General features: G+C 39.6%; 5 protein-coding genes and 1 non-coding gene across 12 annotated transcripts in view; 4 read left to right on the top strand and 2 right to left on the bottom strand.

The window, feature by feature from the left end:
- LOC103703017 (sodium/calcium exchanger NCL1) overlaps positions 1-6,522 on the top strand; it is an 8,526-nt gene extending 2,004 nt beyond the window's left edge. The window contains exons 3-8 of the mRNA XM_039129177.1: positions 1,527-1,715; positions 3,274-3,455; positions 4,484-4,629; positions 4,709-4,979; positions 5,076-5,378; positions 6,024-6,522. Coding sequence (XP_038985105.1) covers positions 1,527-1,715; positions 3,274-3,455; positions 4,484-4,629; positions 4,709-4,979; positions 5,076-5,378; positions 6,024-6,272 — 1,340 coding nt within the window. The 3' untranslated portion in view covers positions 6,273-6,522. The remainder of the gene's footprint in view (positions 1-1,526; positions 1,716-3,273; positions 3,456-4,483; positions 4,630-4,708; positions 4,980-5,075; positions 5,379-6,023) is intronic.
- Positions 6,523-12,599: 6,077 nt separating this feature from the next.
- Positions 12,600-18,918, top strand: LOC103703016 (PLASMODESMATA CALLOSE-BINDING PROTEIN 5). The gene is made up of 3 exons (XM_008785706.4): positions 12,600-13,395; positions 13,502-13,529; positions 18,504-18,918. Exons 1-3 carry the CDS (start codon positions 12,996-12,998, stop codon positions 18,679-18,681), a joined length of 606 nt encoding a protein of 201 aa, XP_008783928.2. The 5' UTR covers positions 12,600-12,995; the 3' UTR covers positions 18,682-18,918.
- Positions 18,919-28,275: 9,357 nt separating this feature from the next.
- Positions 28,276-29,147, bottom strand: LOC103703056 (E3 ubiquitin-protein ligase ATL41). Its single transcript, XM_008785754.2, has one exon. It carries the CDS (start codon positions 29,088-29,090, stop codon positions 28,566-28,568), a length of 525 nt encoding a protein of 174 aa, XP_008783976.1. The 5' UTR covers positions 29,091-29,147; the 3' UTR covers positions 28,276-28,565.
- Positions 29,148-33,674: 4,527 nt separating this feature from the next.
- TRNAI-UAU lies at positions 33,675-33,748 on the top strand. Its single transcript has one exon. It is a non-coding gene; the product is annotated as a tRNA-Ile (tRNA).
- A 2,010-nt stretch (positions 33,749-35,758) lies between these two features.
- On the top strand, positions 35,759-44,201 carry LOC103703015 (protein IQ-DOMAIN 1). 4 transcript variants are annotated; one of them, XM_008785704.4, is made up of 7 exons: positions 35,759-35,956; positions 36,805-36,861; positions 37,316-37,441; positions 38,328-38,492; positions 40,274-40,501; positions 43,380-43,493; positions 43,587-44,201. In XM_008785704.4, the coding sequence occupies exons 3-7, from the start codon at positions 37,367-37,369 to the stop codon at positions 43,977-43,979; spliced, it is 975 nt and encodes a 324-aa protein (XP_008783926.2). In that variant the 5' UTR covers positions 35,759-35,956; positions 36,805-36,861; positions 37,316-37,366; the 3' UTR covers positions 43,980-44,201. The 4 variants fall into 4 exon arrangements, with proteins under 4 accessions (XP_008783926.2, XP_038985102.1, XP_008783927.2 ...); XM_039129174.1 differs by having other exon boundaries at positions 36,717-36,861; XM_039129175.1 differs by lacking the exon at positions 35,759-35,956 and adding an exon at positions 36,631-36,716.
- Positions 44,202-47,411: 3,210 nt separating this feature from the next.
- Positions 47,412-50,403, bottom strand: LOC103703014 (transcription factor PCF5-like). 4 transcript variants are annotated; one of them, XM_008785702.4, is made up of 4 exons: positions 50,189-50,403; positions 49,859-49,908; positions 47,986-49,749; positions 47,412-47,887 (listed from the first exon to the last, which is right to left on the bottom strand). In XM_008785702.4, exon 3 carries the CDS (start codon positions 49,299-49,301, stop codon positions 48,033-48,035), a length of 1,269 nt encoding a protein of 422 aa, XP_008783924.2. In that variant the 5' UTR covers positions 49,302-49,749; positions 49,859-49,908; positions 50,189-50,403; the 3' UTR covers positions 47,412-47,887; positions 47,986-48,032. The 4 variants fall into 4 exon arrangements, with proteins under 4 accessions (XP_008783924.2, XP_008783925.2, XP_038985101.1 ...); XM_008785703.4 differs by having other exon boundaries at positions 49,873-49,908; positions 50,189-50,396; XM_039129173.1 differs by having other exon boundaries at positions 49,873-50,396.
- Positions 50,404-71,577: the final 21,174 nt, after the last annotated feature.

The following is a 71,577-nucleotide window of genomic DNA, read 5'->3' as shown; positions in this document are numbered from 1 at the left end:
ATTGCTAAGGGCCAGATATATGAAAATGACTTGTAAACAATCACAAAGGCCTGCATTGACATCACACACCATATATTGGATTAACTGTCAAAATTTCTTTTAATTTTTTTAATATGTATATATTAATGATATATTAATGATAATATCAAATTGTAAATTATAATTATAAAAAGTCTAATTATTTCTTAGAGTAAAGCACTTGTAGCAATTACCGTGAGCAGATTGATCCTAAGAAAAGAACAAGGATAATGATTCCATGCAAATTAGAACGAGACATGCTTCTGGTTTCATTCAGAAAAGGAAGAGTTAGGCGAAAATGAAGAAGAAGAATGAAAACAATATTGATGGTTCCAGTATCATTTCAAATCACACTGTAAAAAGGAATGGGAGGTCAAAGGAAGGATCTATGAACTCTTGTAATTGTTCATATGATCTATGTGATTTGAATGAAGCATGATATTGCCTGAATTCCTTGCTAATGCTGCTACTCCGGCTGCTCAGACCACTGTTTGGTGTTAAAATTTTCCTCCAGAGTTGATCTATTCTTGTAATGCTAATGCAGCTGGAAGAACATTTCATCATTTTTCTTAGGGGCTTGCCCCCTGCTTATACCCCAAAAAGGAAAGGAAGAAAGAAAAATGAAACATGATCGTTAACACTGTAGTAGTTCTAGTCATGTTTCCTGCACTGCCCTGATGAGACTGATAAAGTGTATGATTGTCATTGATAAAGAGCGTGGATGTCAAATTTTGAAGACGGGTAGACAAATATCCCGTACATGCAACTTGGTGCTGTGTTAATTGCGCCGAGGTCATGTTGTGGGAAATGGATGTTTAACTTGCTTGCACAGTCATGTCAGATTGATGAACTTATTATGGACAGAGAGGAACAACTAGAATTGGATATCAAAGATCTGCATTAGTGTGCTGTAGTGAGATGTTTTTCATGTCTATTTACACCTTACATAGTATTCATGTGTTTTCATGTCAGATATTTTTGGAATGGGGAGAATTACTAGCGAACCTCAATTACCCATAAGCCAACAAGATTATTGTTAGCATGTGTAACATGTGCCCTGTTCAATAGATCATCATTTAACACTGAACATCCATACACAAGATTAGATCATGACAAGAAATCAGAACACATGCCTAAAAGTGTTTAGGCACCTAGGCTGCATGAACGGTTATTAAGCTTATCAATCAAATGCATGGCTCATGCGGAATGGACAGAAGACATTTGGATTTTTTTTTTGGACAAGTGTGTTGGCGATTAAAAGTTTTCTTTCCTCCATTAACATGATCATATGGTGATACATCAGAGAATATAGGAAGGTAACCAGTGCTTGATAATGAACTTAACTTGCTGTATTACTGTTCAATTAAATTGCCTATCTGGAAGATAGATAACTCAGTGCTCTTTCAAATCTCAAATATTTGATATGATATGTAGCCAATCCAGATATATTAGAAAGTATGTGGATATGTTAGCTGCATCTAATCTATTGTGTCCATAATCCTTTACAGTATCTGGACTTTCTGGGAGTAAAGAGACTGCCCAAAATCAGGTCTTGATTGGGATGGGATTGCTTGCTGGATCAACTGTCATGCTTCTAACATTACTTTGGGGTTCTTGTGTTGTTGTTGGCAAATGTGACCTTTCAGAGAATTCAACTTCAATAGATTTGCAAGATACAAAAGGTTTTAGTCTATTCGGTATGTTTCGCCTCTATTTATTTGAAAACATGCTTTTCTTTGGTTATCAAGGAATAGCTTCTGATCTTGATATTTTTCAGCATAGATGCTAATATGTCACATTATTTAGTTTTCTCCTCAATACTGTAATATGTCAAAAAATTGTGATTAATTGAATATGATCTAATTTGAACATTGATTTATGTTAGATTGGGTCTTTTTTTTTTATATCAGATCTGGATTCATTATTTCATGCTAACTCTATCAGGTTTGAGTTTGGGTCGTCTCCAACTAATTCTAACCTGTTTACTCTCCTGTAAAGAAGCATCAAGCAACAGAATAGAGCTCTGTATACTCAAGAACAATAACTTCATGCCACTGCCTAGGTGGACCTCAGCTAGCAAGAACAATAACTTCATGCCACTGCCTAGGTGGACCTATGTCCACCAAGAGTTTTTGTTCCATAAGAGTTTTTGCCATGTATCAGACAGTACTCAGGCATTATTAATGAAAATTTTGGAATTACATGCATAGTTAATCTCATGCATTATGTTCATAAAGCTGCAGATATTATTGCCATGCATTGACCTTGGTGTTGGAAAGAAGCAGTTGCATTCTGTGAATTGATGTAGTTACATTCGAACAAAGTCACATAGATGAAATAATAATCTTAGGAAATGAGTATCGTACTCATGGCTGCATCATCGGTATCGTCTGAGCACGGTGGAATGGTTAGCTCCCTTGTTGATGGGCAAAAGATGCTTGCACTGGCACATTATTGTGTTTCATACATGGTCTGCCATGCCGATCGGTACGGGCCAGTACGTACCGGTACCGGACAGAACCAGTACGGTACTGCTATTTTTTTCGGTTCCGACTATTCGCAACCCGTACCGGTCGGTACCGGCCGGTACCGACCGGCTCGTACCGACCTCAAATTTTTTTTTGGCTTTTGGCCCGAGACAGCCGAACCGGTACAATACCGGTTCGGTTCGGTATGGTACCGGTACCATACCGGTACCCGTGCCTACCGGTACGTCGGTATGGTCGTTACAGCGGACCTTGGTTTCCTATCCTATCAAGTTTATATATATCCGATATGGCTTGTTGGTTATGGTACATGATATCTTACTACATATGGATGTGACATGGTTATTTTCTAAGAAGGAAATTAGAGGTTGCTTGGGACCCATATGGGCAAGCTCTAAATAAGAGTTAGGATGATTTCCTTTTCAATGAAATAAGATAATCGAAAAATATATGGTGAAAAAAACTTGTTGTCTAAAACTGCTGGACAAACATCAGTGAATTTTGTTCCTGGAAATGAATACTAAACACTGTCCTCAATGATTCTGTGCACTCCTTTTCAAAATTCATCATTTGTTTGTTCCTTGGTAGGTTTGTTCTTTTGAATTGATTCTATTCCATTTTCTCATGAACTTATATTTATTAATGATCTATCTTATGGGAGTTACATGTAGGTGATCATTATATAAGTAACTTTGCATATTTAATTTTCAAGGGTGTAGCGTTTTATCAATTCTGTGCACTAAAACCGTGGATTTCAAACTCTTCACAGGGTCTGGCATTTCAACTGATCTACAAACTAGCTATGCTGCAAGGATAATGGCCATATCTATTGTTCCATTTATTATTGTTCAACTACCAAAAATTTTCAAGTTTCCTTCAGGACAGCGCTTAGCAGTCTTGTTTGCTCTCATTGCTTCGGCTGCACTTGTGCTTTCCTATTGCTTGTATCAGGTACTGCATTTGTCTCATGTTTACTGTAAACCTCGATGGCTTATTCATCATCCACTATCTTTGTGCGTTTATTGACCATTTAAACAGTGTGGTTGTTACTTTGTAGTAGACATGATGTTAATAAGATTCCTTGTTAAATGTATTTTTCTTGATTGCCTATACTAGGAAGTTTTGATTCTTATTTCCATGCCATTAACTTAAGATATTGTTCGTTGACATGGTCAACAAATCAGATATCCTGCAAGGATTGTGGCTATACTGCTATTCCAATTATTTTTACACTTACTGGAGTTTTTAAATTTCTTTCAGGACAGTATGTGGCAGTTTTGCTCTTTCTTATTGTTTGTTGCACATTTACTTTCTGATTGCCTGTATCATCTGCTCAATTTATCACATGTAACCATGAACCTTATCATCTTATTCATCACTTGCTATCAGTATGCATTAACCAAGGTTTTAACTACAAAGTTTGGTTAGCTGTATGAACATGCTGCTATTATGTTATCCTATATAATTTTTTCAGTTGCATTTCTCTTTTGAAAGATTATGTTCTCTTGCAGAGCTAAATATGATCCTCTTAAGAGAGGTTCTGCCAACAAGCGTTTAGTAAAGAATAAACATTGATCAGGAATAACCCAAGATAAGAATCTTTACTCGGTTAAATTGCTGGATTGGTTAAATTTATGCCGTTGCCATTCCAAAGGATGTTTGTTTTATTCAAATAGGCATCTCAGCACATTAACACACCAAGTTGAACATGCAAATTAGCCTACTCTAAGAAAGATATTAAACAAACATAAGGATCAGAAAAGAGCTATATCCCTCAAGTTGTATCAAGTACGTCCTTCCTCCTAAATTTGAATTTTTGCGATCCAATATAACAAATATTCTCCACTGCATATCGTGTATCTAATATTCCTTTGCCTATGTCATTATGATAGTGCAAGATACAGAAAGCAAGTGTACTGTATTGAAAAGGCCATATCCTCGTTCTTTTTCCTCATGTGTTTTTATATATGTTGGACCAGATCTTTCAGCCATGGATTCAAAGGAGAAGACTAGCGTATGCAAAGCATAAACATGTAATATCAGGAATTCTGAGACATGCTCAGATGCAATCCCTTGGACGGCTTCTTGATGATAATGGAAATCCTGATGGGGATGTTATAAGAAAGTTAGTTTTTGTCATGCATTTTATCTATTTTCATAATTTGTAATCTGTTATTTATCCCCACCATTATGTTTCATTGCAGGTTGTTTCACAGATTAGATTTGAATTCAGATGGGATAATATCATCTAAGGAGTTAAGAGCACTTATCATAGGAATCCAGTTTGAAGAAATAGACTTGGATAGGGATGATGCTGTAGAAAAAGTAATGCTAGAATTCGATACATCTCATAATGCTTTTATTGAGGAAGATGAGTTTGTTGAAGGAATCAAAAAATGGATTAATGAGGCAAAACGTACCATTGTAACAACTTCTGGTGCTTACTCACAAAGATTCTTGCATGACTTTCATATGGTAAGCTGCTCCATAATATATGTCCAAGAAAGCATTATATGATGACTCACAAAACTTGCAAGTATAACCTGTACTTCAATGCCTACAATTTTGCAGAAAACGAAGGAAGAACATAACATGTTAATTGATAAAAGTGATGAGGCGGTAGAAAGTATCGATAATCCTACTTGGACATGCTTGAAGGCTGTCTTACTTTTGCTGCTGGGAACTGTTATTGCAGCTGTATTTGCTGATCCTCTTGTAGATGCTGTTGACAATTTTTCACTTGCTACAAACATACCTTCTTTCTTTATCTCTTTCATTGCAATGCCTTTGGCTACTAACTCCAGCGAGGCTGTCTCAGCAATTATTTTTGCCAGTCGAAAGAAGCAAAGAACTTCGTCACTGACATTCTCCGAGGTTTGTTCTTAATCACCTAAATCATTATGATTTTTCAGTTAAACATGTTAAGATTTCATTCCTGTAACCTATGTAGATGACTATCTCAGAATGCCTTCTATATTGAATATTACCATACTCTAACAGATTTTCATCAATTATCATCTGAGCTTCTCCTTCAGCATGTATTGCTTCATGCATTCTGTTCTTTTGGACAATTTCAGATTCCCTTAGTGATTGTAATATTAGTATCTAGAATCACAAATATCTTCTTCCCCATCTACTTCATCATCCAGGCTATGTGAGAAGATAAACTTCCATTGTCGGCAGCAAATTTTTACTGTTGACAAGGGTCGGCCTTGGACGGAATGGTAAGGTTGCTTCATTGTGACCTAGGTGTCATAGGTTGGAAATATGAAAACAGCCCCCCGGCATGCAGGGTTTAAGTTGCGTGCATCTGACCCTCCCCAGACTATGCAGTGCTGAGAGTCTCATGCACTGGGATGCCTTTTTTTTGTCTTTATTGGTGATTTCCCAGCTGGTCCAGACCACATAGTAGATACAATTCAGCTGCAAATAATAATAAATAAATAAATGTGTACACTCATTGATCATTGAAATTCAGTATTGAGTTGTGTTGAAATTACTTGCTTTTAACTGCTGCAGATATATGGTGGAGTGACCATGAACAACACGCTCTGCTTGGCTGTGTTCTTGGCCCTTGTTTATCTGAGACACTTGACTTGGGACTTCTCTGCTGAAGTGCTGGTTATTCTTGTTGTTTGCATAGTGATGGGACTGTTCACCAGCTTCCGCACCAAATTCCCACTCTGGACATGCTTCATCGCATACCTGTTATACCCATTGTCTCTGGTGATCGTCTATATTCTTGACTTTGTTTTTGGCTGGTCATAGACTCCTGGTACTAGTAGAGGGAATGTAAAGGTATTGATGGAGTAGTGCTAGCCCAAAACTTTTCTCTGTTTAAGTGGTTTATTGTCGCTGGAATGCTTAGTGTGCTGCTTTACAATGTTATCTGCTTATGCCTTTCGAGTTCTATATTGTTGCGGTAATCTCTGTATGGGCACTTGGGCTTGCATAAATGTTATGTGAACGGCTTGTTGACGTTCTATTCAGATAGTTCACAATTGAGTTATTTATATTAGTCCTCACTAGTTGAGGAGTATCTTGCATCTTATGAATGGACGCGTGCTTGTCAAGTTTGACTTGGACGAGCTTGTAGCAAATATCTTAGCGTCTGGTGCTTGTAAGCCCTTGTTTCAAATTGGCTGTTTCACCGGAACCTGGTTTATTTTAAAAACGGATGTTTAGACTTGAAGAACACTAAAAAGCGTGGGCATCACCAATTTGGAGACAATTACGTCTTCAAAAGTACTGATCTAGTCCTAATTCATGTTTAGCATGAAAGATGAAACTGCTAGTGCCCGGTGAAATCAAGTGTCTCGTGTCCTGTCCCACACGGACCAGCTTCTATGGGCTCAGCTGATTTAAGTAAAATCGCGTTCAATTTTGCATGGTGCCACACTGCTTAAAACCGTGACCTCAATTAAATTGAACATGTAAGGTATTGGCCCAAGTCTGGCAGCTTTGTTTAGAGATCAACTGGGGCTAGTTCTCTCCCAGTACAGGTTCTAACTATAGGTTGGATCAGTTTGAGTAATACAGGATTCCCCCTAATCTTATGTTGGTAACTGTTTGCAAGTTACGTTCAACGCCATGGACTTAGCATTCAGAAACCCAAGTTACTGCAACCTCTAGTAGCTAAAGAAGCAACTAAATGGGCTTCAAGGAGAAACAGAAAAATCATTCACTTGCCAATCTGCCTATTGCTTTTCCTTTAAATGGTGGATGACAAAAACTTCATGAAACCTCCGAGTCTCTTACGAAAAATTAATGTTGTGTATGCACATTGACTTATATGAACAAAAATCATATAGAGCGAGCACCATAGAATATCGTGGTAGGGTAGGACTTTTATTTTGCCAAGTTTTCTCTAGCATCCATTTTAAAGAGAAAACCTAAAAATCAAATAAGAATAGAAAATCCTCCTACTAATGATTCTGTTAATCCCATAACTTTAAAAAATTTTAAAAAAAGGAAACTACATCCACCAAAAGAGATTGTCCACAAAGAGAGACCGTCTGTAATTTTTTTTCTTCCTTATCCAGCCTCTTCATCTATCCTTTTCTTTATCAAGTCGTCTATCCCATCCTTGAGGTCTTTATTCTCCTTTCTAGTTTCTTTCTCCTCCAAATTCATTTTGCACCTAATAGTTTGTAAAATTTAAGAAATGATATATATATATATATATATATATATATATATATATAATTTCTTATGTTAGACAAAGCTAAGAAACTATGTATTGGTACTAATGAGTCATGAGCATTATATTCTGAAAATTATGTATTAATTTAGCTAGAGGTGTGTATTAGCTTACGAAATGATTAATTTGCTTGGTATGTATCACCTGACCATATAGTGTGTACTGATAAAAAACATATTCTAGAAAACTATGTATCGATATATCTAAAGTGTATATCGAATCACTACTAGATGTGTATCAAATAAGCTTGCAGTATGTATCAGAAAGTCGATGAGTATGCATCATTGGCTGTGTGATGTGTACTAGCGAATATGATGTTTTAGAAATTGTGTAGCAATTTGCATGGCGGTATGTATTCGGTTATTAGATGACTAATTTGCTGAGTATATGTCATGTAATCGTGTACCATGTACTGCAAACACTATATTATTGAAACTATGTATCGATTTACCTAAATGTATGTACTGATTTGTTAAATAACTAATTTGTTTGGTGTGTATTATTTGGCCATATAATATATATCGTAATTTTTTTATTTTATTTTTTAATCATGGAGCCGATGACTCCATTAGTAGAAAGTCCATAGTTAGTAAAAAAAATGGGTACTAAAAAAAAATAAGACAAAATAGAAAGACCATTTTGATATTTATTTTTCTGCCCGACATGATTTTTGTTGTGACTTACATATCTCGTATGGTGGAGCAGTAACTTCCAACAGCCATGTGCAAATGTTCATTTTCTTGGTACGACGTCTGTCAGATTCAACCTCTCGTAAACCAAGGAAAGCTAATAAAATTATCTCATGGATTGCAACTCAATCTTCATTCCCGCAATAGCAAGAGAAGTAATAAAACACGTTCATCTGTCCTGAATCTTAGTGGTATGGCTTCAAAAAAAATTTGAAGAACAAGCGTAGCAGAAACTGGAAAATCATTTGAGATGAACCATCACTTTGCACCTCAGTCCCAACAAACCCAATCCACATGTCGCGCGCTCTCTCTCTCTAGACACATTTATACTTCAAACAAATCCCTCTCACCGAACGCCTTCCCTTGGCAGGACTTCTACAGCTTCAAGCTGAGATCAACACCATCCAATGCTTCCCTTCTCTGTTCATTTAAAGTTTTCTCACAGCCGTTCGGTCCCATCGGCAAAAAGCTATAGAAAGGCGGTGGTCGTGATGAAGAGACGGCATCACTCGTGCCTCCCTATATCAAACCTCGACATCAAGTTCGGTTCAGCCGAATCATCAACGAAAGAAGAATGTTAAGACATGACCTCACCTGACAAGGTACGGAGCTGAATTCAGGATAATCTACGCTACAGGACGGTCGGGTGAGCGGAGGCTGCTTAGGTTTTGGGGTGGATGGCGCCGATGGAGGGCCTAGGCTGCGGAAGCCGCCGTCGATGCCGCCATTTTCTTCATCGCTACTATCAAGATCGACAGGCCTTTTCCAATCAACACTGCAGTTTAGTGCATTGAATCGTAGCAACCGAAGCCAGACAAACGATGAAATATAGCAAGCAACAAGCGGCATAGATACCTGAAATATGTTCTTTTGGGTTCCGATTTTATGAAGTCGGGCATCGATTCATTTGGTTTTAGATACGAGCTCGAGAATGAAGTTAGTTTGCAGGGGAAGGGCGTCTGACCAGGCATGCCCTCGAGATGAAAGGGCCATGGCCGCTTCATGCCCACCGCCTATACCAGATTCTAACCAGATCTATGATTAGCAAAAGGATTTGAAACAAAATCTTTTGAATTTACGAACACATCCATTTCCTTCTGTGTATATGCATGCTTTTAGAAACCTTTTTTTGAGTGGAAGGGAGGCAACAGGAGCCACCCAAGCTGCAATCAAATGGGAAACTAATTAACAATGAGCAGAAGAACAATTTCGTACATACCCTCTCCTCTTCTGGCCAGGAAGAAGACACGGTGTAGCTACTGGTATAACTTTGGTTTGAAGGGGGCTCCATCTGAAGACTGACTCCAGATGATGAAGGCGGCAATACCTTGTTCGCCTGCTCAACCACACAAGGCTCGGTTATATATTCACCACCAATGAATACAAACACAAAGTTGAAACTAGTTCATTTCTTCTCACCACTGAAGTAGGGGACAGCTCCTGTCGCTGCCTCGACTGTTGAAGGCCAGAAGGCGGCCAACCAGGGATTGAAGTATCACCGTTCGGAGGGGTACGAAAACCGAAACTTGTAGCCGGCGCCTCTGCATTGATAGGACTCGGCTCCAATGAGTTCCACAGCAGGGACAAGAAACCGTGCCCGGCATTCCCCGAACCAACCACCGGATTTTCCAACAGTTGAGGCAGGGTGGCGCTGAAGCAGTTGTCTGGGGTCGAAATGGATTCTGAATGCCTGAACAGGGGATCATAGTCGACAGCCGGCCTTAACACTGGATTTTGATCATTCGTGACCGTCGAGAAGGGAAGGATGGGCAGGTGTGAGGGGAAAGGGATCGTGCCTTGCGAAGCATTGGAGAAAGAAGGGGGGGCATTGTTCTTCTGCTGCTCTTCCATCCGGAGCTTCTCTAACTGAGCAACTCCGAGACCTCGTTGTGGTATCTTCTTCTGCTTGTTCTTCTTTCTACCACCACCATTGCTGCCGTTGCCGCATTTCGGTTGCTCTTCCTGTAACACCATGAATCCTTTCAGCAAGACGCAGGAAGATCTCCACGCCATCGAACTCCAAATCCACAACAAAAACAATAAACCCAAAAGACTGGAGGAGGCATCTACCATCCACACAAACAACTTAAAAAGCCGGGCCCCCGGTCAGCATGACCCACAGGGAAGAAGACAAGATCGAAGACGTGCACCTTTCTTCGGAACACTCGTTTAAACAAAACCCGCAAGTCCAAAGGAAAAAAAGCGACGAAAAGAAGAGGGGAAGGAGAGCTGTTGATGGAGGGATGGGGAAGACGATTGTAGCTATTTTAAGAAGAAAGGGAGGTGGAGAAGGAAAGGGGAGCCCAATTCAAAAAAAGGGAGCATCCATCTCCAAGCGCCGGAGATCTCGCTAAAACCGGCTACAATTGCTTTGTCTGAGGGGTTCCGCAGGGCAAGAAGAGAGAGAGAGAGAGAGAGATAGGGAGAGGGGATCCAAAGGGGCTGTTCATCGAATCCTTTCCGCCAGCCGATTTATCGCCCAAATGCTCGCTCCACTCCCCCCACCCGGATCCAGCGACCCTCCACCCTTTCTTATATATCTTTTCCTTGGAGTCGGATTTCCTTCCAATTAAGAAGGCCAGCCAAAGCCACCCAAATGGCGCTGCTACTCGATAATCCAAATGGGAAGCATACGATCGCTACCTTCCGCCCACGCCGCGCATCGGACGCTTTCCAATTTAAGTTCGCTAATGGCGCGTTGCGTACTGATAGTCGCTTATTTAGAAAGAGGAATACCCAAATAGCTGCCTCCACTTCCAGACACACCAACAAAAAAAACCCCATGTGGGGACCACAATCCGGTGAGAAGACGTTACGTTTCCTAGGGTGGGTGTGCAAGTGAGGCTGTGGTGTGTAGGTGTTCCAAACTTATAACGATTCATTTGCACCTCCTAGATAGCTAAATGCGTTCCCTAGACCCTAGTGTCTCTCTCTCTCTCTCTCTCTCTCTTAACTTTTTTTTTTTTTGATTTTCTAAGTTGATTATAACTCTTATGTCGATCACGTTTTCAACGTGACCATTTGAATCATTATGTTCATTGATAAATGAGGAGCAACTGTAGATGCAGCAGCTATCTCATTCATGGTGTGTTAATTTGAGACGAATCTTGTATGAGGACCGTCATGAGTCTCATGACTTTTGAACAAGAGGAGAGGAGCAAAGAAATGGGTAGTAGAGCAGGTGCTATTGAAATTGAGGATGAGATAAGGTTAGCCATTATCATCTGTCACCAGATTAATATTACTCTTCATATGGATGAAGCAAAACGGATAAATTTATTACAAATTTTTATTTGGGTGACTACATATTTCTTTTATATATCAAATAAATGTTTTGTAAAGTTAATAGATTATAATAAGCGAAAGAGAGTATTTGGATAATTTTACTAATACGATGATATCTCTTTCCATATACTTTTAAGAGCGGTATAGACTGGAATGGATGAATAATTTTGATGCGACAGTTCTCTGCCATCATGCTGCAGTTCCTATTATCCATCGTCATCCGTGCTGCCTTCCATCATCTTAGTTCCATCACAGTTATTGGAATCGATTCTAAAAGAATATTAATCACGGTTACTGATAAAGGTTTTATATCAGACAAATTGGACTGTTTTTTAGGGAACTTAATGGATTTCCAATGGCATGACAGACTCTGCATATTTGCATTCACAGGGTTTTTGTTCATCGTCTTCCCTGTTTAGTGACTAGTGATGTTTTGGACGCATTCGTATTGCTGGTCATACTTCTGTACAAACAAAGGAGATTATAGCGAAATGCCTGGCTTCCTTGAGCCCCCATTCTTCCACAATCTCATTGTAGTTCTTTCACAAAACCAGAGTCATATATGTTGAGCCCAAAACCACAAACCCAGCCCAACCTCCCAATCATGCATCCTGTGCGTACCTCCAACACCATATTAGTTCTTTTTCCGGCTGACATTACCATATCAGTTCTCGTTTCACTAACGACTAGGCAAGATGGTAGTCCTAAATTCAAATTGATTACTACCGAATCGAATTCAGACTTGACGCGAACACTAAATCTGGACATATTGGCCAACAACTGGGCTGAGTATTCAGACCTCAATCCAGTCCAAATACTATTGTGAATGAACGGATCCAATCTAAAGTAAGAACCCAACCCCTATTCCCCAACGGAATCAAGTCGATCCAAATATCCAATCCACCGCCCATCTCCTGTCATGTAGTACGTCCACGATTCAGTAATAATTCTGGCGTCATCTTCTCCTTTTCTCTTTCCCCCTTTCCTCTTCTTCTGTCCTCAATCTGTCTCGTTTCTCCATTCTGTTCCTCCCCTCTCCTCCACGGCCAGCCCCGATCTCCAACGGTCACACCGCACTCACTTCGAGATCTTTTTAACTTATTAATCTTTTCACAAGTAACTCCAATTTCAAACGTTTTAATGAGCCTGTCCCTTTCTTTTATTCCAGTCTCCGAGTAGAAATTAAATCGCTCTCTGTATTTATCAGGGATCCAAAAGAAACCCCCTTCCCCATATTCTCAGCTCTCGTAATCTTCCCCCCCTTTCCCTTTCTGATAATTTCGGTCCAAGAAAAACCACTCGCTAGAAATTGGGCGAATGGCGAGAGTTGTTCTCTTCTTATTATTCCTCCTCCTATTCTTCTCGTCCGGTTGGGCCGGGGGCGTGACTCGACCTCTCTGCCGCCGCCGGCGTGCGGAAGAAGGTGTCGGGTGGCGGCGGAGGGACGAAGAGGGGCCGGCGGTGGCCACGACGGGGGAGCTGTGGTGCGTGGCGAAGAACAACGCGGAGGACGCGGCACTGCAGGCGGCGCTGGACTGGGCGTGCGGGCAGGGCGGGGCGGACTGCCGGCCCATCCAGGAGGGCGGGGCGTGCTACGAGCCGCAAGACATTCAGTCCCACGCCTCCTTCGCCTTCAACGACTACTTCGTCCACAACGGCTTCTCGTCTTCCGCCTGCGACTTCTCCGGCACCGCCGCCCTCTCCTCCCTCAACCCCAGTCCGTACTTCTCTCCTCATCTCACTAGTCGCTCTCATTCTGAGCGGTGGATTCTAATGGTTTTCTTTTCCTTTCTTTTTTTTGTTTTTTCTTTTTCAAATTACAGGTCACGGTCGCTGCATCTTTCCTTCGAGGTTGGTACTTATTCTTCATTCTATGTTCCTTTTTTTTCATAAAAAAAGAGAAAAATCCCTCGGTCAAGAGGCGAGACTCGAACGTTATGGTTTTCTTTTGGTGTTTTCCGAAACGCGTGAGCTTTGGAGTGGGGGGACGGTTTCGATTTTTCCTTGGTTTTGGATTTCAAGGCTGAGATCTAGAGGTCTCATTAACGACTCGGTTAAGGCAAAGATTTACTTCGGGCGTAATGGCTCACTAAATTTGTTTGCTTTTGGCGGTTCGGGAACCGGTCGGACTTCCGAGGAGGCATCAGGCCAGCTAATCGGGGCTACGTGGCTTGAAACTATTGGTGATTGTGGGTGCGGTTAATAGGATTCTTTGTCTCTTAGGCCTTTGAGGGGTCACGTGCAGCATATCTAAACAATAATCCGATTCGGAGGCTATCATAAACAATAATAGTAAAATGATATCAACGCTTTCTTTTTGTAAATATTATTTATTGAAATATCTAAGCAAATAATTTCATTTCAATTTTATTGAGCAAAAGGACTTATTGACATTCTCATTGATATCTTTAATAAAAAAAAGTCATTCTCGTTCGCCATCAGGAAGACTACTATTATTTTTGGACGTCGAGTTTATTTGTTTCTCTTGTCTTTCTTCTTTCACGTCATTTCCTTGTTTATATTCCCTTGATTATATATGACCTCTCGTTTTATTGGAAGTTTTCGATAATATTAACGTTGATAAGAATAGGATTATCAAATGTTTGAAAAAAAAATTCTCACACATGTTTTGCTGATAAGAAATTAAGATGCAGCATTTTGATATCAATTAAATCATTAATAAAATAAATTATTTTTTTAAATTAATGAAGAACGGTAAAAGCTGCCCACAAGTTGCAGGTTTTTTTCTGCCTTCTGTCTTAGTTTTCGTTGAGATTTCGCAATGATCACTTCTGTGAGGTAGAAAAATAGCATCTTTATGATACAAAGCATAAGGAAAACTTAATTATATTGAGAATTATTTTACCATTAGTAACCAAAAATTTTTGAATGCTTTATGTTTATTTTTTCAATACCAAGATAAATTAGTACATTTATTAATATATATATTTTTATTTAAAAAGCTGGAGATTGTGTAAAAGTTGATGATAATTGATGAACAAGAGCAACAACATTGTTTTTATAGTTTGAATTAATAATATTATTTTAAAATGAAAAGTTACTAAAGAGATGCAAAAATTGGCTATACAAATTCCCTGTTTAGTGATTATTTTTTATATTTTGAATTATCAATATTGACTATTTCAAAAATAATCTATCACCAGTGATGGATGTCTTTTCGAATGCAAGCTTTTATTTACTATGATATTAATGATACTAGTAGGCAAAAGATTTCCTAAAATGTAAGTTAAACAACTTATTAATATAGAATGATTCACAATGAATTTGATGCTATCTACTAAACTAATATGAAGGTCCTACTTATCATAAAATTCACATCAATGTTTGATTATAATCAATCTCATAACTTAGCTAATAAAGAGCAGTCAGATTTTAATGCTTCATAAAGGTAAATACGCAAATGAATTTTTCAAGGATCTTCAATATTTTATGTAAAATAATGATTATTTTTAAAAAAATGGTCCAGGTATTTGATAGAATCTGATCAAAAGGAGAAGTAAGAGAAAGGAAAAAGAAGAATGGTAATTGATAAATCCTTTCCATTGGATCATGTCCAGAATATATTATTTCTTGCAAATGAATAGCATCAAATCCATAGTCAATAACATTGTTAGACTCCCTTTTCTTCTCTAATAAAATATATCTTATCTAAGTTATTGTTTTGCTCATATTTTAGTTTGTTTTTTGTCTGTCACGACTTATGCCAATGATCAAACCTCTTTAACTAATAAGCAAAGATTCGAGGTTTGAGCCATACATTGTGTATCCCTAAGTATTTGGATTTGGACAATTATATAACAGTGGATCTCTCTCTTTCTCCCAAAATAAATGCTTGGTCCAAAAAGCATCCATCACGATCACAAATTGCTTATAGAGTGTTTAATATGACAATATGAATTTCATTACCAATATTTTGATTATAGTTTTTTTGTATTTCTTCTCTAGTCTTCTTCTCAGATAATATTTGTTAATTTGGAACATCAAAGTCTTTTTTCATTATTTTCATCAATTAAATCAACAAGTTTTACATAATCTCTAGTCTCATGATAGAAAATTTTCATTTGTATTAACCAATATGTTTATTTATTTAGTATTGGAATTAAAAAATATAAATCCTTCATAAGTTTTCAGTTTTACGGTGAAGTTCAACTCTCAATACAAGCTTTTCCTATACTTTGTACTACAAAGTTGTCATTCTTCTGCAAATAGCTGGTGATCAATGGAGCTCTTAGTGACAATTAAAGGAAGAAGCCTAAAATAGGTTGTATAACTTTTGTACAGTTTTGTATTAGAGGTTTTTAGCCTTAGTTTAACTAATTTTTAATGATATTTCCATTGATATTAAATTTTGAATCCTAATCTCTTACCAATAATAACTCTTGAACATGTTCTCAAATTGTCAGTATTACTTTTTTTTAACAACAGTAGGAAGTCTAATATCATCCAAAGGTTTGGAGAAGAGAGGCAATCTTTGATCAAAACTACAAGAGAAACAATATTAAGAAAGCCAATTTCTTAATAAATTAGATGGAAGGGAGGCATAGAAAAATTTAATTTTCATTGACATGATGACAAGAAAGCCAACTTGTTAAATGAATTAGAAATAAGATTTTTTATTTTAAATATTTTTTAAAAAAATATTGTTTTGAGAAACTATCATGGTGGAAATCATGGAAACTTGATATGGAATCAATTACAAGCAGTCAACAAGAATCAATACCATCCTGTTAAATAAATTTGGGTAAGTTATGCTCTGCAAAGAGATTAGATTTAGGCATAGCAAAGCAAATAGAGAGAAAAGAACACAGAAAATTATGTGGTTCGGACTATGGCTTATGTCCATGGGTAGGAATGACCAAAGAAAGCTTTACTAATGATGGAAAAATATAGAGAGGAGAAGATCCTCAAATACAAAAGTCTTCATTCTCACAAGTTCTTGAAAGCTCAAAACAAAAGTGTAATATCAAAAAGACTCTAGAATTGGCAAAACCTATATATTTACTGACACCTCAAAATTTGGGTCAAGGGTCCTTGCAGTAGTGGGCCTTAGCCTCCAAGCTGAGAGCCCAAGTGAAGAGGCCTTTTAACAATTTATCTTTTGAATGCAACACGAACCATAACAAGTTAAATATTTTTAAAAAATTTAATAAAAGCTATACTTTCTTTATTTATCTTTCTTTTAGTCGTAAGTATTAGGAGAGAGAGATTGTAATTTTTTTGTTGTCCACACAACACTTTAATCCATATTTATGCCAAATTTGTCTCAAACTAATTTTCTCTTTGCCCCTTTGTTGTGGGCCCTGCGGCCTCCTTTGTGCTGCATATGCGGTTGCTTGTGTAGTGGGCTGGTAAATGGGATTATGTGCATGACTATCCTTATCATGCAAGAACAAGGGTACAAGTAATTCTTTGAGCAGTCAAGCATTAGGTCAACTACTACCGTATCGGCTTAGTCAATTCATATGAAGAGAGCACAAGGAGGCCTGTCCAACTTAAGGTTAGGAATGTTTGCAAAATGTTGATTGGATCATGACATTGTCATACCATTATCATATTAGCTTATGAAACTAATGGATGATTTATGGTTTTGTTTAATTTATTTTTGTTTTTATGGAGTGAACCTTCAACTTCATGAAGGGCAAGCTCTTGGAGATGAGGTGTCAATCAACTAGGGCTAATTATTGTTGGTGAGTGTAATGGTTTTATGCAAGGTCTTCCGTGCCAGTACCGAAGTCCGTATCGGTCAATCGGCAGCTCGGTTCGGTATGCCTATGTGCCGTTCCATGTCGTCCCCGTACCGACACAGCAAAGAGGGCGAGGAAGAATGGGAGAGAGAAAAAGAGAGAGAGAGAGAGGGGGAGCGGAAGGAGGGTCGCCAGAGGGCATCGGAGGGCCGCAGAGAGGCAGAGCCCCTTTAGACCTTGTTTCGAACGAAATAGGGTCCGTCGGGGCCTTCTTTTTTATTTTGAAAATTTTAAGTGAAGTTGGCAAGAAATATTCCAACCTTCCTTAAAATTTGGGTTCTTTTTTGGTTTGAAAATTTTAAGTGAAGTCGGCAAGAGGTTTGCCGACCCCTGGCCGACTTCACTTAAAATTTTTAAAATAAAAAAAGGTTGACTTTACTTAAAATTTTTAAAATAAAAAGAGGAGCTCCAACGGACCCCAATTTTGTTTAAAAGAGGGTCCGGGGGGCAAAGCCCTGCTCCAACCCTTTCGCGCCCCTCCGGTGCCCTTTAGAGGCCTTCGGCGGCCTTTGCTCCCTCTCCTTCCCCCTTCTTCCCTCCACACACTCTCTCTCTCTCTTTCTTTTTCTCTCTTTCCTTCTCCCTCTTCCCACTTGCCAATTTACTATTTTCAATGTCGAAACCGTCCTGGTCCGCCGCTGGCACGGCTCGGTACGCTCCAAACCGGACGGTCTGAGACAGTTCCGCATTTCTTGGTTTCATGTGCATAACTTTGATATACTTGACCAAGTAGCTCAGTGGCACGCTCTTGCTTCATGAGCTAGAAATTGGGGATTTGAGTCTTGAATGGTGTTTATCTCTAAAGAATTTTTGTCTTGCCGTCCCAAGATTTTCTTGGAGTTAAAATTCGTGATCTTGTAAGCAGTAACACTCTAGGATTTCCTATACTAGACCATGGCTTGACAACATGCCAAGTTGAATGTAATTGTATTGACCTGCTAATGTTCCAGTTACAGGACTAGGTTATACACTGCCCGAGTTAAGTTTTTTAACTGCTGAATAGTTAAAATCTTTGCTGATTCCAATATACATTGCGTTTCGATGTAATGCATGTATGTAGCTCATCCACGAGAAATGGCAACTTCAGCGGATCGACAACAGGATCCATAGCTGGACTAGGCCCTGCTGGGACCGATATCAGCGGTGGACATTTGTTGCTGGTCAAGACAATGCAGCCATCAAGCATGGCTATTTTTGCGATCCTAATGGTGGCCGCAACTGGTACGTTATTTCGGTAGTGTAAAGCAAGGATTAGCGATGTTGAAATGGTATTCCATATATATGATATTCTGAGGCCTCGACAGAGAAAGCGAAGCAATTTAAGAAGTTCTATTCAACCTGTCTTTTTGGGATTTGTATACTTAGCCAGTTCACATGCTCCAGTATTGTTTTGTCCCTTCCCTGTCCCCTGTTTATTATTGAAGTAACGGAATAATCATTTATTTTTCTTGCACGAGTGATGATGATTCCTTCAAATTCTTGATCTAAATGCTCCCTCTTTTATGGTTGGGTAGTCTAATTATAGTTATTTGGGCTAAATAATCTAATCATTAAGATACTAGGGCATTCAAAACTTAGTGTAGAATGTAACGTAGGCTTTTAGCTTCCAACAAAAGCCTATTCAGTGAGCCTAACAAGGAGTTCAATGACCCCTATAAGGTAATTCAAAAGGCTACAAGTTGGTGGCATCTTTCTAATCCAGATTTTATGAACTTATGGAGACTTGGTATAGCTAGATAAATCTGAAGTAGAGTTGAAGTTATATAACTTTTTCTGCAGCAGACTTCAGGAAAATCAGCTTCGTTGTCAGAGCACATGTTGGAGCTGTATACCGTATGTATAAATATGGCCATACATCATGCCAATTATCTTATCTCCTTGTTGGGAATCAATCATCGAGACGAGCGCATAATGAACAGAGCTCACAGAAAGAAGACTAGATAATAATTGGCGTGGTGCATGATGATGTGGTGTAGAGTATTAAGAGAAGGAAGGGGGGGGGGGGGGGGGGGGGGGGGGGGGGGTGTGTGGGGTGGGGGGGTTGGTGTAGTTTATTTCATTTATGATTTAATATGGTTTTAGGGTAGCTCCAAGCCACCCAGGATAATGTCACATGGTCTGTTTGCTACTTTAACTGAGAGGACTCTGGATTGCAATTAACTGCAATCAGGTTCACCTAATGAGCAAGATGATAATATAGGAAAATCTTTCCCATCCTTATCTTTTGATGATTCATTTTCCCTGCAACAAGCCAACTTATTTATCAGTAGCGTCAAATCAACGGATAAATAACAACTGCAGAACAATGCTAAAATAAGTGTAAATAAACAATACTGAAGAGTCGAGGTCAGCACCAAAATTCTTTTGCGTATAGAGAGACTTTCCACCCAGACAACCTCCTAAACCCCTCCTAATCTTTATTCTTCAAGGCTACTTGTCTATTTTCATGTCATTTTTGAATTTTCAATGCTCTAACCTTCTCTAAGGAAGCAATTTTTAGTTTTTAGTTATGATTAAACCAGCTTATGCTAGCAGATGCAAAAGATGTTGACTTTAGAAGGATTCAATACGACTACTCCCCTTTAGCTTACGAGACAGAGAAGGGGGAAAAAATATAAAAGGCTGAAACCTTTCACTTGCCAAATAGTTTATCCCCTTGATCTAAATCCCCTGCTTGCTTAAGAACATGAGTGGTTTGGTAATCTCTCACAAAACCTTATCACTTTGTAGTTTGTGTGGTAAACAAAAGTCTGAGCTGCCATAAATCGCCCGCTATTCTATGGGTAGTTCTATATACACCCCCCCTATTGCTCAGGACACCCCCCAAAAACCAAAAAAAAAATGCCCAAACTAACCTTTAGTGTAATTACCATATTGCCCTTAAAATTTTCTCATACACCCCCCTTCCTCCTCCTCCGTTTCGTTTTGAAAAGAAAAAAAAAAAAAACCCCCTCAAACCCCCCTTAAACCCCTCCTCCCCCGTTCCCCCTTCTCCCTCTCGTCGCCGGCATTCTCCCGATCTCCGACCACCTCGCCGGCTTCTCCCGGAACCACCTCGCCGGCTTCTCCCGAATTTTTTTTTTTTCACGGTTCGTGCTCCGTTCGGCACTGGATCGCCGAACAAAAGGCTTCTGTTCGGCTGAACAGTGCCGAACAGAAGCCTTCTGTTCGGCAACCCTCAACCGAACAGATCTGTTCGGCTGCACAGTGCCGAACAGAAGGCTTCTGTCCGGCACTGTTCAGCCGAACAGAAGCCTTTTGTTCGGCGATCCAGTGCCGAACGGAGCACGAACCGTGAAAAAAAAAATTTCGGAAGAAGCCGGCGAGGTGGTTCCGGGAGAAGCCGGCGAGGTGGTCGGAGATCGGGAGAATGCCGGCGACGAGAGGGAGAAGGGGGAACGGGGGGGTTTTGGGCGTTGGCGAGGTGTTTTGGAGGGGAAGAGCGGGGTGGGGGGGGTTTGGGGGGTGTAGAGAGCAATTTAAGTGAGGGGGTGGGGAGGGTGGGGGGTAATTTAGGAATTTTTAATTTTTTAGGGGTGTCCTTAGCAAATGGGGGGGGTGTAGAGAGTATTTAATTTTTTTTTAATTTTTGGGGGGTGTCCTGAGCAATAGGGGGGTGTATATAGAACCACCCCTATTCTATGCGGAAAGCCGAAAAGGACAAACTCTCCAAAAACATCCCACGCCAAACAAGGTGAGGCCATTGCAAAATTAAAGGTAATAAAATAAACAACGTCGCGTGCGCTCTGGCACTTTCCACTCCCCGTAATCCCAATAGCAAAAGGAACCATGGCAAGTCCACTTGCAATTTAAAATTAACCCACGCCCCCATTTTTTTAACTTAATGATCTGGACCTAACCATTATCTTGTCCAAAAGAAGTTGATATGCAGGGGAAAATAATGCTTAACTTGACATTATTTCTATTGATGGGGAGAATATTGGCTGTCTCGATTTCGGAGTAATCCAATCTACCTGACTTAGACCTTGATCAAGGTAAATAATTTCAGTATTGGCCGAAGTGTTCTGTTGGTCAGTTCAGCCATGGAGTAACGCCAAGGATCATTGAAGGAGTTACAATTATGGTCTCAACAACAGTTGATCCAATTTGGCTATAAATACACAATCAGCATAATTAATATTGTGGATGTATCGCGAAGAGTCGTTACCATGCATTAGGTAAATGAGGCCAATTATCACTATTTAATTATTGTGTCTCTTGATGAATAAAATACAGATACTCATCTCAGTCTATGTATAGGGGTGACCAAAGAACCCCTAGGTAGCCACTCTTGAGCACTTTTCCATTCTCACACACTCTCTTTTTCCCTTATCGCTCTAGATTTTCACTAATTTAAGCATTAGAGGATCCCCTACTGAAACCTTCTGGCAAGCGGACTTCCTTACAGGCATTGAATGCCGTATCGGTCCGGTCCTAGACCGGTACCGGAACCACAAAAAAATCGGTATTTTCCGGTTTTTTAGCCGAACCGGCCGGTTCGGAGCCCGTACCGGCCGGTTTGGCCTCGTACCGATGCGAACCGGCCGGTTCGCACCGGTACGATTTTTTTTTTTTAGAACCACAGCGCCTCGCGCTGTGGTTTTTGAAAGACGCTGTGGTTTTTGAAACTACCCGGTACCGGTCCGGCCGGCCACCGGTATGCCGACCGGTACCGGTACGGCGGACCTTGCTTACAGGTCATGCTCACCTTCCAAAGAAGCAATGTTGGTCCATTGGTGTCTTAAAGCTACTCCTCAGCTCTCAGCCGATATGCCTTTACGTTGGTTCCAGCCGATCTCATTGTAGTTCGGATGGTGTCCGACCTTAGTACGGATTCTAGCGGCAAGGCCCATCGTAGCACATGCGCTTATTCCCTCTCCAACGGCTAATTCTCCATGTTTTCTTATGATTTTAATATGCACACAAAAACATTTATGCATAAGTTTTACGTATGCATCAACAGAAACAAGGGAAGCAAAAAAACAATTAGGACAATGGAAGTGGTATACCAATGTCCCACTAAATCTTCAATAGCATCCTTGGTAATTTTTCAACTGTTCAATCATTTTTCTACATGACGTTCTCTGGAACGAAGATCCCAGCTGCCATCTGGGGTGACCCTGGCAATTTGTCCCCTTGAACCCACCACCTGCTGAGCTTAACCTGCAATTTCGGTGGGGCCGACACCTCACCGAGCTCCACTTTCTTGACCACTTTTGGTGAATCGACGATGTCAGGCCGGCCCAAAGGCAAGTCGAGTGGGAGTACAACCACATGTCGATACACTCGACATGAAATTGGTGTTTATTACATTTGGACAAAAGCCGTACATTTCTCTCTTCCGAGTTTTGAGGATTTTTGTTTATTTAGTTATTAGTTTTAATAATTTTAGGATTTCAATTCTACTTCTATTCCACTTAATTATTTTTTTTAAATAGTTATTTTTATCATTTAGTGGTTATCAAATTTTATCTTTTATTTGAGTACGAATCGAACATTCCATCCAACAAAAATTATTTTATACGGTCAATTTGTAATAAAATATTTTTTAATTATTTTTTTAATATTTTTTTTGTTTTTTGTTTGATTTTTTTTTAGATCTTGAGCTAGTACGATCGATCTGCTCCATATAGCGTCCCATTGGGCAACTTTTTGGTAGGTGAGGATGTAGATGCTGTGGTTATGCACCGGTGGTGGCGCCAGCCACGGAGTAGGTGTCGACCGAAGAATATGATAAGAGAGGCAGCGAAGGAGAGAGCCAAGACCACGAGCTTAGCTCCTATATTGTCGTTGTTTGAATCTCGGGACAGGAAGATCCATGAGCTAGTGGACATGGTAGCGGCCTTGACAATGGATGTTGGTGGAGGGACTCTCTGTGTCTCTCTTTCCTCTAGTCACCTCACTGTCAGAATTAGGTTTAGCGGACATAGCCGCATTGTAATGTGGTTGAGCCTTTGGCCTTCGCTTTCCCACAGATTGGCTTGGCTTGTACGGTATTGACTCTAGCGTCCTGTAGAACATTGGGTGATGGAATTTGCTCTTTGGTTGGGTAACGATCACCTCAATACGGCTGACTTCTTTTTGTAGAAAAGAAAAGCACGGCCGACTGAGCCAGTAGTTTGTGAAGTTTTAGATGTATAAGCGATACCCCGTCACCTGATAAACATTTGTTTTCAATCAGAAAAAGATTGTTTATCATACCTCGCTGCGAACTGACGAGATCAAGTTTCGATGCGTCGACATTAATTAAAAAGTTTAAAGCTTATCTCTATATTTTTTATAAGTATATTTTTATAAACTATATGAACTTGCGCGCGCGCGCAGGGAGATAAGACTTTCATCGAGTCTACCTCCATGCAAATCCGATCAAATACATATTGAACGATGGAGATTCTACGTCGATGACTCGAACTGTAGAATATGATCTACTACTAAGCTCCTCGTATATCAAAATTCTTGTAATTTGCAGACTCCTTGTCCTGCATGACGCCGTTCCCCCGGCCCGCTCCGTCTGCAAGCTCTGGAAGCAGGAGGTGGAGTCGTCCCCCTTCCACCTCCTCGGCAAATCCACCGACCTCGCCAACCCCATCGTCTTCCTCGCTCAAGGCCGAGCCCGCGCTACCCCCGCTCGCCACCAAGAACCACGTACGCCACCCTCACCCAGCTCTACTGCCTCGCTCTCTTCGACCCCTCCTCCACCATGTGGGCCCTGGTCCCGCCCATCACCGGCCTCCGCCACAGCCTCTCGCTCTTCCATCAGCTAGCTGTCGTCAGGTGGCTGCCTCCGACGAGGTGTTCGTCTATTGAGGGCAATAGGTTTTGCTACCCCCGACGAGGTGTTCGTCTATCGGGGCCAATAGGATTTGTTTGATTTATTTTTTATTATTTTATTAACTTCAGATCTTAGCTGACGTGGTGGGTTCTCATTAGAATGATCTACCATTGAGCTGGTGGACCAGAACCACAGCCACAAACTGAAGCACGGAATCTTGGGTCCCCGCTCACCCTTCCTCAAGCGCCATTTTGGAGCGCTCCCTTGGCTCGCTGCTCTGGGGCTACGTGGATATCGGCCAAACTCCAGCTGGGAGAGATCATGGCCAACTGAAATCAAACAAGGATGAAGAAGCGAGATCAGATATGGAGATTGACGGACCGGCTAAGTGGCAGAGCACTCTTCAACCTGTGCATGGTCTTGGCGGCTGAAAAAACTGGGCAGCCAGCCGGAACGCCTGTAAACGGCTGCAAACAGTCCCAAAACTAGGCCAAGATGACCGGAGCATGGATAATAGGGGTGGCACCCGGCCAAGAAGGACGACGGCCAAACAAGGGAAAAACCTTTCGCTGGACTCTCGCTCTAAAGACACTTAAGAGAGAGAACCCCAACTCAGAGATTGTGTCAAGAAATGAATCCGGCTAACGTGGCATCCGTAGTCAGCCCCGGAAAGCTTTGAAATGGACGGCCTACCAAATGATTCCAATTCAAGTCAGTGCATGTGAAATCATGCTAAACAAATTTATTGAGCAAATGGGCCATCACAAGTTTTGTTATAATAAAGTCAACAAAGTCGCTGGCTATCTTCATTAAGTTTAAGCAACTTCCCTTCCATTGAAACTAACCCTTCCCCTACCAAAATAATCACAAACAAATGGACCGTCATAATGTTTGTGATAATAAAGTAAACAAAGTCACATGCTGCCTTCAATAAATTTAAGATTTGTTTCATTAAGATATATTAGATTGTGAAATAATTTGGCGATTCTTGAAAATTATTTATCTGAGAATATAATTGCAGAAGAAATAAATTTTACGATATTTGGTTGGTGGAAATTTTTTTTCAAAAATTAACAGTAAAAAATATTACTATATATTCGGTTGTAGGTAATCTTGCATGAAAATATTGTCAAATTTCCAACCATGTTTTTGAATAAACAATTCAATCAATAATTTTTTTAATTTATTTTTGGCCATTTATGACCTACGTATATGAAAATAACCAATATAAGCTACCATCCATGTATTTTTTGATTTATTATTAAGTAAATATATTTAAACACAACCATACTGCTAATAGATTAATTTGGAAAAAAATTAAATCATTAGATACAAAATTAGGAATTTGAGTTTAGCATAATTGTATTTTAAGCTACCGTGTATTATATTTTCTAATATAAATTGGTATCTTGTAAAAATTCTGATGGTATAACTGCATCAGCTTCAACAAAAAAAGTAGAATTATTTACAACAAGCAATGACAATTTCAGATTAGCTCCATTTGGTAATCTGATGTGAGAGAAAAAAAGTATAACCCTTTTAGTATTATTTATTTTACTTTCTCTCTTAGTAAAATATAAGTGTAGGATCCACCATTATTTTATCTTATCCATTATTTTTGTATTCAACATGGTAATCGAACACGGCATTTGTTTTTCCTTATCCCAACCAAACCAACCTTGAAAAAATTTCCATTCCTTTCTTACTAACCCATCACCTACCAAAATCATGAGAACACATCTTGCAAGTAATTTAGGCCATACATACATAAAAACAAATAGATTCATTTATGCAAGTCTATGAGTAAAATACATGATGCATCCATTCCCACGAGGATAACTGGTAAAATAGGAAAAAAAAGAATGGGGAAAAACAGTTTGTCGTTAAAATCTTCAATTCCCCTCTCTGTCCGTCGTCCCTACTTTAGTGTTCTCCGAAATGATCTGACTCCCCTCCCAAGCCCGATAAGGTCTCCACCCCCAGCACTACAGCGTTAAGGGGCGCCATCACCGCGGGAACTGCACCGGTTGGGGGTGGCAGGCTCTACCTGTCGCTTTGGTTTATGAGTTTTTGGCAGACGAAGGTGGATGCACTGAGCTCGTTGTTGGTGGTCTGGTCGTCCGGTGCGGCAGCTGCAGCGATACGGTGGCGGCGTCGGCCGCAGAGCACCAGAAGGACACAGAAGATGAAGGTGATGCCCAGTATGACGGCCACGCCCACAAGTTTACAAGACGTGTCATCGTCGCAGCCTCTTTGTTTCCTGAAAACCCATGAGCTGGTAGACATGGTGGCGGCTCCGTTGGGCTGGGACGCTCTCTCTCTTCTTCCCCTTCCGCAGGAGCTATCTTATCAGGCTTCGGGTTGGCCAATTCAGATTACACGTAATGGGGACGTAACTTCCTTCGAGAGTTGACCTGAATCGAATATTTCGTTTTTAAAAGAAAATTGGAATCATGCCTCCATCTGTCCGTATCATCTCTGTACCTGTGTTTTTTTTTATTTTGCTTCAATGATTAAAAATTTCTTGCCTCGATTTGTCCGTATCATCTCTGTACTTGTGCTATTTTAATTTGCTTTTGTTTGTAGCGCCCACAGAAATTTGCCGGATGAAATCTGAGATGAAAGTCGGGTGAATATTGGGCAACATAACTTAACTCGTAGTTCGTATCAGGTTTTCGAGTTATAATTATATAAATGTTACCCGATAAGGGGACACCGAACCGCCAACGAGACTCGGGTCAGCTGGATGGCACCCCTGCATTTCCATTAAAGTGAGGGAGAAGAAAACTAACTGGACAACAATCATATAAAAAAATGTTTGAAAAACTTAACACCGGCCAGTCCTTTTTCTTTTCCTTCCCCTCGAAAAACAACTAGTCTTTTTTTTTTTTTTAACACTATGACCGTCATTTAAAATTAATAAGGTATGTAAGTAGGCAAGTAGCAGACTTGGTTTTCATGTGTAAAGAGTTGGTGGCTACTTCCTATGTTGAACTCACGCAGGCTCCAGCTATATGCATCATTATGGGGAGCATATAGTATAGCAATATCAGCAGCAAAACAATTAGCATACAGCGAAAGTTTTCTTGCTGGTTGAACAGGAGCTTGGGAGGTTTGGGAGTAACGTGTGAAGACCCGGTCGATATATATATATATATATATATATATATATATATATATATATATATATAATCCATTACCAAATTAATAAAATTCATAAAAAAATATAAATAAAACACTTCACAAATGGAAAAATTTAAGTTATTGTATGTGATGATTGGTAAGCGTTATTCATGTACTGCATCAACAAGGAGGATATATAGAATTATAACAAGATCAGAATTTAAAGCAAAGAGTTTTGGAAAACTGCAGGTACTCAGCTACTCTTCACAAATTATATCAATGAATAAATCTAAGTTCAAGCTGTCTAAATTGCCTCTTGAAAGGTGTCAGATAATATGAGAAAACCGCGGTGCAAGAGCAAAGATGAAAATCCAATAATTAAAATAACAAGAGAGATGTGAGATATATTTTTTTTGGTTATATGAACAAGACCTTTTTTTTGTAAATCGTAATAGTCATCAATTTTTATTGAACTAATTTACCTCGGCTTTTCCGTTATTTAATTGATTGCTTCCGCTTTACAGATTCAAATTTGGTTCATCATGCTTACTCTGCAAACTCGGGGCAAGGGACCCCAACCACTTGTTGTTGGCTCCGCATCCTTCTTAAAACCTCATTTAATTAGCATCAATAATCCGTGATAGTCAACCCTTGAAAGATAAACTACCTAAATGTACCAGCTAAAGCCTTGTTATATGTTCCCAAAGGTTGTCAAGTTTTCCAATTTAATTTATCGAGCTAAGCTCACACCAGACACCAAGAGGTGGTAAATAAAGTCACACAACCCTCGCCACCGAAACCGATTAAAACTTTCCACTCCTCCCCAATGATCGTATCACCAACCAAACTACGACGAGAGTGGCTACAGAGATTGAACAATTTTACGAAATTTCAATCATCACAAATATTCTTCTACAATGGTTTAATCTTTCCATTTCAATCACATACATATATCACCTCATACAACCAGAGAACTAATCAAGAAAATAATAGATATTTACACTCCAGATCTTCAATCCCAAAATACCTTCCTCCGCCAAATCAAAGAGGCACCGCCACCAAACTGCTAATGAGGCTTCGGTCAGCTGGTTGGCACCTCCCTCCCCAGTGCTTGTGATGGAGAGAGATTTCGAGTTTAAATTTGGACAGGCGGCTCTCCCACCGGTTATTTTTGGAGGAAAAAACTAGAGAAAACGCGATGGAGGGAGGAGGCGCCACCACCAAATTTTACACCGATGGGGGCAGTGGCGCCGACGCCTCGCCAAACTCCACCTTCCGGACCATTTCTTGTGCCTCGACACTGGAATGACAGTGGGGACACGTCGAGTGGGAGCGAAACCATACGTCGACACAATCGACATGGAAGACATGTCTACAGTTGGGCAGCAGCCTCACCATCTCCCCTTCCTCCACCAGACTCATACAGACGGTTCTCTGTTCCGAAGTGCCGGTATTTTCGCTTCCACTGCCATCCCCGACTCTCCGGTAGGCGAAAGTCGGCAGGGCAGAGATGGCGGATGGCCGCAGCCCGGTTCTGAGGGCCTCGGTAGGCCTGCTCGCGGGTGGGGTGTGGAGGACACGGCGCCGGCCCCAAAGTCGGTCCCAGATATTGACACAGAAAATGATGACGACAGTAGAGACGGCGTAGGTGGCGATGGTGAAGATCGCGACCTCCGCAGCCACTATGCCAAGTTTCGCATGTTGCGCCGGGGAACTCTCTGAGTCCGTGGTCATGGTGGTGGTGGCGGCCATTGGGCTCTCTCTCTCTCTCTCTCTCTCTCTCTTCTCCACGCCCTCATCTCTTGAAGACCGCCACAATTAGTATTTGTTAAACATCGAGTGTAAGAGAAAGTTGTGGGTGTAGCTTTCCTCAGCGGTTGACTTGGAACTGTATTGCAATGACGATAGTAGCCTGCAGTGTTCGGAGATCGGGTTTGACAAGATCTATGGCGGTTGGATTAGCTTTTGAAACCGGCCGGCTCAGCCTAGTTTGTACAGGCTGCACCATGCCAGTTCGTTCACGGAAACGTGAGATCCGGTGCTTAAATTGACCGTTATTTTATTTTAATCTTTGTAAATTAGAAATTACATTTTAGGTTTTCTTTATTTTGATAGCAATTTCATGTCCACTTCTTAATTAGCTCATGTATGACAACAACTACATTAAGAAACAGACATAAATTTGCATAAAAAAAGACTAAATTTTATTCAAGGGACATGTAAGAGTTAATTGTTAAATGCCAATCAAGTAAAAGGCCAAATTTTCTACCCATAGACTTTTTTAATAGCAGGCGGTAAGAAGAGGAGGGCTGACTGTCGGGTTTTGCAACTCGTTCTTACCACTAGAAATCTTTCTTTAGATGGGATGCATTATGATCATTTGGATCATGCACATCATTTCAAATTCATAACACAATGGCTGCCTTATTAGAGTAGTGATTGCATATGTCCAACAATGAAAGTTGCTTAAGATAATTTATCAAATGTAAAAGTGATATTTTTGGGAAAGTGAGTGCATTGATCGATGTTGGTAACCAACTGCTACCTGATCATTCATTCGAACCACATTAAATATATATAAACCCACATATTTATATGACTCGCTCCCAGCGGCCACCTTGTTACTTCCCAAGCTTCTGGCAATTACGAGCAAGCCAACTGCTAAAGTGGTGGTTCAGCAAGAAAACCTTTGGAGCATTGTAATTACGGAGAAATATAGTTTTTTTGCCATGGAAGTTGGAGCAGTTATATCCTTCTACAATGATATTCACGAACTTAGCGAGACATATTTCATTGCAATAGTGCTATAAAAGATCAATTTCAGTGGGCAAGTGGCTCTAGGGATCATAACATCTCATTGCTTCGGGACACATATGGTTTGGTAGTACTCCGATCGATCCATTGTCAAGAAGTGCCATGATATATATGGAACATATATAGATATAGTGGGGGATGAGCTGAAAGTGAGTTATTCGATTGCTAGTTCAGGTGTCCAGGATGTGACTAAGGTGCATCAACTTTTCCCTGTAGAGATGACTTGCAAGATTATTGATATTTTTAGGGTAGGCTCGAGATGGAAGGACGTGCAATGTTGTGATCTGGTCTTGCGTAACGTTAATGTTCAAACTCTCCAAATAACTTCTCACAAATAAAGCTAATACTGAAAATGATCAGAATTGAATTTGGCATCTGGATGTCGAGGCAAGTTACTATGTAATGCTCTGCCAAGTAGGAAAGGCTTAGGCCAATCCTATTGTAGCTGATGCACAGGTGCTTGTGAGGATTTGGAACATACGTTCTTTAGAAGCCATCTCCCTATTGCTATGCGGCTCTTTTTTGGTTTGAGCCATGAATTAGCTTCCTTAAATAATAGCTCTCAGATAGCCACGACGCCAAGCCATTGGAAGTATGATAAGCTAGGCTTGTCGTATGTAGACACTTATTGTCTATATTTTAAGGCTATTATGGGATGTAAAGAATAGGAAGTATTTCCAAGATGAGGTAGTGAACCCCTTTATGAGTGTAGGTATTTATTTGATGAACATGGCAACTTTTCCTTAATTTAGAAAAAATGAATGAAGTCTTGGTCACCGGGGAAATTAATGTATCTTTTGTATAGCATTATGCCATCATCCTTTTCCATTATTTGCTCATCTTCCCCTCAATCTAATTGGATTAAACTGAACTTTGATGGCTCTTACAAGGTAGATAGGCGTGCTGATGTTGGTTTCATCGTTCGAGATACTAATCCGGAACTAAGTTTTAAGATAATAAAATTGGTGGCTTGCCAAGTCGCAAATAAATATTGTGATGCACGATGAATCTAACTTTGACCCAAGAGCTTAGGATATATTGGCCCAAACTTACAAATCCATACGTCGTCTTTTTATTAATCAATATGGGACTATGACACTAGTAAAACACATGCTTGCAATTAGGCAGCAGCCTCACTATCTGTCCTTCCTCCATGATGCTCAAACACGTCGCTCACTCCACAGACACCTCCATCATGTCCTCTCCATCATCAGTGGTGCATTTACAGTAAGTAAAAGTAGGCAGGGCAATAATGGCGGATTTGTTGAGCCTGGTGCAAGCCTCGCTGGAGGTGTCGATGGTGCTGCTACTACGAAACAGCCCAACGATGGTCGCATGGCCATGTCGATGGGCTATGCCAGAAGAATGTACGTAACAGGCATAAAGGTATGATCACGGTCATGGTTCTCTTGTTGTTATGCCCCCACCCCCCAATATTATAGGCCCTTGGTGGACATGATGCTGGTGGATGCTAGGGGTTGGAGGTGCATTCTTCCCTTCGTCCTCCTTCCCATCCTCCTGCAATTACTTCAACGATCAGATTTGCAATTTCTGATAGATATGCAAATAATGTAACATGAATGCCTAGGTTTCTCAGGGGCTCTTTTTTTTCATTTGACTACCTATCGGACGAGCTATTTGTCTTGGAGAGGAACGACCGATGGAGAACCTATAGTGGTGATTGCGTTGTTAAACGGATGGGTGGTACAAATAATTGGAGAACCGATTTGGAAGCATGGAGGGGAGCAGGAAGGTGGGGGTCGCCAGTTTGTTAAGTAGACGTGGGGGAGGTGGGTTCGGTCGTATCATCCATTCAAAATATAAAGTGCACCTTATTGGGTGCCAAATACAATATGTTATGGCAGCCATTCAACTTCAAGATGGATAGCGGCTATCTAGGACTATAAAGCCTTCTGCCGTGTAACACATGGGCCACCTAGGGCTATCATAATCGCTGAGTCAATCATTTGGAAAATTCAAAGAGGATCCTTTGCACGTCATCTTTTGCACTGTAGAGAGTTGTGCATCCTTAAATAGCTGCCATGTCACCTATCGCAAAAATAGATGATTGTAGCTCATCTTCCTACCCTCTTTGTTTGGCACCCAAAGCAACAAGTGTGCATGCAATATAAAATGTACCACAAAGAATTCTGGATCTGGAAAATCCAAGAGAAGGCTGCACACTAGATCCTCTATGTTGGATATTTTGCACCGTAAAGAGATGTACATACTTGGGTAGCCGCTATATCGCTCATCTTGGAAACAAAGGGCCCTTGCATGATCGACACATGTTGTGCAATCCAAGTCGAGTACTCTCGGTTACCCTTTCTAACTTGTATAAATATCCAAGATCTATTTAGAATATAGTCAATGTAGGATGACTAAACATACGCATGCACGAATCCTTATATACTCCTAAATTAGATCTACAATTGGCTGTGTTATTATCTAGATTGGTGTAGATCCAATCTAGCTTTGAAGCATGGGATGGCTTGCACCCATTCGTAGGAATTAGCTTAGGCCGTTGCATATGGTGATAATTATTTTTGTTTGCACCATCTATGATACATGATGGACTGCATTGTCTATGATACATGATAGATCACCAAATCTCATTTTCACCTCTCGTCCTCCAATTAACAAAAGATTGTGCACGCAATCCAGGGAAACCTAGTCTGTTTCTCAGTTTGGTGATGCTGTAGATTATGTAAAATTTCTTGATGGTTATCTAATGCATGATCATAGTCAATTACCATCTCATCTTGTCTCAATTATCTAAAGCCAAGACTAGTAAGTACATATGTAAAAGGGTAATTTGACCTCGTCCTATTGCTTTGAGTTATTTGTTTAAAGTACGCCATCAAGAACATTGGATTTGTGAATAAACCTATAGACTTTTCATTGTCTATTGGGGTAAAACTTTTGCAAATAAATACCTAAGCTACATCCTTGTATCGAGAGGAAGAAATCAATATTTTTGAGTTGCATAGTCATGTGATGACTTAGAGGCCATACATCTTGCTACTTTATATTCATTTAGTAAAAAATGATTTAAATGCTGATAATACAATAGAGAAGCAAACTAATATATTTACTGCTATTTTTAGTAACACTGTGAGCAATTTAATGTATGTGTAAAATTAAGTGCTTGTATCAATTTCGAGCAAGATTTCATTAATGACATTACTCCATAAAAACGAACCTCTACTAAATCATTATCTACCAATATAACGATTATAACAGCTAGTATTTAACCCCACTTTTATGATTTAAAATTATGCAGCACCAAATAATAATTGAAGAATAATAATGCTACTATTCAAATTACTGTTTTCTTATAAATCATTTTTTGTTAAGTGGCACCACATCTTTAGAGAAAAAAAGTATAAAAAATTAAAATTTTAAAAATATCATTTTATTTAAAAAATATTGCATTTTTCACATAAAGACCCTTATTTCCATTATATAGCAATTGCTACATAGAGGATAGATTATAGGTGATAGAAACTCGTAATTAATCTTGGTCCCGTAGCTCAGTTGGTTAGAGCGTTGGTCTTATGAGCCGAAGGTCGCGGGTTCGAGCCCCGCCGGGACCATATTTTGTCAAATTTATTTTTTCTCATATATAAGAATACAAAGACCATTTTTTTTTGAAATTTTAAAGTTTAATTTTTCATTCCTCTTGCAATACTTTCATAACTTGTCTTTCTTCGTATATAAAAATACAAAAACGCTACAGTGTCCTTGTCTCAAAGGTCAATTTTGGTAGGACATAGAGATCATAGTTACGTCTTCCCATTTCAAATTTTAGAATTTAATTTTTCTTCCCTTCTGCAATAATCTCATAACTTATATTTTCTCATATATAAAAGTTTAAAAAATCTACAATGTTCAACCACTTCCCATCAAATTTGGAAGGACATAGAGATCATAGGTACATCTTCTCATGGAGCGCTATTATTTTAAAGCTAGTGATATTATACAAGTTTCAAATCAATTTACCTATTCAACTTGCTACATTTTTATGATCTATAATGATATCTACAACCTTTATAGTAATATTACTCTTTTTCTTCTAAAAAGCATTATTATTTGTATAAGGCTTCATTAATTAGACTATCAAATAAATTGTTTTAATTTTTTTAATTTTAAAAGTATTGAACCTTTTTGCACATTTCATATGAAAGACTGGGGGTGCAATCGAGCCAAGCTGAATTGAGTAGCTAGAGGCTCGAGCTCGACTCAATTCAAAGTACAGAGGCTTGAAACTCGACTCGAGATAGATCGAGCCTTAATATCCAAGCTCAAACTGAACTTCATAAAGAAAAACGTAGTACTTGAGATTGGTTTAGCTCGAGCTCGAATTCGAACCTCGATCATAATTTAAAAAAATGGTTAAAAAATATTATATTATATTATATCTTAAAATATTACCATAATATATACTATAAATAAAATATAATATTATTATATATCTATATACACACACACTTGACTAGGCTCACAAGTTTTCGAGTTGAGTATTCTGCTATTAGAGCTCAACTTGAAAAACTGTTCAAGCTAGTCGAGCTCGACTCGACTGACTCAAGCTCGATAACAGTAGCTCAAGTAGCTCACGAGCTGCTCCACTCATTTGCGCCTCTATGAAGCGCCTTCTTTTGCCACATGCTCGTTAGAACCTCCAACAACATGACCTCTTTCAACTCCTGCCTCCTTAGGTAGTATCATATCTGACAATAATGACATATGAATAATACATGTTTGTCTTTAATTAGCAACAAAAGATTGTAAGATAGCAAAATTTTGGTTGCAGTATTTATCATTAACATCATCCTTATTCCTTTGTTTTATTTATTTATTGTACGTGTGGGTGAGTTGTCCTAGGTAGGTGGAAGGCTCATTGAAAAGTTATATATAAGTGTTACGTAATTTACCTTTTCACTTTCATTAACAGACAGTCCGTATCTGATACCTTACAGGTTGTCCTTAAGGGGGTCACCAATCGAGTTGCACGTTATTTATGCAACTTCTTTTACGTAAAATCTATGCGTTACTTCTTGATTACCCTTTAGGGAACAGGAGATCCACAGCTGACTACACTCAAGCGTCATCAAGTGTACATCTTTCCTACAAGTGTCGTTAATAAGAGGAACATGCAATATTTTTGTTATGATCGTCAACACTTTGGCTGTATCCACTTGATCCAAACAAGCATGTATTTATTCCACATCAACGGATCAAATTATTGTGGCAGGATCGTTTTTGATCTTCTTATAATCCATTAATAAAAACAGGCCACGCGGACCCACGGGAGCGGCATCAAACGTTTAAAATCCTTTCCCTTAGTTGGTTCCCGGGTCGCTGTATCCGTTTGTTGGAGTCGGAACCCGGCAACAACCACCCGTCCCAACGATCATTGGAGGTGCGTTGGTTGTACTCGAATTGAGATCTTCTTCCCACCTTTTGATCCTTTTTGAGGAGAGAAAAAGGAGATAAAAGAGCGAAAAAATGAGAAGGCTAATAGAGAAGGCATCGGAGCTGGGCCATGGCAATAGATATCATATCGCCTCCACCCGCACCCTTCTTTTCTGACTGCTAATCTACATTGCTTCGTCCGGGTGGCTTCTATCTTCTTATACACCGACTTCTCCTCCTCTGAAAGCCCCACACCACCTTTAGCCTCTTTTCCTCCGTCTTTACAGGCCTTTACCTCGGGTGGTATCGCCGCTTTCCTTTCTTATTCTACAGTGGAGTCGATCCGCACGATGTTTTTGTAGATTTTCCTCGGAGCGTTCTTGACGGAGGTTAGTGAGGATCCATGATGTAGGAGTCATGGGTTTGTTTTTATGTGCTTCGACTGAGAGGCTGGATTAGTTCTCATGTTTTCATGGTCTTGGTGTTTGGTATAATCTTGCGATCGACAATTCTTGTCTATACATAGTTTGTATCATTTGGTTGGCTGTTTTGTGAACCGAGCCATGATATGTTTTCCATTTAGACTTCTCTCTTGATGGTTCCCTTATAGATTATAGACTTGTTAGACTTTTGATGAAATTTCTTTGGTGCTGGAAATGGGATCTTAGTTTGTTAGAGATTGGTAGTCCATGTGTTTTATAACTGGGTTGTACTGTGACCTTTTTTCTTGTGAAATTTATTATAATTGTTCTCTCTGAAGTTTTGGCAATTAAGTATCTACGTGATTGTCGTTATTCAGTAACTGTTTGATTTGGTTTAATAAAAGTGGTCGGTTTGATGCATCAACAGGCCTTAAATTCACGAATAATTAAAAGGAATGGGATCAACTGACGTACTTAGCACTTGGGAGGATACTTCATTTTAAAAAGAAACCAGGAATGATTATGGATGGATGTTTTAACATTCTTATGTCCCTTACCTATGAAACTTCTTCAATCATATGAGTTTTAAAACAGTTGCTAGGATCTGAGTTGTGTAGAAGAGTGTAATGATTGTTGTTTGACTCAAATCCTAGGCAGGCTTTGTGGATTTCAAGTTATAGCTATTTATCAAGAGTAGGGTATTCTGGATCTGAGTTCGTTTTTACAGGTGTGTGCACTGGATGATGTACTCTTGTGCATATGCACGCTATTCATCAAGACTCCAGTATTCTGGATTCTGAGAGTTTGTTTTACAGGTTGTCTGCACTGAGTTAAGGAGATGCCAACATTGTTTACTTACCAGTGTAACTAAGGTATCACATCTTTAGGTTGTATCCTTTTGTGAAATTTAAGTATTTATTCAGCCTGTATTCCCTTTTTGCTATCATAAAAAGGTTTTATGGAGTAAATAGCCTCATTGTTTTGAAGAATCAGACCTAGTACTTATTTTCATCCATGCCTGTTCAAATTTCTTGGAGTTAAATAAGCAATATGAAACAACACAATACCAGCTAATCTGTAGTTCCAACAAAATTTCACTAGGAGGTCACCATATTAGGAGCACGTTAGTTGTTAAATCTTCATGCCATGTATCCCGTACGTATACCTTAAGTTTATGTATCATTTTAGCTGGACATATCGATCCAGCATACTTTTGCCTCTTACCCTGTCTCCACATTCTACCACAATATGGTTCTATGGCATGTTTGCATGATGATGCGTTTATCATTTGTTATCAAGGTTACATTAACACAAGTTTTCTGCCAGGTTTCATGTTTGATGTCATAACCACTAAGCATACTGCAAAAAAAAAGGAGAATGGGTTCTGGGTATTGGTTCAAAACAATTATCGGCAGGAAGAAAACAAAGAAAGATCAGTCAAAGCAAGTGAAGGTAGCTGATTATCTTATTTGATTGATCATCTGCTTCTTATTTTGACTATGTTCTTACTTTATCTAGCTTTAACGAGTAGAGGTGCAGGCATATGGAGGAATGAATAGAGATTCTCAGAATATCCGAAAATTGGAATGTCTGGAAAAAAATGAAATGCTCTTAGCAATAGTGAAGTGCTAGATATCAACTTATACGGAAACATGAAAAACAGCATATAATAATTGACTTGAAAGTTGAATGTTTAATAATGTTTTGCTTTGGTAGAACTATAGTTGGTAATGCCTGGAAAATATGAAGTAAGCTTAGCAATAGCTAAGGGCTACATATAAACGTTGAGGGAAACTTGAAAAACAGCATATAATAGTTGATTCAAAAGTTGAACATCTAATTTATGGTTTGCTTTGGTAGATCTACAGTTGGTAATGCAAACTGGGGATCATAAGTTAAGCTTAAACTAATGAGAGAGTTGGATGTGACAAGGAGAGATGCAGTCGTGAATACTACAAGGAACAAACTCTATGGGTAGCATGACATAAGAATGTTATTTTTTACAACTAAGCTGCCGCTGTTGGCTGCAATTGCCAATCATTCTCCAAAAAGGACGAGGCTCAGTAAGAAGGAGAGGAAATAATCCCACTTAAACAAAAAATTGCTCAACTGTACTTATTCCTTTGTCTAGTCAAAATTCCATATACTAGTTATACAACATTGTTGTATAACTAGTATATTAAAGGATGATGGTCTTTAAATTGCTGCTGTTGGATGAACTGGTTGACATTGATGTTTTGGTTATGTAATGTTCACTTTCAATTTTTTTACTACAATCAGCAATTACGTCTTGCATGTCAACTTATTCATGTTTCACGTATATGCTGCCTCGGAACAGGGCAATTCTAGTGAACAATCAAATGGGTTCAAGTTGAGAAATCAATCTCACAGGAAGTCTCATAAATTATATAATGGTGCTTCCAGTGGGAAAACTGATTATGGTAGCGTGAGGATTGAGGACTCAGCAGCCATTCGGATTCAAACAGCTTTCCGAGGCTTCAGGGTATATATGAATACTTTTATCCAATATGTCTATCCATGTGTTTGTTTTTTTTAATGTTTTACCTTTAGATTATATACATAGTACAATGCCATTCAATTTGATATGATTCTTTGTTAAATTCACTGTGCAGCATAATTTTATCTTAATTGTACTTCTATTGTGTCCGTGCAATGAAATTTTGTCTGTAAGTTGTTTGATGAAAACATTTTAAATTGTATAACCAACTTCATTCCTATTTGTGCAGCAAGCAGTGCTGTAAATTATCAAAAAGAGGTAGGCAGGGGCAGGTTGCTTAGGTCTAGAGCTTTTGTTTTTTTGGTCTGTGGAAAAGGGATGAAGAAGTAAAAAGAGATTATTGATACCTCTCATCTCAGGGCTAAACAAATGTGTCAAGCCATGTTGACATGAAAATGAGTGCATTTGCATGAAAGAGACTGCTATTTGGCGTGTGCCATGCATAAGCTTTAATCACGATAGAGCATTTGATGGATGCCTGTGGTAGGCTCATCCATTAGAAAGGTTGATCATCGAGAAGCATCACCAATGGAGAAGCACTCCGCATAGTAAGATATCTGTAGGCAAGTAATTCCTGAAGGAATATTATAAAACCTATATGTCTGCTCGTATTTATATTAAATAAAAGTGGAGGGAGATATGTGGATGCATGGATGTGAGATGCCAGAATTTTATATTAAGGAAGCGTCATGACATCCAACCACTACTCATTGCCAGATCCAAAACCCTTTGCCATTATAAAATATCATAGATGTTACAGTATGCAACAACAAAATATCAGACTCTGCCATTCATCTAACAATCCATTGGCATTTTCCCTAGATTAAGTAATTTCATGATCATCTTGTGCTTTCATTAGTACCTCCATGGTACTATCATTTGTTTTCCTGTCCTTGTCCACCTCACTCCTAGACTACAATCACCTTATTTAGCTGGTGAATGTTGTAATCAACTCTTCACTACTGGCTTCCACATGTCCGCTGGAGATACTCTCATCTCCTTGAAAAGCAAGAAGCACATTAATGTGTTGCTTAAATGCCAGAGCCATGCATTCTGTGAAATCTCAAGCTGTTAACGTGTTACCTTGCTAATGACTCTGGCATAACACTTAGTACCCGATACTTTGATATATTATGATAGTTGAAGTGCTATGCTTGTAACAATATGGAGTTTTCCCTCAATATGAGAAAGCACAATATGATTGGTTGCTGCTACTGTTACCAATTCTTTCCCTTCATACGATATCCAGTCTATATAATAACTTCCAGAATTTCTTATCAAGATTCATATTATCCCCTCTTTTATTTTATCTGGCAATTTCTCTATTGGTGGATCTATTGCATTTTAGCATGGCGTCTTTCCAGCTCCTCAAAATGCAACTTTGGTTGGTCCGATCTTCAGAAACCTCATTATGACATGCATGTTGAGATCTTAAGCATTTGCAATGAATTATAATCTTCATTTTCCACAATTTTGCAAAGGCCAACTCTTAGTGAAGGGGCCATTACGGTATCTACTGCTCAGTAGCTTTATATTATAATGTCCGATGTCCTTTTCTTTCTCCTCCCCGGAGGCCCACCTCCAATTATGTATTTAGTATTTATAAACAATATTTTTCTCTTACTATGACTTTTGTTAATTGGCCATTATATATGCTACTAATCTATTTCATATATACATATACTGATTCTTGAAAAGATCATGAAATTGCATTCATCTGGCACAGCATGCAACTTCCTTGTTGATCTGCAGAAATATCTATGCAGGCTAGGAAAAAGCTTCGTTCGTTGAAAGGGATACAAAGACTACAAGTCCTTGCCCAAGGCCATTCTGTTAAGCAGCAGGCATCAACCACTTTGAGTTATCTCCAATCATGGGGCAAAATACAGGCACAAATTAGAGCTCGCCGTATTTGTATGGTAACTGAAGGCCGCATTAGGCAGAAGAAACAAGACAATCAATTAAAACTGGAGGCTAAGCTTCATGACTTAGAGGTAAGTGACGTCCATCATCTTATTTGCTTTTCCCTGTTCTATTAGAATTTGAGGTAAAATTGCAAAAAACTTGATCATAGCTTACTGCATATGCAGCTGATAATAGTGGCTCTGTGAACATAGTTGGGATATCAGTTGATGATTTTGGTTTTGGTGATGAATGCTGCAGCTTTTTTCATGGTTTACTGGTTTTAGATATTGTTATTTTGTCTGCTTTTCCTTCTGAGTTGTCTTTATCGATAGAAGATAATCTAATGCTGGTAAAGAGCTTTCATGTTAGATGACCGGCTGAGGGGTTATGTGCTGAAGATTTTTATTCTAGCTGCTTGCTCATTGAGTTAGTCTCACGTGTCAATAATCTTAACAGTACTCCTTTCGGATGATGCGAGTCACCACTTCTAGTCTTCGATGTATAGAGCTAGACATATAGAACCGAGCACTAATGATAGCACCAGAACATTTTGGACCTTTCATCTCTTGCACTATGTTACAAAATTTTATCAATTTGTGCTGTTTGGGCACATATCCATATGGTTAAGTCAGAAGCCAACAAATTAAACTACCTTCCTGTCGTGTCCCAAATTCAGGACATAATATGGCTATGTTATCGAGGGGTACAGCCCACGATAACACAAAACTAAATATTTTATTTAACTTCTAAATTCATCTTAAATAAAATATAAATGTCCAATTTCATCATCCATTAAATGAAACTAAGAGCGTCAAAATCCAAACATAAATACCAAACCTATAATCTTCAATATACTAAGCTACATATTCATAATCACTAAAGAATTAATGTTCTGCTACAAATCGCCAAGCTTGCTAGCACGATTTTCATGCCGAACCATCCTTCGTTCTTACTGACCCTATTTGTCTAGGGACAGAAAAATAAAAATAAAGATATGTGAGTGACACAACTCAGTAAGTAAATCTTACACTACTTTACCGGATCAAGCATAAATTTTTTCATGTTGATGCATCATTTTAAAAAAAATAATAGATATTACAAAATAAAACATTTCATAGTACGGTATATTAAAACAAGTCATAAAACCAATCATGCATGCATAAATCATCCATATTTCATAAACATGGTTTCAAGTTCATTTTGCAAATAAATTTATAAATCATCCTTCAAACCATTGTTCACAAATATTCGTGCTATTGTCACTTATACCTATGACAGAGCTCGTGCTCGCAATCGACATATATTCATGTTTCGTATACCGATTTTATACCTACTCGCAAGGTCTATGTTCGTATGCATGCTAGCTTCGGGCGTCGATCTTTCTAATTTTAGGGATCATATATAACTATGTGAGAGCCTTTGAAATATTCATATCTTTTTCTTAAAACATACACATAAATAGATGAAAAATACTAAATAGCATGATCAAATTTATCTTTCATAACAAAACTATTTCATTAAAATATTTATGAAACTATTTTTTATAATAAAGCATAATTTTTATGATATATATATTGATCCATAATTTTAAGAAAAGCATGATATCTTCACAAGCAAGTTTGATGCAAAGAAAACATGATAATTTAAAAAATAATAAGAAGCGTAAGATCTACTTACCTCTTTTGACTTAGACTGTCATACTTCGCTAGAAGACTCCATTAGACCTATTTAAAATATTTAAAGCAAAATTAATTTCTATTCAATGACTTGAATGGAATTAAAAATAATAAGGAACGGGGACAATTAACCGAATGATAATGTTCGATGATTTTGGGTGGACCAGGCCTAGACGACCTAAACAATGACTCATGAGACATGAACTCGATCACGGTCAAAGTCATTCAATAGGGTTTATCATTCATGGATTTTAGAAACACTCTACAAAGTTGGGATGGTCGTTTCGATAAGATGCCTGAGCATTCGAGCAATTAAGGGCCTCTTTGTAGGGTCAACTCAAGTCTGTAGAACAGGTGGACGACCCCATCCTAGGATTCATATATCTATTTAGAAAGAGAAACATGGAGATGAGAGAGAAAGAAGAAAGAGAAAATAAGAGAGAGAAAGAGAGGGATGGGCTCTCTCTCCCCTCTCTCCTTCTTGCTCTTCTTCTTTATTTCTTTCTTTCTTGGTAAACAAGGGAGGATGGGAATGGACGGTGGCTAGCCATGATGATCTGGTGAGGCGGTAGCAGGTAGAGGTGGCGGCAGTGAAGAGTAGCCTGTGGTGGCGGCGGGCCGGCCGAATTCAACACAAAAACAAGGCCGAGAAGAGTGATTCTTGGCTCGGTTGTATTCGGATCCAACCCGCTCACCGATGGCTGGGAGTCTGGCTCCAACCAAGGACCAACATGAGGGAGCGGTCGAGGGCTTCGGCGATGAACGTCGGCAATGGAGATGGCTGGAAAAGGGAGTAACAAACCAGAAATAGGGGAAGTAGAGTTCGGCTGACAATCGGCAAATTTCTTCACCTACAACAGTGGTTTGAGGCCTTGAAAGGAAGAGAGGATAAAGGGGAAGAATGCTAGGGCATTACCTTAGCTCAGACGACGTCGTGGACTCTGATTTTTGGCGAGCACAATAACAGAATGTCATGATTTTGAAGCGAGAAAAGAGAAAGAAAGAGGAGAAAAAGGCGGTGGTGGTCGATCATGGTGGCTCGCCGGCCACCGAAGAAGGAAGAGGAAGGAGGAAGAAGATGGGGAAGTGAGCGGTGATGGGCCGTTCACTTCGGACCCGAGGAGTTTGTGCCAGCGGCACCTCAATGGCAGCCGAGTAGTTCGGGCAAGGATCACGATTCTCTTTTTTTTCCTGATGGGAGCTTGGGCTCAAGTCAGGCCGGTCAAGTAGACCGGGCCATCACACTTTGTGTTATTTAGAGCCGTGGAACTGACCTTTCATTTCCTAACAGGTGGAATGGTGCGGAGGCTCTGAAACGATGGAGGAAATAATTGCCCGGATTCAACAAAGAGAAGAAGCAGCAATCAAGCGTGAACGAACTTTGGCATATGCATTTTCGCATCAGGTCTGGGGTTTAGAAGAACTTGCTCCGTATCTTAAGCATGTAACTAATGCGGCCTTGCCATGGGACTCATGCAATGTTCTTTTTTGCCTGTAGTGGAGGGCCAACCCTGGCTTGAACCAGGGGCCGTTTGTTTATGAATGTGGGAAAGGTAATTGGGGGTGGAGCTGGATGGATCGGTGGATTGCTGCTCGTCCATGGGAAACCAGACTGCCCACTCGTTCTGTGATCCCCAAGAAAGAACAGACCAAGGCAACAAGCAAAGTTGGCAACGATACAGATCCGTCAGCCCAGAAAGTATCAGAGTCAGTTAAACCTGCAGCTGCTGACGGGAAAGGCTCTACAAAGAGATCATCTCAGTCAAATGGCGATAACTTAGTTAACCGAGAGCAACATGCCAAGGCAGCAGCAACTCATCAGAAAACCAAGAACGCAAAGATGAAGCAGGAGCAGCAGCGTCCTTCACAAACCAGTGAAATTACTGGCTGAGTCTGGCTGGAGATTATGTGCCAAAATCAAATTAATTCATTGTTTGCACTAGTGAGATCCATGATGGTATATATTTATAAAGAAATGGCGTGAAGTATCTCAAAAAAAAAAATTGAAGGAAATGATGGTATGAAGTGATAATTTTCTGTCGTTTTTTTGTCTTTTTTCTTTTCTTTACCATTCATTATGCAGAATAAAATTGGCCATTAATTCTCCGTTGAAGTTGTGAAAATTATTAAATGCATATATGCTTGTGCTTTCATGTGAAGAAATGTTGTAGGTTGGCTGTCAGTGGGCCGTTTGTTCCTGCTGTCTTCTTTCAATAAGCTTGTCATGACCGCCTGGCTGATGGGGACTCGACATGCCCTTTGTTGGCCTTGGCTGTAAAACCCTAAAATCCAGTGTCCATATAATCCTTAACGGGTCATCGGTTTTTTTTTCCTGTGTTTTTTGTCGCATGTGGCAAAGTAGGGGATTCGTCGGCATGCGGAATATTAACTAACAGCATTCTTATGTTTATGCCATGCTTCTTGCTCATGCCACAGGACCTAAAAGGTCGTTCACAAACCTTAGATCATATGTTGTGGTAAAATATTTGCAAAAAAAAAAAAATTCATCATATTCTGTACATCTTCAGAATTACATATATTTATATACAAACTTTATATAAAAAATAATATAAAATAATATAAAATAATACTCGCTGATATAAGTTGTTATGTGATTCCTAAAATCACTCTAATAAGATTACGCTAACAAAGAAAAATAATACTAACCGATACAGAATTATACTAACAAATATATATATATATATATATATATATATATATATATATATATATATATATATATATATATATATATATATATATATACAGATTGTTACATGATTTTTAAAATTATACTAATATGTTAAAATTTATTAAAACACAAACAATATCGAATTTAATTGGTTCAAAAGCTTAAGCTGTGGAAGAGCTCCAAAACTTTCTTTAGAATTCGTTGACCTCTATGTAACCTTTATATACCTACCTAAGGATGCTTTCCTGTTTTCAATCATTTGGAGGTGCAGTTATGCCGTCCATGAGCTGGAGCCATCTCATCCTCGGTGTCGACTGCTGCCAAAGTAGCCAAAGCCAACCCTCATGCGTCGTGGCAAATCCCTTTCTTGGGTTTTTATAGCTACTGGAAATTCATCGAGTAATTCTTTTTTTTTTTTGTTATTTCTCAGATAGTTTTATGCTTCAAAGAAATTTACTAGAAAAGATGCTGACAAATATGATAATGCAAATTATTTTGAACCTACATAGAAATTATAAAATCATCATTACGATACTAATGATAAATCTTAGTTTTGGCTAGGTTGAAGTGAAAGCTTATTACAACGGTGAGGCAGTAGGGTATTGCCTACTTAGCTCGGTCCAGTGCCTATTCCTAGTTCATAGAAGGGGAGTTCATCTCGCATTAGAAAATGCAAATTGGACTCCAGGTGGCATGGAATGATCTCCAATATCGATGAATTCTATTGCTTTGTTTAGTTGGTCATTAGTTTTAATGACTCTAAAATTTTATTTCTAGTTTTATTCTACTTAGTTATTCCTTCTATAATAGTTATCAATTTTTTAATGGGCGTACTTTTTAAATTTGAGTAGAAATCAAATATCCCACCTATATCTATTTAAAGAAACCTTTAGTATCTCCTTTAATGTGGTGTAAGAAGAGAGAAGGAGAGACTGAGAGTCATCATTCTTGGTAGGGGTGAGATCTCGCCCTTTGCATGGCCCAATTTTTTCTCATAAAATATTTTTACATCTCTCCTAATTATTTTTCTTCCAATATTTCTTTTCTGTTTTTTGTTTGGTGTTTGTTCTAGATCTTTGGCCGGCACAATCAATCTACTTTACGTAGCGTGACATTCTACAGGACATACTTCCATTAATCTGCTTTATGAGGTGATTGCTCAAAGGCCTTAGCACATTTTGACCTGGTTTTTACGAGTCATCAAGGATAAAATGGGCAATAGAACACTTCATGAGTCACTTATATATGATGATTCCAGATCATCCACATTGCACATTTTTTATACTACACGCTCGAACCGCTACTATACCGCCCATCTCGAAAACAAAAACGAAAGGCTCTCGCATTTTCCACCGCAACATTCTCTATTTCCAAGATGAGAATGAGCCTTCTTTCTCCGGAGTTGGCAATATGGTAGTGATCCAAACATGCACTACAAAAGTTCGATGCTCATGCATGATGCACAAAAACAGAGTTTGGCTCTCATCTGGGACATACAAAGGGGTATGCGCGGCAGTGCCCTTGGCTGAACCCTAGATGGGATGGAGAATGGGAACCATGCCATACTACCAAAAACACAACCGGTTGGCCTTGCCAGAACCAAGGCTCGAAATTTAATGGAGAGTGAATTCCTGAAACAAAATATTATTAAATGCCTGTACTCGACGATTCTCCCTGCGTCACCTGTATAGGTGACGTTCGTGAACGAGGACTTGCATAGGTTTGTGCCAGTTTAGCGGTGCATATAACCTGAGGTTAGATCATGAGTGGCTTTTAAAGGGCCCTGTCCCGTTTCAAAGCGGTTGCTTTCCCTTTATTTTTCACGCAGACAAGAAGGACAGCCCAAAGTGCTGCTTTTTTTTTTTTTACTTCCAGATCGCCTTTAGGCCACTTCACATCATATTGCCCCCTCCAATATAAAACTGAATAATTTAATGCCAGAGATATACTCACTGTAAAAACTAGCAATGATAGAGGCTACTGTTAAGTTGGTCGTTTACTTTTCATGCTCGATATAATTGAGAAGCATTATTGTCGGAAGATGCACCTGGGTTTGAGCTTCTTCTACGGAATCAACAGGAAACAAAGGCAAAAGGATTTTCTCCAAAGGCCTGATGCTGATTCCAGCCAAAGAGAAGTCCCCGATAAGGTTCCCCCGCCAAAAGCAGAGTTCCAAAGAGCAAAGGTGGTACAGACTAGAGAGCCATAGTGGAAGCCAATCAAATTAATAATAATAATAATAATAATATAATGAAATCAAGGCATCTATCATATGGGAAAACAAACTCAAAATGATAAAGGAGATCTTCTGAAAGCAATGTTTGAACAGTGAGAAGGAAAGGGCCGTAAGTAATCTGGTTATGTTTCTGGCTTCTTTTTTCAAGTCCTTTCGCTGCTTGAACTGGAAGTTTGGCTTGTGAGCAATAAAATAAAAGTGGCTGGGCAACGAAAGCAGCAACCACTGTGGAGGGAAAGAGACCTATCCTCAGCATCTTCAAATGGGATGGGGATGTGCAATCATGAAAGTGTATATTAAATCCATCTTTTTTGCTCGTTTGAGGAAGTTGAAGCATCAGCAGTGCCATGGCTTCTCTTTTTAACACAATAATAAACATAATATAACCAAGGAAGTGCGAAAAGGACCATTCATTTCCAATCAAAGTGAAAGCAGCATATGGCTTCCATGTCAAAAGCTTAGCAGTTTTTGCTCCACTCAATTGCTCAGTCATCTGTGGAACACCTCCTTTTATTCTTCTCCACAACTCAAAACAGAACCACTCTCTGGAGCTATTTCCAGGTGACCATAATCCAGAGACCTCTCCCTTTTGATGACAGCCAAAAGGGTAAAACATCACAACACAGCAGCAGTAGCAATAACAACAACAGCAGCAGCATGAAGCAAATTCAACAAAGTACTACGACTACAACAGAACCAAGACTAACCATGGCAAACAAAGAAAGAGCTACTAGAGCCCATTTGAAGAAAACCAAGAGAAAGAGAGAAGAGAGGAACCGACCAACCAGAGAATCAAGTGAAATGACCTCATGCATAGCATCAGAAGTGTTGCTTCCTTCACATCACCTACCTCGACAAAAGCCAAGCAATCCTACGGAGGAAAAAGGTGACAGGTGACAGCTTTTTCAGGGTAAATGCTGATGACCTGAGCAAAGGGAGAAGTTTAAATAGAGAATGAGTGGGAATTACCAGGGCAGGTGGATATTGGTTGTTGTCAGTTCTCATCTTCCGCTTCATCAATGGTGAGAAGCAGAGGAAGCAGACGGCGGCTTGTCGGAGATGCCGTCATGCTCCTCTTCACCCTGTATCCGTGCCGGAATGCGAAACCCCGAGAAGCCAGCACCGGATGCGAATCCAATAGACGAAATCGAGGGATGGATCGCAGGGTGCATCTGCTGGTCGGTTGCCGAAGCAATGGGATCCGCCCAAGCACGAATGGCGGGCGAGTTACTGGACTGAAGGGGTCCCCTCTGAGTAAAAAACTGGCTTTGGCCGAGCACCGGGTGCAGCGGCACAGCCTGCGGCGGCGGCACATGGAACACGTATCCCCCGCCGCTGCCTCCCGCCTCCGCCACATTCCACGGAAACATCCTGTGGCTCTGCTCGGACCAGCCGGCGGAGGCCGTGTCGAAGGCCAAATGGGCGGAGCCGGAGAAAATGGCCTGCTGGGCGGAAGGAGCGGGGTTCTGGTGGTGATGTTGGCTTCGGGGATGGTGGCGCTGGTGGTGGTGGCTGGTGCTGGGGTTGTGAAAGATTGGGTCTCGGAAGGATTGGAGGGAGAGGCGGAGGTCCTGGCTGCTAGTGCGCGACAAGAGGTCCGGCGGGTAATTCTGAAAGCCGATCGGAGGGCTCGAAGGGGGCGCGGTTGCGGTTGCGGCGGCGGCGGCGGCGGCACCCATTGGAAAGAAGGATTTGATGGTGTCGGCGATAGCATCGGAATCGAGCGACGGCGGGAGAAAACTAGCACTGCCGCTGCCACCTCCACTGCCACCGCCGAAGCTGAAGGCGGCAGAAGCAACCGGTTGCGCAACTGGAATCGTTTTCTTGCTAGAATCTCCGACGGGCTGGTTGGCAGCGACGGCAGCCTGGGTTTCCTGAGGATTGGAGGCGGGAGGAGGGTTGGAGGCGGAGGCGGCGGAGGTGGAGCTCGGGTGCCAGGCGGGAAGCTCGGCAAGCTCGTCGATGGCGGCCTTGGCGTTCTTGATGAGCCAGTCGACGGCCTTGCTAGGGCGGTCGTAGCCGAGGCGGTCCTGGACGTCGTAGAACTGGATGGCGGTGTGGGCGGAGAGGCGGACGCGGCGGTCTCGGGTGCCCTTGGCAGTGCACACTTTGCTGTGGCGGTCCTTGCGCCCGGTGGAGCGCACAATGTGGCCCCCCTGGACCTCCACGATCTCACCGGCGCCCCTCAGCCCTGCACCGAATCTCGGCCGCTGGTGCTGCTGCTCGTGGCCGTGGTGGAGGGAAAGGTGGCCGTGGCCGTGGCCGTGGCCGTGGGCCTCGGCCATCCGGTCGGAGAGAAGGGCATAGTCGGAGGAGGAAGCCGTGGCAGGCGAGGAGGAGGAGGAGGAAGGGGAAGGGAAACAGGAGCGACCCCCGGGTGGTGGGTGTGGGTGGTGCTGGAGGGGATGAAGCTGGAAGCCTTGGAGTTGCTGTTCTTCTTCTTGGGGTTGCTCTCTTCTTTCTTCTCTTTCGCTTTCTCTTGGGTTCGGAATTGGATGGTACGGAGTCCTCCGAGGATCCAGATCCTTGGCCGCCCTCTTCTGTCTTCCGTCCAGCTTTGTCGTTGCCGCTAGTTGGATTCCTTTCTCTCTGTTCCCTCTTGCCGCTTCTCTTTCCTCTCCTGCTGCTGTTTTGGAAGTAGTATGTGGTGGTGCTCCTCTTGCCTCCGCTTCCAAAAGGCTTGGCCATCCAACTCCCAGAATTCCATCACCAGCTCCACCACCTCGGCTGGGTCTGACAACGAACACAAGCCACAAAGTCTTTACAAGAAAGAAAAAAAAAATCAAAAATTCAAAGAGAAGGAATGGAACGAGCTATAGGTAAAGGCAAGGAAAGAACCTACTCGCTCGTACGTACCACTGCTTACCCCTCAAGGCCTCAACCCTCCTCCTCCTGCAAAGCCACCAATAGCCCAATCAGAGAACCGGACCCGCTTCTTTCTCTTGGAACCAAAAACCCCAAAACAAGTTGGCAATCTCCCCCATCACATTATAGCAAGCACAGGGGGGAGCATAGGCTTGGGAAGAGAGAGAAGAAGGACCAGGGCAAGGAGACATAATAAAAAGAGAAAAAGGGTTTGGGTTTTAGTGGTGGGGGTGGGAGGAAGGAGGAGAGAGAAAGGGGGGACAAGTTGGGCCGGGCCCTATAGAAAATAGGAGCCGGATGAGGGTACCATGGTAGATGGTGTGCCGCGGACAGACATGCCTCAGGGATTATTTAGATCGTGGTGATCTCAGCGGCCCGCTCCGTCCCCCGGAAATAAAACCTCAGCCCCAGCAGCAGCCCTCCCGGCTCGGTGTCCTGTTGGGAGATAGGAAAAGCAAACAGGCAAGCAAAAAAAAAACCCCACAAGTTGCAAACAACGCTCTACCTCCCTCGTCCCTTCTTCTCCTGCCCGTTTGTCAAGCTATTTCTCTCTCTTTCTTTAGAGTCCGGACAGCGACTCCCACAGCTTTTGGTTTTCTTGGCTCCTTTATTGCTTTGCTAAAAGCAACATCCCCTTTTCCACCCACGGTGTTGCCAAATTACCCCTTCGTCCTTGATAACTTACACCCCACGCTACGTGCATCACGTGGCTCTGCACGCCGCAATCACTGTCGCTCGTTTCTGTAGGATCTATCATCAAGATAATCCACAGCGCCCGCCTTGCAGCATATAATTTCTTCTAATCCATCTGGTTTTCCCTCCGCCCGCTCATCTCCATGAGCCACTCAGCCACTGTAACTCAATCTAACTTCAACACGACATCCCTTCTGCTGCCTCACATCCAGCCAGACAGAGACGTTCCTGGAATAAGCGGCTACTTCACCTCCCACATCACGCATTCACATTTCAATAATTATTTAATCCCCCCGATACCATGTTTTTTATTACCATGAGCAGCTGTAGTTGTCGCTGTTACATTTGTCCCAATGAAGTTAATCCAGGCGATAAGTTGGAGCATGTTGGTAAAGAGCTAGAACGGAGGAGGCTGTTTCTAGTGTGGTACCTCCGGCGAGGCGGATCAGTTATTGCCACGACAGTGACCGGACGCCTTCATACGGATCGATGATGGCCCCTACTGGAATTCCCAGTATGCCCCCATTCCATTTCTCCACCCCAAATCTTTCTGTATTTTTGTTCCTGAAATCTAGCAAATATCTAAGATTCCCCCAATCTACCTTGTACAAAAGTGGCAAGTAGAGAATGGCTTCGTGTCATCCCACGCGTCACTTTGATTTGATTGCGCTCGATGCGATGGCCCGATGGTTACAAACTCAGCACGCACCACCTCAGCAAGCGGAATCCAAGCATCATATCTATACCGCTTCTGTGAAAGCCGGAATCCCGGCGCTCGTGACGGCATCCCACCCCACCGCAGCGGGAACTTCCCGCGCCCATGCAAATTGGCCGCAGGAAAAGAGCACCAGAGCCGGGTTTCCTTGCATTTGTTTATTATTCTCGGTTTCTTTTTTTTTTTCCTTTGTATATAGGATGGAGGACGGGGGGGTGGTTGGGTGGAGGAATTGGTGGGGACTGCGACATGGGAAAGGGGAGGAGCATTTTTGTGCGTGAATGGGATGCGTGGCGTCGCTTTCCATCCCTTGCCGCCCCGGAACCCCATCCATCTCCGTCTGTCATAAGTTTCTCTCCTTACTCCTCTTTCTCTCTCTATTGCTCAATTGTCAGCGGGCAGCAACGGCATCAGAAGCGGCAGCACCAGCTGCAGCCAGCAGGAGCAGAAAAGAGCAGAAGGAGCGGCCGCTCTCATTCTCTCTCTTCAGTTTATGCTGGGTCGCAGGCAGTCTTTTATAGCTTGCTTGCTCTTTTGGATTTTTTTTATTTATAAAAAAATTAAATTTTTAAAATAAAAAATCAATCATATTCTCTATTTATTAGTTGTTTCAAATATTTTTTAAAAAAATTAGTCTCGCATCAAAAGCAAGTGGATACGGTTTTACCTGTCTATCATGCGCCGCAAATAATGTTAAAAAGATTTAAATTTTGAATAATTATAGCTCTACAACTAAGGGGATCAATAAGTGAAAAGGATGGTTATTGCTGGCAAGAAAAGTGGTTATAACTTATTAGGAAGGATGGTTATGGCTCATAACAAATGAATTATGGCTCATTCTTTAATTTTCACCTATAAATATAATGGATTCTTGCTCTGATGCCATTATAAATAAGGTCAAGGTATCCAAAAGAAAGGAGCTCTCATAGTTAGAAGCACTCATAACTTAAAGCTCTCATGGTGTGAAACTCTCAAGCCCCCATCTATTATTCTGCTCTTCTTTTTTGGTAGATCAGCATGATCAAGCACGAGGTCGAGGTGAGGAGCCTGAGGCCGAGCTTTCAAAGCTGGCTAGAAAGCCAACCAAAACCAAAAGACTAATCTGAGAAGGCTGAGATAAGAAGGCCGAGGTGAGATTGTCGAGGTAAGAATGCTGATCTGAGAAGGCCGAGATGAGAAGGCTAGCCTAAAAAGGCCAAGGTGACAAGGCCGAGCGAAAAAGACCAAGATGAAGGCCGACCAAAAGAAAGCAATATTCTGCACTAATTTTTTCTCTTATCTTTTCTATTTTCTACTGTTTTTTCAAAGTCTTTCTGATTTAAGCATCGGAGGATTCGGTTAGAGCCAATCTAACGAGCCTTTCTTTTTTCTTTTTGTATGCATATGAGTATCTCTCCGCGGATTTACTAGCACCCCTTAGATTCTATAGTCGGGCAGGATTTTGGCATCAACACAAAACTTCTTGCATCAATGGAAATCCTTTCTCAAGAAATCCAAGTTGTGCTTTGAGGAAAGTAGGATGATGACCACACGTGTGTGCGCTCAGCTCAACCAATTGTGTTGTGTTATATGGGTGCATCAATATGTATGCATACCCCATACATGTTGGTTTCCAATAGGTTACAATATTTCTGAAATATCTTCCGAGAGATTCTTTCACTCTGAGATGCTTTCCTTTTTCTTTCTGGGCATCTACAAGAGTCATTTGAATCAAGCCATTCAGCGACCGTGTTCATTAGAGAAGAATCGAGCTAGATAAGATAATTGTACTCTGAGGACGAGAGCACTACAAACTCGTATGTACGAAGCGGATCGCGTTCTTAGAACAGTATTGATCACATATCTCAGTCCAAGCAAACTTTCAACCAATTGATTTTCAAGATTTTATAGATATAATTTTTTATTTTAATTTATTATTTCAAAACATAAATAGTACTTTTTTGATTTTTTTTATTCTAATAATTTTTTTAATAATTATTTTAAAATTATATAACAATAGCGGTATAGTAATTTTTAGATATTATTATTCCAACACCCTTTTTACGCTAGGTCTAGTTTACATCATGCCTATGCAAACGCTCCGAGTCCAAGCCTATGATTATCTCTCCGTATCTATGTCGCACCGGCATGATTAGGGGTCACATGGGCGCCGAGTACGCGTGGCAATGAGTGGTAGGATGAGCTGTCCAACTATATTTGCAAGAGGAGAGAGAAAAGGTAGGCTGTTTCGTGCGTGCAACCACCGGCCTTTTGTATGTTGGGGGCACGTTAGGCGGTGCAACACCTACGACCAACACCGCCGGCCAAAACGATTGAAAGAGAGAGAAAAAGCCAGCACAGAACTTGTAACATAACGCGAAGAATTTACGTAGAAAGGGAAGGCCAGTCGCTTTAAATCATTAAAGGCAAGGGAAGTAAGTCCATGCCCTGCCTCTTTCGTTTCTAAGGCGGGTACAGGTAAGGCCGGAAGGGCTTGGCGCGAGTCAAATCGAAGACTCGAGCTGGTGACGAGGGAAAATAATGGAGACATTTCTCGGTCGCCCCACCACTGCGGAGTCGTCCCTCCACGGCGTCAAGCGTCAATGACCGGATTTTGATCTTGATGGGAGGGGAGGGCTGGCTTCCACGCCTAAAGTACCCTTCGCCATCTCACCACCACCAGGATCCGTCAATACGTGGGGACGGGACATTCGAATGGAAATAAATGAATGAGGCGAACATTCCTGATGGTTGTCTTCAATGAGGTTGCCATATAGTCTTCTCACAGTTTATGGGCAGTCTGGAGCTAATTAATGATGGACAACCACATGTATTTGATTATAGTAACTTGGATTATACGCCGGGTTTGCATGCATCTTGGCGATATTATTTTCCACATATGTGGTACAGATGTAACTACTAGGGGCCGGCTTTCTTAGTAGGTTTTATTGTTTTTAGGTGCTGGGTTTTGAGTGATGACATAGAGGTGGTTTTTTGGGTTTTATCTACAGATACTAGGGGTCTGCCGAGGGTCAGGAGTGTATCTTCCATTTCCTAGTGCAAGTTCACCGTTGGACCATCCACTAGTGGCTTTGAGAGCTATGCAAGCAGATTAATAATGGAGTTTGAAGTATTTTGAGGTATGTGTGGTGCATGATCTCATGATTGATTCGTGCAAAAGATACAACCCGATCCGTCTGCCAAGCCATCTATCCCGAGGTTCACCAACTTCTAAAAAGAAAGTTGTTGATTATTAGTGCACTATTATTCCCAAAATACATAATTATTTCTATGTAAGCCTCTTGTATGTCATGATTAGTTTCGATGTCCGCATATTATTAAAAACAATGCTAGTTACAATGAACTAGTACTATAAGTTGCAGGAAACATTCCGTAGAACGAAACGGTAGCTTCATTTCATGTGTAAGGGAAGCGGAACCCTAACAATTAATGTATGCTTGTACTCTACCTTCATCTTGCAAAGGCTTGGGCCATGTCTTCCAAAGAATCACCTCATTACTTCATGTCCTTGGACGTGTTTGATCACTGTTAATTATATCATGCAGATAAACCGACTATGGCATGCATGCTTGAGTGCTCAAACATTTAAAAGCATTTCAGCTGATTTTTGGCCAAACATGAATGGCAGCAAGCATCATGTAAAGATTCAACATAAAAGGTTGCATTTCGAAATTTACTTGTGTAAAAAAGGAATAACAGACTCTCTCACATGGTTTTGCTTTTATGGCCTCGAACACGATCCTACTGTTGAAACACTGGGCAACTTCAAAGCTATCAGAATAAGTCAGTGGGTAGCTACGACAGGATAAGGGTTCAACACTCGATTTCAAGTGGGGTGCAGTTCATAGTCTGTACCTAAAAAATGAGATGGACATTAGCCAATCGCGCATGGTAATAATGCCTTTGGCAATCCAACCAAGGCACTAAAAAAGAAGCATAAGAGGGTGCGCGATGGTTTTGCATTGTGGAGGCAAAAGCAACAGCAAAATGAAAAAGTGTGATCCTGATGGTGTTGTTATACTGATATAAAGTGGTTGCGACGTGCAAGATGTCTTGTAGTATAATGGTGTAAAATGGCATGTTGCTCGGCTTTCATTAGCAACAACGGCTTAGGTTTCTTGCCAAATAACTTGTTAAACATACACAATGCCCCCCAAAAAATAAAACAAAACATAAACTGGGTCGTCTCCTATATTGCACGGCACTCTGGAGAGATTTGCTGGACATCCACAGTAGAGCTCCCGTCCTCATTGTATTTTTCGCTTTCTTCTGACTTTGCAAGATGGACTTACGTTAGAGCTATATGAATTGCCGTTTTCACCAAAAAAAAAAAAAACAAAACAAAATAAAACCTACACAAGACACACACAAAGGGGCATAAACGCTACATTCTTTGGCATATGATCCATCCGCATCCTCAAACCATCTAAAAGGGACCGTCGTGGCTGCCACATTGGAAACATGGGAAGATGATACGCATTGATCACCAAGGTGAGAGACATTGCAAGAATCACTTGACTGAAGACTTTGTCACACACTGGCACATGGACTTCCCTTGCGGAACTCTCTCAAGGAGAGTTATCTTATTACTCAAAGATACATATATATGGCCTTGATTAAGCCAAGAAGCATGGGCATGCAAATTTTGTAATAATTTAGGGTTGTTGCGCGTTCTTTCTGGTTGGTTAGGTTGAGATTGTGGGCATTTAGTTCGTGCACACTACCGTGTTTCTTCATTTGCACACATCAATTACTAAGATTTGTGGGCCCAAAAGTCCATGAAGAACTGTGGAGCGTGACAAGCACGAGCAAGTTATTCTATCATTCTTCTTGAAATATGAATCTCGAAGAAAGATAGTTAATATATTGAACCCCAAATGGCACCTTACACACGAAAGCTTCCAAAGTTCTTGGATGCCTCAATATTGACTGTAGTTGCAGAGCTCAAAAAATATGGTAATCGTGCATCCCTGATCCTTTTTGCTTTCAAGGCGGATGCTATCAAATTCCATCATCATTTTACCTTGGAGATATTTGATAATGATGTATGTACCGAGTCGCAAGGGAAAAAACGATGTTTCAACTATGAACAGAGCTGATAACCAAGGAATTAGGCTTCAGATTAGACAACTCTCCGCATGCTGGAATCATATTACGATCCGCTTATCCATGGACCTTATGAATCAGGATTAAAGAAAGATGGTATCCGACCGTCTTTTCAGAAGAATCCCAACAAATTGGCACTCTATCCTGCCCTACTCGAGCTATTTTTATTAACATCAACAACTCCAAACCGTCCAATTTGTTGGGCATCTCTCAGGATTAGTCAACTGCAACACCACCTTGGGCTTCGTTGTTTTCTTCTTTTCTAATGGATAAAAGCAAAAGCTATGAATAAGATTCGCAAGCAGGTGCTTCCATGTGACCTTTTCGCTATGGCAAATATAGGGGATGCTAAATGGATGACAAGCGTTATTTCTCCCCCTTTCATGAACAGTCATTTAGTTGGAATATTTTACAATTCATAACTTTATGGTATATATAAATGAATTTATTAGTCCGCGAAGACTACTCATAGATGAGTCTTTTTGAAAGCTATGTTCGTTGCTCATTTTCAAAAGCTACGTTTTACTTGTTTGCTTGATGGATTTCATTCTTGAAAAGCTAGTTTGGGAGCTTTTGTGGATTGTCACCTTTAAAATCCAGTCCCTCAAACCTTTAGAGTTGCGCTCACAACCACAATCATAGTCCTAAATCGAGAACTTCCCATGCTAATTAATCAATGAGCACACTGATAGGGGCCTATGGATGTTTCCTCGAACGATTTCCTTCCCGATTTTTTGAGTGGGGGCACATAGTATGGTATTAAAGAACTCCGGGCAATTGCTATGTCAGGTTATATTTTTGCAAATAATCAAGGTGTTCAGATTCAGTAGTTATTTAACAGTAGAAAACGTTCAGGAATCATTATATATAATGCAAAACTGGATTAGGTTATAATTCTTTGTGGCATTATACACCTCCTCCCACCTCTCTCTCTCTCTCACACACACACACACATACATGCACCGATGCACGAAAATAGTTTTTTTTTTATGTAAAATGGAAGGCAAAGGAGCCCCCCCGGCTTTCATTAAAAATTAATCGTATTTACAACAGAGATGAAGAGCAGAGATGAGTTACATTGTCAAGAGATGAAAAAAACAGATGCGAGAAAAAGAAGCTAAATGGTTCCAAACCAAGTGTCTGATAATCATGACAAAAATGTTGACGCTCATAAGAAGAAGCAGTGGAGAAAAGAACCTTATCCAGACCAATGGCAGTAGCATTCATTGCCATGTCTGATACCTCCTCTGAAGCATAATACAATATGCTAAAAGACATAAGATGACGAATAAGAGTTGTAGCTAAAGGAGACAAAGTTGCAATCCTTCAGTTATTAAAGAGGTTGATTGCAACTGAGGCACAGGTCGAAGGCGGGGCTGATCTGTTATGCAGTATTTTTTCTTTTCAGAACTGCATGACAGTTGAATAGTAAACAGGACATCATATGCTTCAATCATATTTAACTTTTAAGAGAATATTTCAAAAAAGATGTAGCACAAAAATAATTTTGGACATAGACTTTACCTGAGCATTTGCTTGGCGCTATGTCCTCTAGTTTCCAAGTAAACATCAGGGGTTTTGAGTCTTAAAGCAACGTTGTCTCCCAAGACTTCAACCCTGCCCCACACAGGAGTTTTTCGGAGTGAAAATATCTTGATCTCGCGGGCAATATAACTCGGACTGTCCAGTCCTCTCTAGCAGTGTACTAGTGGAGTGCTCTGATCTTTCCGGTCTTTCAAAAAAAAACAAGAAGGGAGAGAAAAGAAAAAGGGTTTCAGACATAACCTGTGCCCATGTATAGGAATAGTGCGTTTACTGGGTTGTAACTCTGTTCTCACACACATGAAGCATCTTTCTTTCATTGCCTTGTGTACCTTGAGTTCTCCCTGAGTGCCAAACTGGACTTATGCCATCCAAGTGAGGTAGGCGTCCATTCATTGAGGGCATTTAAGGCCTATTTTTACCCTAGCGGCCGTGCTCCAGAGTACACAGCATTTTTTCTTTCAACCAGAATGCCGTGGAATGCATGGGCTACAGTACATAGTATTGTGCATCCCTGAACGGCCGACAGGAGATTGATGGCCATCAAATAATATATGTCGTATATGATATGGTACAAACTTGTAGGCCATCTTATTTGATGGATGTCTATTATCTAATAGCGGCCATCAAGACTATATAGCACTCTACAGTGCCACTCATGCAACGCATAGAATTCATGTTTATACTTTTATATTTCAATTTATTAAAATATTAGCATACTATAAATGGATGAATCGTGAAAGATGAAAATATTTATAATATATCATCACCGGTCCGGCACAATCTAATCCACAAGATCAAAATCATGCAATTAACCCAATTCCACCCATTTCCAAGTTAGCTTCAAGACAATATTGCGACGCTACCTAGTTGTCTTGAATATGTAAGATGATCCTGCCGACAATTATAAGGTAGAGACAAGTATGCACTAATGCACCTTGGGACCACAATCACCAAGTTCGGATCACGATCTAGCTTCAAACTGATCCATTATGCAATGGCCAACTTTGTCCTGATCTTGTTTGGTGAGGACCTGTGCGTGCTTATTGTTAGTTATATATCAGCTATATCCTTGGATAGATATTGGGTATCCATATAGGGGCCAAAGATTCCAAACAACATTTTTTAACCAACCTTTTTCGGATAAGATTTTGGATTGTTGCATGCTTATTGTCAGGCTTGTATTATACCATGTTATGATTTCTTAAAGCCCGACAACCTAAATTATTTAAGAATACGTAAGAGTACACATAGTAAGTCTCTCAAGTTCGCTCCCCGAACTTGAGAGACCAGTTTCGCAATCCATTGGCTCCACTGCAAATCTGCAACATGATTGTATACTCTTACATCTAAATCTATATTTTCTAAGCAAGGTCTTCAAGCCTTTGGGCCAAATGGTCTCACATAAAGCCTACAATGGCACTTCGATCCGCAAGTTGGCACCTCTCTTTGCTCGCTGGAGAGAGATTCTATTTCTTGCTTCGAAAAAAGTGGCAATTCCTCACTCCCCATGCCATGAGGACGTTAAGCCAGCTATATGTCAACATAAATATGAGCCCGACGGAATTCAATTTTGACGTGTTCTCTATAATAAACTTAATTAGCTAAAACTATATTTCCATGACAATTTGATGGGAACAAGTGGTAACTAGGTTTAGCTTGTAGCAGGATTATAATCTAGGTTGGTCTTCTGTTCATCGACGGTGGACGTAACAGGACTTCATTAGAGAAGCCAGTTTACTTTGTGGCGCCCCACTGATACACTCGGGACCTTTTTTTTTTGCTAGAATACACTTGGGACCTAATCAAAGACCTCCAAACACACAAGGCATGTATCAAAAAGTACCAACCAAACTCCGTTGTCTTTCATTGGTGTGGTCTCCAACATCCATCCCAGTGGGCCTCCATGGAGTCACCTGTTGACAGCAGTGATCCATTGGTGAGATGTGGTTGGTGCCTTTGTCTCACCAACCAAAATCATTATCTCGGATTCATTGCATGCTTTTGATCAAAAAGCTATTGGCAGCGGGCAACTCTGGTTTGATAATACGGAGGATCTGCACTCAGATCCTCAACAATAACAAGACCTCATTAGAGTGCAGAACGATTCATAGATCCACTTCTTTCTGGCATGCGACTGCGTTCTTCCATCAGTACCCGCCCATCACAGCGTCCTCCATTCTGCACAGGACAGGTGATATTTTAGGGTTGTCAATGGACTGGCCCAGATGAATTAGCCAATGGCCCAGCCTGATAAAATCCAGGCCCAGGCAAGCAAATTACTTGTGCATTGGACTCGTGCAGTCGTGCTTGGATTCTAAGGGACTTTTAGGCTGGCTAGAAATGCCACGGTCTTTGAGAGTAACATCCAATCATCAAGACTTGTCGTAGAGAGGGCATTCTCACAAGCAACCAAGATAATTCACCCACTTGCAGTTGGAGAATCTGGGATAACTAGAGATACCCGGGACTCCTCAGCATCAACTACATCCCAAATATTCCTCTTCACTTGGGATAACTTCCTCAAGGTAAACTTTAAGGACAATATGGCTACTAGAGGCTGTAAATGAGGTACAATATTTGTGATCAAAAGCCTTGATTCTAAATTTATTGTTACTGGCAGACAAATTTATGGCATCTCAATTTCTAGAGCAGAATTAAGAGCAGGATGGAAGGATATTAGTTATGTAAGGTTCATCCTCGAGCTGACCATATTCATACCGTGGGCAACTTGATGATCATTATTTGGTGGATTTCGAGGCAAGCCTAGCCAATGGATGGATATCTTAAAGATAGCTACAAGTTGCACTGCATTTCAAGTTGTTCATATCTATCAAGAGGCAAATACTACTACGGATTAGGTAGCTTTCTACGTGGCCGAGCAATTGAGCACTTTGGTGACACTCTATGGACTAATTGTGTATCTATTCTTTTTTTCATTTTATGATATTTTATTTTTTGATTTTGTAGGATATATATATATATTAGAATTGTATGATCTTTTCTTAAAGTTTGATTTGATTTATACAAAAAAAAAAGAAAAAGAAAGCAGAAGTGCTGAAACAGAGTTGGAAAGGGCAATGGTCCAAAGAAGTATAAATAGGATAAGTAGTGATGAAGATAGCAAACATCTAATCATATTTTCAGATAACCATCCAAGTGTCTGCATAGTTTTTCTCCTTGTTACTTGGAGAATGTTGGATAATGGCCAATAAGGTAAAAGGTTGCTTTAGTTCTTTCTTACATTTTGAAGCTATACATCTTGCAGTTTTGTAGCTTTAGGAAAATGACACCCAAGCAGCTCTGAAACTGTCAAGTAATCAAATTATGACAAGTCTATAGATCCTTTGCATTTGCACCTACAAGGACCGTTAATTCGGATAATAGAACTGAATCAAGATGCCACCATCGATCTTGAGCTTATGAAGTCCCAAAACTGAGAAAGGATATGAACATTGAAAGATTTGAAGTGAAAAAGCCACAAGGGTATACGGTGGCTTGATTGCTTGATAAAAGGTGGAAATTCCTGTTACTACAGTTCAGAGAGATGAGGGGATCCATGAAAGTGTAAACACAATTGTCTAGGGTGGTTCGTCGCATATGAAAGATGAAAAATGTGATTTAGTATCTACTCAAAGAGATACTATAGTTTGGAGATACGTAACTAAGATGAAATCATTTACAAACTTGGCACTGAAACCTGAGGGGTACAATATCTACTGAGAAGGATTAATGCCATTCTAAGGAACCCATGCAGTCAAACAGAAGAAATGTACCGGAGCAGTTGTCAATATGCTGACGTAAATCATTGTTAAATAGTATAATTTCAGAGGGAGGGAGGGATAGAAGGAGGTGAGAGGTGTTTTTGAGGGGAAATTGGGAGAACAAACAAAGAAATATGACGTTTTTTAAGGACAACAAGTAGATAAAGAAGTTCAGTGAATCATAAATGCAAGGTGATTGGGAAGAGCGGTCATAAGTTCATATGCTTTCAACAGATAGAAGAGCATGATTGTTTATATTTTTTGATTGTGAGATAATTTTATGACCATATTGACCAACTTCTTGGGCGAGTAAGCAGTTAGCATTAAAGACAGCCCACAACCTATTCAAACTCCAACTTTATGATAAAATGTCCAACATACATGAGAGGACTGGAGAAATACACTGTAAAAGAAGAGATGTAAAGTTACAGCCTATAATTTTCCATCGTCTGTTAATAGATCATGAATCCCGCACTTGCTTGTAGAGAGAGAACAGAATAAAGCACTTCATAGGGTGTAAAACTCCTCTTTTTATTAGACATGACTAACCTGGTTATCTGTTGTCTAGCAAGCACCTTCTCATTTAGCTGACCACAATTGTTAGGCAACTGGATGCCCTGTATATATATCTATTCTGAAGGTGTAAACCAACTTTAGAACCTTGAATGTTGCAAGCAAACAAATATTGACTAAGAAAGCAGATTGAGATGAGGATGACTAAAAAAAATAAAGAATCTGAAATAACAGATGAGAAGAGAGACAAAAGGATGGTAGGAAGACAATGCTTAGATGGGATTAAGGTTTTGAGAATACATAAAATGATAAAAACTAAAGAAGAAATTGCTAAGCTAGTTGTGTGCGTCATGTGGGGAAAGGCCTTTTAAGAAATGGTCATGCTTTATGATTTTAACATATTCAAAGCTGAAAATAGTGATCCACATGTCAGTCAGAAAATGAGACCCTCCTTTATATATCCATTAGAATTTTCACTATGAATAATGCGCAACGGCTGAAAATTTTACTGGAATTTTAAGTGCAAACATCAAAGCTGAGCACATAGCAATATTACATGCACATTTTCTTAAAATTATTATTACCTTTAGATAGAAATATCTTGCCCATATAAATACATAGACAGAACTTACACGCTACTGCCAATATATGTGGTGGCAACCCATCTGTGTTTGCTTTAACTCCTTTGTTTTCTGTCAGCTTGCTAACGTAAAATCATAACTGTTGGCTGTAGCAGATTTCGGTGTTGCAACATCTTCAGAATGAAAAAGCAAATTAAATGTATACATCATACCTTGGCTATGTAATTATGATCAAGATGGCTTGTCCAAATTTTATGAGTCAGATGACTGCCTATTACTTCCATAAAGATGATCTAATAACTATGCAAATATTGTGTTCTTTGGCATCTATTCACATTACCAATAAAACAATCAAGAGGAAAGCTAGGCACCACACAATGATTGGAGCTTTCCCCAGTGGTCATACTGCTCTGCTTAGCAACCAAAGGTTCTGGGTTTGGATCTTGGTGGTGCATCTCCAAGCATTGGGACTTAATTATAGTACAGTAGGTCTCCATCCCTTGGTTTAAAAAATTAAAAAAGGGGCCAGCCGGCCATGCCTAGCTTCCCACGCCCCCAACATGCCAAGGAAATTGGCTCTCCCAGTTTTCTCCTTAAAAATACTTATCCTCCATACCGACCTCCATCTTATAACAGAAAAGGCTGGGTCAAGAGCAAGTCATCCTCTGCAATAGACTGTGGAGCAAAAACTGAAGAAGACTTTAGGAGACTGGAAAGAGGGAGAGGATAAGGGAAAACAAGTGAAACATAAAGAAGAGGTGGACGGAGTAGGAATTCCTGCAGGTAGATAGAGCACTAGAGAAAGTGGGCTTAGGGATTCGAATGGATAAGGGCAGTACTTCCAAGAAGTAGGTAAATCATCCAGTTTTTGTTCCAAGTCCCAATGCTGACCATAGGAACAACCAACGACAAGGCGAGGTCGGCTGGCAGGGAAAAGCTGGGCACAGCTGCCTATCTGTTCTCAGAAGTCAGAAGTTTCCCAAAAGTCAGTGATTTATGTGTCAAACTTTTGATTTTAACTTAGTTGTTTTATGAATTATGACTCTGAAGTTTCAGTGAACATGCCAATAGACTGATAAACTAAGATGATTGACAAAAACATTGAATTTATCAAGCTTTAACAGCTGATTTATTAATAACCAAATAATCAATTTAAGACATAATAAAAACTTGCTTCATCTGAGAATAACAACAATAAGGTGAGGGAAGTAGATTATCCACATTCCACAGAGTTGATAAGAAACTACCAACGGAATCTGACATAACAATGAAAAACTAAAAGGCATAATTGTTCAAGTGATCACAGGACCAAAAAAAATATTAAACACTAATAAGTTGGTAAACTATATCTTTTCTAAATCTATTTGAGACAGTCATAATCCAAAACTGTAGATCAATCTACACGTATTTTATTAAAAGTAAAAAAGGCAATAAAACAAAGTTAAGCATATCAGGAGATACCATAAACTCTAGAGATTCAAAATATCAAATAGATTTTTAATTGAAAACAACATACCAAAGGAGGAACTATCCATCTACATGACAGATACTTCACTGCATGCCTAACTCCAAGTTGATCAAGTGGTCAATATCTGCAATTATTAGTTACTTGAAAAATTGTATCATTGAAAGCAGAAAGCACAGACTAAAGCCAAGACTTCCTGGAAATGGTGTTGCTGCCACTCCTTAGTACATGACAATCGCTTTGTGTACTCTGATTTTTAAGATGTCTTGGCATGAAAACATCAACTCTTCGGGAGAAAGTAGTAATTGAAGATGCATGGCGAACAGGAAAGGCCTCATAGAAGGTAAAAGAGTTTTTCAAAACAAAAAAAAAAAGGAAGAAAAGCATTGACAGTGGATAAAGAATCAGTCACAAAACATACCCTTCCACCATTTTGCCACTAAGAAGATAAAGCAGATACTTTCTGAAAACAAGTCAAATGGATACCTAATACATAATAAATGAACATTAAACCAGCCGCATTTTGACATTGATGTTTGAAAGAAGTGACTGGTCACTAGTAATTGGACTATGAAGTATGAACTGAGAAGGCTAAACAATCAAAATCCTTGAGAGAGAACCAACAAAAAGAATGCAAATACAGTTCAAATATAGAAATCTAACAAATGCCATTTTTAATTAGCTCATCCATTACTTGTATCAATTTGTTAAATTGCAATCTCAGTTCCAGATGTCGCCGGATAAGGAGCTTAAACAACACGTACTGGCTTCACTCTGAAACTTTGTAAGAGAATAAAATTTTGGAAGAAAGATAATTTAGATATCAATGTTTAAAACAAGTGACTAGTCACTAGTAATTGGACTACAAACTGAAAAGCATGAACAGTATAGTCCTTGAGACATGATCAACAAAAGAACTACATATATATTTACATCAAAGTATTAAACTAAGTCCATCCATTACATATCCAAATACACCTTATCCAACCTTATTGAGCAACAACTTTCCCTTGACTACATATATATATATAGAGCAAAGCGAGTTTCATGAAACATTATGATGCACATTACATGCATATATTTGTTATATTTGCACAGCTCAGTTTGATATGTGACAAGATACAGAATACAGGGAAATCATTATGAAGCCACCCTCCATTACCCAACAATCATGAAATCAGTATAGATCACAAAAATCCAGTAACATAATTGGCTCCCAACCTGCCAAGAAGAAGAATATACATTCCAGACCACTTGTAGCTCGCTATAAATGAAAATGACTAGTATTTTTTTAGAAACTAAAATAAAATTAAAATCAATATTGCAAAGTGTTAGCATAATTTTAGGGATCACGTAACAACCCACATCACCCATAATATTTTTCTTTATTAGCATGATCATATATCAACCTATATTATTTTTCTTATATGGAGTCTATACACGAGTATATATAACCCCTAAAACATACCGAATGTGAGGAAACATAGAAATAAAATTCTTTTTCTCTTCTTCTTTTTTGTTTTTCTCTTCTTCTGTAAATATTTTAACATAGTATCATCAGAGCCACCAATCACCAAATCTGTTGCCACCATCTCTTCCGTCATTGTTGTGGTTGTCGTTGCCATGTCTAGAAGCTTTGAAGACCCCCATTACCGACCTATCGATCTCTGTTTCCAGGTGAATCAACATCCGAAGATTCTCTATTTTTCGGTGGATCCACAGATCCTCTATTTTCCACAAATTCTCTTTTTCTAGTAAATCAACATTCAAAAATATCATATTTCTTAGTAGATCTGCATATCTTATATTTCTGGTAGATTAATACCCGAAGATTCTTTATTTTTCATGGATCTGCAGCTCCTCTACACTGCTTTTCTTCTCAGCTTCAGATCTTCGGTCATCTCTCCTCACCATCACTCAGCCCCTTTCTCTCCATCTCCAATTTTATTTGCTGCCTCCGACTCCACCATCCAGTTCGAGGTCTCTTGCCCCTCTTCCATGGTGCCTCCATCTACGAGGATCGTCGACCTTCGATTGCTTTCTCTCTTAGCTCTGTCCTTGCTACAACTGTTATCCTCTATCTTTTGTATCTTCTTGTTGTCACATCATCAGACAAATCAATCAGTCAATTGCTCCTTTTCCATGGCGCCTCCGTTTACGAGAATTATCGACCTCCGATTGCCTTTTCTTTGAGCTTGTCCTCACTACAATTGTAATCTTCTATGTATCTTCTTGTTGCCGCATCATTAGACAAGCAGACATGTCAGTTTGTGACATCAGTCAGACATATCGACAGACACACCAGTTTGCTATATTGGTCAGTCATATCAGTGGAAGCATTAGTCTACCACGTCAGTTAGCTACGTCAGCATTACCAAATACATCAGTTTGCAGCATTAGCTTCCTAATCTGCCGCATCAATTTCTAAGCTGTTATATCAACTTTTGTCCTACCATATCAAATTTTGTATTGTCACCTCAGCCTGACACATCAATCTGCCATATCGGATTCTAAGTTGTTATGTCAACTCCTAATTTGCTACATCAGCCTCTGAGCTGCTATAACAACTTGTGTTCTACCACATCAAGCTCTGTGCTGCCACATCAACTTTTAATTCACCACCACGTCAGCCTTTAAGCTGCTATGTCGGCACCTAGTCTATCACGTTAGCTTCTGAGCTACTACTCCAGATCTTGATCTAGTACGTCAATTTTTGGGTACATTCGTGATCTAATTTTCAAACTCAAGATGGCACTTATAGTACCATCTTGAGTTTGAGTAGAGATGTCAGCATAATTTTTTAGGGACACGTAACAACCTACATCGCCCATAATATTTTTCTTTTTTAGCGTGATTATATATCAGCGTATATTATTTTTCTTATATGAAATATGTACACGAGCATATATAACCTCTGAGATATACCAAATGTGAGAGAACAGAGAAATAATTTTTTTCTCTCTTTTTCTTTTATTTTCCTCTTCTTCTATAAATATTTAACAGAAACCAAAACTGTTTGTTATTATAAGTTGACATAAGGCCAGTCATATTAAAGGTTTAAACTTCTAAAAAATGTTAAAAAATATCTAGCACTAAAACTAGAAATAGTGATGGTTGAATATGCAGAACCTTGACTAAAATTGCAAAAATATTTTGAAGCAGCTTGGAAACCACATAGTTTAAAAATTGATGAACTTTCACGAGAAATTGCATGTCATTGGTACCATAGCCTGTCAATATATTACAATTCTTGGAAAATCCTATGTGATGTTGTCAAGAGACAAATATGGGTGCACTCAATTGTTCCATGATTTAGAATGATTTTTCAAAAAAAAATTCTACTTCTCATATTTCTAACACTTTTTCTAGTTTCTTATATTAATAACAGTTGAAAGTTATCATTTTGATCCAACTATTGACTGTGATGTCCACTTTAAACATTTTTCTAACCTTGCCTTCGTCCGCAGATGAAGTGGTTGCTTTTATCTGTGCCATACAATACATAAATATGATTTCAAAAATGGGTTATTAATATATGTCTCTCCTTTCCTCCCTCCTTTGCCACAAAGCAACAACCATCATCACAAGTTTCAACAATTTCCTTTCCCTTCCACTCTCCAGTCGCCCATGTTAACAGGGAGGACTAACAATCTTTTCCAGCCTAGTAGCCTAACATGAACTCTGTTCTACTGCTTTCCCTTATATGATCACTATTTCATATTAAAATACTAAGTCTCTACTCATTAGCGGTTTTCGGACCCCCACACCCTGAGGTATATTAAAGCTCTGTTTTACGTTTACATGATCTATCTGCTTCTGTTTCACAGGATTCAGAGATTCTAAAGGAATGCCCTTCATGTTAAGACTTGTTGTGGATTCACGTTACGAAAGCTCAAGCTTCTTTTGTTCATGAGTCAAATATTGCATGACTCATGACTCAAATTACTCAATTTTTAAATATGGTAATTTTCTAATAATTGCTAAGAATGTATTTGGATTGCGTTCATTTTTTTTAAATAAAGTAGTATCTGGTTTCACTATAGATTCTCAGAGGTCATTGTATTACACTACGCCACTATACTAATTTGAGTTACCAATTATGAAAGCAGCTCTGGATCTGCTGGCCGTTATTTGTGTTGTTTCAATGCATTTGTACCGTCAACTTCACAGCAGCTTATTCACTTAAACAACACTAATGAGAGTTAATTGAAGCATATATAGAAACGCCAGAAAAAGAAACATACTATACCATAGTCACCAAAAAACCCAAAATGGCTCCTTTTATTGCAAAATACAGATAATATAAACATTTCATCTATACATATACGAAAAGAGAAGAAAAAATGAAGACTCTGGCTGACTACCCAGTTACAAAATCTTGAAGATGAATGGAGTTAAAAACATATATTTGGTGAGATCAAAAGCCCATAGAGCAGCCTAAAGGCAGAGCTTAATGTCCTAATTCAGGCAATACTATCGTTTTGGCCTTTCAAATAAGCCGTTTTCAAGCATCTCAGTCTATTAATTCAGAACAAATATATTGAGATAAAGAAAGTATAAAAAACAAGGAACCAATTAGGGGGAAAAAGTTTGCTGGACCTCAATTATGAGATGTTCAAACACTTTCAATAGGTTTCACTTCGTCACAAAGAGGCAAGTAATAGAGACATGGCTGACTTAAAATTCGAAAAAAAAAAAGATCACTTAAAGAAAACCCAAAAAATCCAATTTAAGCCTGCATCAAAACTTTGCTAAAAGATGGAAATTATTACCAAATAGCAAAAATAAAGAGGTAAAAAATAATCAATGGAACAAAGGAAACCCAAGGCTGACTTAAGATTCAAAAAATAAAAATAAAATAAAATAAACAAGAAGCAATCTCGCATCACATACATTGAAAAATTAAAAACATCAAACAAAGTAAACATGATTTTCTTTTGGAGGGGGAACTGAATGAAGGAATAGAGAAGACCCATGGCTAAAATAACAAAAAATAAAGATTTGAGAATTATTATAACAAGAAACCCAAGCCAAATAATTAGATCTCAGAAAATGAAACTAAGTCCACATTAAAATAATAAAAATAAAATAAAAGAATATGAAACGGATACCACCATAAAAAGCAAACAATGAATTGATCAAACAACCAAGGCTAAATTAGGATCACTAAAGATCAGAAGCCAACAGATGAAACACTAGATCCAACTAAAACAATGAGGACCTCGGATATCAAAAATCAGCCCATATCAAGATATTAAAAAATAAAAAGAAGGATTAATGAACCTAAAAAATACAAAAGAATAAAAATAAAAATGCTAGATCCAACTAAAACAATGAAGACCTCGGATATCAAAAATCAGCCCATATCAAGATATTGAAAAATAAAAAGAAGGAATAATGAACATAAAAATACAAAAAATAAAAAAAACATAAAAAATAAAATGTAAAGAGGATGGAGAAAACCTAAGGCTAACCTTCATATTTGCACAGAGAATGAAGAGGCAAGAATTGTAACAATAAATTCATCTCAATTAATGAAGACATCAGATATGTAAGTTAATCCCACATTAATATACTAAAAAATTAAAAAAAATAAAATGGAAAATACTAAGAAAAGAAAATAAATTGATTGGCCAAACAAAGAAAACACAAGGATTAATTGACATTCACAAAAAGCAAGCAATAACAAATAAATTTCTAAATCCAACACAAATAATGATGGCCTGAGATTTTTAAAATAGGCTTGATCAATGTTATTGAAAACAAGAAAAGAATATCAAACAGAGGAAACCAAAGATTAACTGAAGACTCAAGAAGCAAGAAAGGCAATGCTAAATTTTAAATCAAATAATGAAGACCAAACATACTAAGAAAAGCCAACATCCAATATATCAAAAACTAAAAAATAAAACAATACCAAAGAGAGTACATATGAATTAAGAACATAATCTGATTAAAGGAACAGGGGAAACCAAGGATTAACTTAAGACTCACAGAGATCATGATAACATAAACCAAGAAAATGATAAAATAACAGGCCAAAGACAGACAAAACAAAAGATCACCTCAAGATTCATAAAAGTTGAACAGTCAGACATAAAAATTATAACATAAAAGACCTAGGACACTGAGCGCAGCTTAATATATTGAGAAAATAAAGTTAGAGAATATATGAATTTAAAATAAGAGAAAGAAACTGAATGGAGAATTTACAAGGCAAACTTAAGATTTACAAAAATTCAAAAACGATAAATATAACATTAGATGGAATGCAAATAAATATAACATTAGGTAGACCGCTTATACCAAACAAAACCTACATAAATGTTATTAAAGAATAAAAAAGACAAAATACCGATATAAGAAAATGGACTGATCAAATAAACAGAGAAAGCCCAACAAATAAACAAAGGCCAATAACTTAAAATTCAGAGAATCCAACTAATATAATGAACAAAACAGACAGTGAAATTATGATCGCATAAAATATTTCGAAAAAAAACAAACAGTAGAAAAGCAAAAATTTTGATAGAGAAGAAAGGAAACCGACAGAACCTTTTTACTTTTTGCAAGCAGAAGCGAGCAGAGCAACCCGATTCCAAGAAGATATAGACGAAACAATCAAAAAAAAAAAAAAGTAAACGAAAAAGAGAAGAGAAGAACTAAAAGCACCACGTTTGAACAAGTTTAAAAGCCGTTGCGACTAAATTCGCTAGGGTTTCGGTTAACTCCTTGAGAAAGTAGCATGATATCAAGAACAAGAACAAATCTTGACGAAATAAATGGCTAAAATCCAGGGAGAAAAAAAAGAGCAAGTAGATAGATGATCGCCTCGACAAGCGGATGTCCGTCCTTGTTGAGCGAGGTTCTTGATCAGAGACCAATTGCTTTGATAACCTTCTCGGCTGCAGAGAGCAGCGAGGGTTTCAACAAAGGAACCGAAAACGATCAAGAAACGCTGTGAAAGGTAAGAGCAAGGGATTTGGCTTACGGAAAGAAGCGGGAGTGAATACCGTGGTGGAAGGAAAAGAACCTGAGGTCGGGCAAGCGGAGGAAGGCGCCGGGGACTCGATCGGCTGCGACAAGGGCGATGTCGATGTGGCCGAGGCCGGCGAAGGCACGGACGAGTTACGCCTTCGTGCACAGCCGGGAAACCGATGGCATCGCCACGGCGCTCGGCTTCTCGGTCGCCAGTGGGCCCGTTAATCCAACAATTTGAAAATCTATATTTATTATTTTAGGTTCATTTTTATCCAACACGTTAATTTTTAAACCAACTTTAGTCACCCCATTAATTCTAAATAGAATCTAAATATC

Source organism: Phoenix dactylifera, chromosome 8 (genome assembly GCF_009389715.1).
Source record: "Phoenix dactylifera cultivar Barhee BC4 chromosome 8, palm_55x_up_171113_PBpolish2nd_filt_p, whole genome shotgun sequence".
Classification (NCBI taxonomy): Eukaryota; Viridiplantae; Streptophyta; class Magnoliopsida; order Arecales; family Arecaceae; genus Phoenix; species Phoenix dactylifera.
Note: the sequence above shows the minus strand (reverse complement) of the source record. Positions and strands in the feature narration are given on the sequence as shown.

Bases quoted from the DNA above. Each gene is read 5' to 3' on its own strand.
- LOC103703056 (XM_008785754.2), bottom strand. From the start codon at position 29,090: ATGGCCGCCACCACCACCATGACCACGGACTCAGAGAGTTCCCCGGCG.
- LOC103703015 (XM_008785705.4), top strand. From the start codon at position 37,367: ATGGGTTCTGGGTATTGGTTCAAAACAATTATCGGCAGGAAGAAAACA. The intron at 37,442-38,327 runs GTAGCTGATTAT...GCCTCGGAACAG, and splicing joins ATCAGTCAAAGCAAGTGAAG to GGCAATTCTAGTGAACAATC. The intron at 43,494-43,586 runs GTCTGGGGTTTA...TTTTGCCTGTAG, and splicing joins CATATGCATTTTCGCATCAG to TGGAGGGCCAACCCTGGCTT.
- LOC103703014 (XM_008785702.4), bottom strand. From the start codon at position 49,301: ATGGCCGAGGCCCACGGCCACGGCCACGGCCACGGCCACCTTTCCCTC.
- LOC103703016 (XM_008785706.4), top strand. From the start codon at position 12,996: ATGGCGAGAGTTGTTCTCTTCTTATTATTCCTCCTCCTATTCTTCTCG. The intron at 13,396-13,501 runs GTCCGTACTTCT...TTCAAATTACAG, and splicing joins CCTCTCCTCCCTCAACCCCA to GTCACGGTCGCTGCATCTTT. The intron at 13,530-18,503 runs GTTGGTACTTAT...GCATGTATGTAG, and splicing joins CGCTGCATCTTTCCTTCGAG to CTCATCCACGAGAAATGGCA.